Source organism: Gymnogyps californianus, chromosome 9 (assembly GCF_018139145.2).
Source record: "Gymnogyps californianus isolate 813 chromosome 9, ASM1813914v2, whole genome shotgun sequence".
NCBI lineage: Eukaryota > Metazoa > Chordata > Aves > Accipitriformes > Cathartidae > Gymnogyps > Gymnogyps californianus.
In genome coordinates this window covers 24,216,460-24,285,121 of record NC_059479.1, presented here as the reverse complement: position 1 = coordinate 24,285,121, position 68,662 = coordinate 24,216,460, and the positions used below count along the sequence as shown (strand labels likewise).

At 52.8% G+C, this 68,662-nt stretch overlaps 2 protein-coding genes across 2 annotated transcripts in view; one reads left to right on the top strand and one right to left on the bottom strand.

Moving 5' to 3' along the window:
* The first annotated feature begins 11,457 nt into the window (after nucleotides 1–11,457).
* On the top strand, nucleotides 11,458–56,008 carry LOC127019690 (H(+)/Cl(-) exchange transporter 5). Its single transcript, XM_050901860.1, has 14 exons — nucleotides 11,458–11,503; nucleotides 11,973–12,046; nucleotides 28,541–28,690; nucleotides 40,866–41,017; nucleotides 43,281–43,380; nucleotides 44,864–45,048; nucleotides 45,682–45,804; nucleotides 46,297–46,503; nucleotides 47,476–47,556; nucleotides 48,456–48,998; nucleotides 50,204–50,390; nucleotides 51,797–52,195; nucleotides 54,599–54,815; nucleotides 55,639–56,008. Exons 2-14 carry the CDS (start codon nucleotides 12,043–12,045, stop codon nucleotides 55,727–55,729), a joined length of 2,439 nt encoding a protein of 812 aa, XP_050757817.1. The 5' UTR covers nucleotides 11,458–11,503; nucleotides 11,973–12,042; the 3' UTR covers nucleotides 55,730–56,008.
* Nucleotides 56,009–66,692: 10,684 nt separating this feature from the next.
* Nucleotides 66,693–68,662, bottom strand: part of LOC127019698 (tumor necrosis factor ligand superfamily member 10-like) — a 5,540-nt gene continuing 3,570 nt past the window's right edge. Inside the window, exons 2-5 of the mRNA XM_050901868.1 lie at nucleotides 68,370–68,516; nucleotides 68,012–68,048; nucleotides 67,371–67,478; nucleotides 66,693–67,108 (exon numbers count right to left, since the gene is read on the bottom strand). Coding sequence (XP_050757825.1) covers nucleotides 66,765–67,108; nucleotides 67,371–67,478; nucleotides 68,012–68,048; nucleotides 68,370–68,516 — 636 coding nt within the window. The 3' untranslated portion in view covers nucleotides 66,693–66,764. The remainder of the gene's footprint in view (nucleotides 67,109–67,370; nucleotides 67,479–68,011; nucleotides 68,049–68,369; nucleotides 68,517–68,662) is intronic.

Sequence of the window (68,662 nt, the reverse complement as noted above, 5' to 3'; positions counted from 1 at the left end):
GAGGAGAACGAGGCCCCTTGCTGCAGAGCCGGGTTTGCAGCTGCGGGTTGGTTCCCAATGTGCTCGGAAAGGCTGGGCTGGGTGTCCCTGGGTGACGCTGCTCCGGGGGTCCCGCTTCCTAACGGACGTGCCCTGGTGATGCTTCCTCTGGTTAGTGCCACTCGCAGCAACCCCAGGAACAAGTCCCCAGGGGATGTGGGTTTGCAGCCCTCTGCCTTGGGTGGTGCGGGGGGACTCCCTGGGTCCCTGCGTGTCCCTGCCGGGTGCGTGGCTCGGTGGGGCAGGCGGAAGGTGCTGTCGATGAGGGAACAGCCCAGGCGTGAGATTGATCTGGGGGCAGCTGAGCTTGGAGGGAGATTTGGCACTTGTGAGGGATGCTCAGTCCACCCCCGGGTTTCCCCTCCCCAGAAGATGCCCCGTGAGCGTTGGGATGACCGGGAGGAGCTCAGGGGAGAGGAGGAACGTGGGGCTCTGCTCGTCTCCAGGCTGGCTGTGCTGCCCTTCCTTCCCTGTGATGTCCGCGTGGAGCAGGGCCACGTGCGGCTCTGTTGCAACTGTCTGAGCAGGAAACGAGACGGTTTTAGCTTCTTCCCTCAGCCCTTGGTTCATGGGGTGCTGATCAGGAGGATATTGTTCATCTAATCTGCCAGCCTGGGGCTTAGTGCTGTCGCAGAAGTCTGCTGAACACACATTAATCCTGCAAACTCAAGCGCTCGGGAGGGAGGGCAGGAGTGTGGCGGGGGCTTCTGAGCAGCCCCAGCAGAGCCCTGCGCAGGGCAGGTCACGCGTGGGGACACTTTCCACCGTCACTCTCCCCACGCTGCGTGAGGTGGCCGCTGATCTGCCTCCCAAACGGACCCCCCCTGGCCCCGTCGAGGGGCAGCCAGAAGATGGGGGTGAGAGCAGGGCGGTGGGGCCGGGGGCGGCGGTGATGCTCGGAGATGTGCCCGTGATGCTCGGCTGCGCCATGGGAGCCGGAGCACCCCGCTCTGCGGGGAGACTCAGCCCACGTCAAAGGGGCCAGGGCAGCAGGAGCTGCGGGGACTGTCCCTGCCGTGCGCACTGGTGATGGCAGCGACCCCAGTGTCGCCCGGGACATTTTTTCCCCTCTGAGTCATTGCACGCAGGCGTTTCGCCCTTGCAATCTAGCTCTGACTCTCCTAGTTATTCCACCCACGGTCCCTTTCTGCCTCCGGGCATCACAAGCGCCGTACCAGCCTGCGTGGGAAGGGGATTTTTTGACAGACCACCCCCGGCCCGCCCGACAGTGCGGTCTCAGGCTGGGTCACAGCGATGCTCAGTGCTGGGCTGGGGAATCCTGCGCTGTTGCCTTCCCTCGGTGCTGCTCGCCGGCTCACACCAGCGTGGCATCTGCAAACGTTGCTAAGCAGCTGCAGATATAAATACTTTCAAGCCCCAAATCTGCTGCGGCTGATACACCCCTGCTGCAAAATAACAGACTCGGTGAAGCTCCAGAGGGATTGTTTGTTGTGGGAGTTGCCAGGAGAGGGGTTTGGGTTTCACCCCAGCTTTCCTCCAGCCCCTTGAATCGGGCAGGCTACATGGGTGCTGCCTGCGCCACGAGGCTGGGCTGTCCCGTGTTGCTCAGGACCCTCTCCAGGGCTCATGGTACCTCCTGCACCCAATGATGTAGCTGTCAGCATCTGCTTGGGTTGGTGCTGGGAGGACGGTGGGGCTGCCACTGGGCACCCCGCAGTGCCGCTGCTACATGTGGGTGACGGGGTGACGTAGGACCTAATGCCAGCGCCGTCCCACCCAACCTGCACCGACAACAGCAGCAATGGCGATGCTCAGCCTGACCCCCCGGGACGGACTTGTGCCCATCGCTGCAAGCAGAACCCTTTGGGCACAGGGGCTCCGGCAGGTCCTCTGCTGGGAGAGGGTGGGGGATTTTTTTCCTGGGGACCCCAGGCAGGGGTTGGGGACACGCCTGGGTGGCAGGGTGGCACTGAGATGGGGGCTACGGCATCCATCGGCCCATGGGGGGACAGATGTCCAAGGGCTATTCTGCAGCCTGGGGGGACCGCTGCCTCCCGGCCATGCTCACGGGGCGGCTGAAAACCCAAGAGCAGGGAGGGCTGAGGCTGACCGAGGTGGTCGGTGGGGAGAGTTGGGTGGCCCCTGTGTGCATGTGCGGTGGAGGTGCTGCAAAAACAATCAGCGCGAGCGAGCACGTCCTGCGACATGTCGGTTCCTCCCCTGGGCCCCTCTTCCTGCAGCAGCTTGGAGGAGGCTGGAGCAGGGCCAAGGAGGCCTGGGAGCAGCGGGGCCAGGCTGGACTTTGTGTAGGGCTCTGCAAAGAGTCCTGAGAGTGCGTTGGACCTGCCAGGGTGGGAGCCCACCCTCTGGAGGCACCAGGAGCTGAGGGTGCTGGAGGAGCCGGGGATGATCACCCCCTGAGCAGTACTGCCCCGGGGGATGCTGGAGCCCCCAGCATCAGCTGGGAGCTGCTGGTCCAGGCTGGTCGGGGCGCAAGCAGCAAAGGGCAGGGAAAGCAGGCTGCAGCCCCCCATCCTGCCACGGTCAGCGGAGAAGAAACCCAGCCCTAGCCCGGCTGGAGCAGGCACACGGTGCCTGCACGGGGCCACCTGCAAGGCTGCCACCGCTTCCAGCCACGCGTTCACCGCCCTGCAGCCTGCCGCCTGCTAACTGCTTGCTTGTTTTCTTAGAAGCGAGAGCAGCGTACACGCGGGGCTGCTGAGGGACGGGAAGTGGCTAACCGGAGCTGAGGCAACTGCACGGGCCTCCTGCCTGCACCTTTTCCTTCAAGCCCAGCTGCAAACCCAGCCTTTCCGGAGAGCGCGGTGGTTATTTACTAGCGGAGCAGGCACAGCTCCAGCAAGAGGTCCCATACGCTCTTTTCATAGGGTCTTCAGTAAGCCCCCTCCTCCAGGCCGGGGGCATTCAGCTCCAGCTCTGATGCCAGGTGAGCAGATCTCCTGGCATTCCGGGGACCCGAACAGCCAGGCTGGGGCATGCAGGTGAGAGATTTTAGCAGAGGTGGCCCGTAGCCACGCAGGGTGGCAACCAGCCACCTCCCTCCCTTGCTGCACGGAGGGCAGCCAGAAAACCTCCCTGGTGTCCACCACCATAGGGGCCACCTCTGGGCAGATGTTGCCTGTGCTCCCCTGTGTTCTTCCTCTACAGGAAGAAGGGATGGGGTGCCTTGTGCTGGATGGAGGTGTTCCTCGAGGCTCGTGGGGAGGCAGGACGAGCATGCAGATGTCGGGTCTTCTGTCTGCGCACAGAGGCTGATGGAGCGGGACATGCTCCCTCAGCCTACCCAGGCTTGACGTTCCTCGATGAAGTTGCTCCCACCTGGAGGGATCTCCCCAGCCTCTGTGGGGGTAAAAAGAGTCACCAGAGTTGCCCTAAAGAAATTAGAGGTTGAATTTCCTTCATCACACCCCGCTGACTGGGTCAGCCATGAGAAAGGCACATAAGGCAAGGTATTTCTCCACCAAAACACCATGGCAAAGAGCTGTTGCTCTTGCGGAGCTTAAAACCTAGTAGCAAGCGGGGCTCGATGTCTAACTGCAGAAAGATTTGGATCAGGACCTCAGTAGTCCCACCTTCATCCCCATGTAACCACGTGCTCCCTGGTCCTCTCCGGACCGCTGAGCTCCGCCAGCTCCTCCAGCAGCCAGGAGGACGCTCGCGTGGTGCTGCCCAGGGCTGCGGGCACCTGGGGACGTCTGTGCCATGCTGCGTTTCAGAGAGGAACCACAATCTTCTGGGGGAGGGAAGTCCCTGGCTGCCCAGACAGTCTGGCCGTGGTGATGCAAGAGGCTGTAACTATTTTGGGAGATAACCTAATCCTGGGGATGCCGTCTGCTGCTGCCTTTCTTTCCTGACAAGCCCTCTCACGTGTTTTGGGGGGGGATCTTTCCACATTTATGGGAAAGGAGAAGTAGGACCCTTTCAGGTCCTGACTTAAAAGTGTATTTTCCAGCACGCTTTTTGGCTGGAGGCAGAGAGCTGCGTGGGAGCAGGCACAGCTCTCGTCGTAGGTCACGTTTCCCCTCCAAAAGCCCAGCTCATCACTCCTCGCCCGCCCAGACCCCAGCTCGTCCCGTGCTGGTTTGAGGTTGTCGTCCCCCCCCCAGGGCTGGCCGGCTGGCGGCAGCCAGGGGAGCACCCGTGGGGGTCCCATCCTGGGGGGAGTGGGAAGGAGCACTGGCTCTGTGGGACCTGACCGTGATGCCGGCTCCGGGTCCTCGTCAGCTGGTCGCCTTCCTCATGGTTTTATGTGAAACAGCCCACAGCCGTGCTGAGCAGCTCGGCTCTGGAGCCCTTCCCTCCCTGCCCTGCCTGCCTGCCAGCCTGGGGGGGTGCTGGCCTCGGCCCCCTCCTCTCCCCAGGGAGCTGCCAGCCCCGGCTGCGCCCGACCCGGGTCCTGCCCGTGGGAGATGGCAAAGCAGGTATCAGTGCAGGACCTGGGCAGACCAAAGTCTCCATCACCTGAATCCCTGCCCAAGCACAGCCCTGGTGACGCCTGCGGCGGGATGGAGGACCAGCAGGACCGCAGAGCAGAGCCCGAGATGTTTTCCTGGGAGGCGCAGATCCCCGATGCCCCAAACACCGGCTCGCTCCCCTCTGCTGCCTTTCACCACCTTGTCAGTTCAGCCAGACGCAGGCTCTGGGGTGCATCTCGATTTTGGGGAGCAAGGGAGGACGGGCATGGTGACCCTGCCTGCCTCCAGACATAGTGAACGCAACCATCTCTCAGCTCTTGAACCATCGGTCCTTGCCTTCAGCCACCACGGCCAGGAGACACCCCACTGCGGTACGTGGGGTGGCTTTGCCTCTTTCAAGGGAGACCTGTGCTTAGGCAAGGGGGGAATGAACGTAGGCTTTGAGTGCTCCTCTCTGTTGAAACTACTCTCCAGAAACAGACTTCCTTCCCAGAACCGAAAGGGGTGACGTAGCCTAGAGGTCCCGTCAGCTCTCCACCGTCCTTGCCCACAGCTTCCACCCCGGAGACAGCGGACTTTAGGTGTGATGCTGTGGAGGGATGTGAAATCACGGAGGGATCCGAAATCACGGAGGGATCCGGTGGGGACATAGGAGATGTGGGGCGTCACAGGTCATGGCTGTGCTGGGGGAGTCCCCAGGGTGGCCAGCCCGGCTGCTGGAGGGAAAGGCAGGATGGAGAGGAGCTGGTTGGCGCAGGGCTGCAAGGAGAGCTGTAGTTCAGGCTGAACAGTCTCAGATCCTGATTCAGAGTGACGGGGCCATGGCAACATGGCCCTTATGGGCAAGGCAAGAGGTTGGGGGCTTCAGCAGTCATGGTGGGCTCGGGCTACCTGCACAGAAGAACGGTGCAAGGATGAAGCTAGCCAAGCTGCAGTGGGCAGCGGGGTGGAGGGAGGTCTCCGTCACGCACAGGGTGTTCAGAGAGCCAGGCTGAGCGTGCCTCTCCACCCGGTACAGCCCTTGCGGAGTCCCCAGCTCCACCAGCCCTCAGCAGGGTCTTCTCTAAGGGGCAGCGAGTCTCTCCTGGACCATCTTTCAGGATGCGTTAAGGCCTGTGAGCTGCATCCCTGCTCCAACCAGTGCCTGAAGGACTGCCCCAGTGTGAACCCCTCCAGTGCTTGTGTGACCCCCCATTGCCCAGAGCACAGGAGGGCTCCGCAGTGTTGGTCAGTGTGGAGGGGGTGCTTTCCCCCCTGGGGATGCCAGCGTCCCCGGATGAGAGGAGACAAGCTCCTCCAGGTCCTCGCTGAGGTTTCACCCAGGTGGAGACCGAGGCGGGTGCCTGGGATCACAGGGATTTTGTGTTTCTTTCCCCTGGCCGCCATTTCCCGCTCAACCCCTACCCCCTGCTCCTCCGTAGCGAGCTGGGCTCTGACTTCATCCCCCAGGTATCCAAAGAGACAATGCCGGCGGTGGCGGCCAGTGCAGCATCCTGTCCCCTCGCTGCCCCGGGTCACTTCCCGGGATTGTTCTGCTCCGCATGGACAGGGGCTGGCTGCTGGCTGTCCCCGGGGACCGGGGAACGGACGAGCCTCACGTGCCTCTCGCCTGGTGGTATTTCACTCAGCGGCAGAGCACGTCTGGGGCAGGGGATGACGGCAGGGAAAGGTTATCCTGTGTCACTGGGCTTTCTCCTGCCGCCTTTCCCTCTGCTTCGTTAGGAGCTGCGCTCCTGCGGGCCCCACCAGCAGCAACGTTGGGCAGCCCCGGACCGCGGGGCAGGAGCCCGATTTCCATCCCAGCCAAAACCCTTCGGGTGACATTGCCGAGACTGGCCCAAGTCGGGGCGAGCTCGAGGGAGAACAGAGGAACACAGCTGATCCGGGCCGGGGCTCCCTGCTGGCTTAGCTGGCATTAACCTCATAATTAAACTAATTAAACTAATACCAGCAGGGTCCAGCCCTGTGTCACCATTCCTCGGCACCAAGCCTGCATTCAAGCAGGGGACTAAGCCTGCAAATAACCCTCCTCGACATAATCACCCCCGATTTTCTGCACCCAGAGGCTGGCAGTCTATTCACGCAACGATCTTTGGACTTGAAATACCTTTTTTTTCCTTGTAATTCTTTATGGTTTGGTTAGTATGATGCCCAGCCGCACGCTCCTTTCCTCACTCTGTCCTATGAGTTTTCATGTCCTGCCTGTCCTACGACTGTAGGGCATGTTTAGATTTTAAAGTTCAACTCTTTTCCCATTTTGCTGTGATATTTGCTTTTTCTGGGGTGTGTTCCTTGCTCTCTGTTGGCTCCCACCTGCGTGCTGGCTGTCAGTACTTGGAAGGCTGATGCTGGGTAGATATCGCTGGTAGCCACTGCTTGCAAATACCAGGTGGATGAAGCAGCAGCATCCTCCCTGCAGCCTCACGTGCTCCAGAGCATCCCCTCCTTCCCGCTCGCCCTCTGCGTGGTCAGCTCAGACCCGGCTCTAGGTCCTTCTGCCCGCCCCGGGTCAGCACGCAGGGTCGGCAGCTCCATCCCTGCACGGTCGCGGCGTGGGGTTGGACAAGGAGCTGGTTGCCTCCTTTCTGAGGATCGCCTCTATTTTTATCCCCAGCCCAGGAGGGTACGGGGCTGAGCTCGCTGTTAGCAGCGGGACGAGGCCATGCCTTCTGCAGGCAGCCGTGACAGGCTGCACCCATCGCCGGGACCTCTTTCTGGGTGCGCTCTCCAAGTAGGGTGCCGGCTCTAGGGTGGCCCAGAGCATGGCAGGGAGGGGTCCCGGAGCACCCAGTGCTTTGGACTGGGGTCTGCTGGGATGAGGTGGGTGGGGAGATGAGGAAACGGCAGTGGCAGGAGAGGCAAAGGGCAGCGGGCTCATCACAAAGCGATGCCAAGGGGCAAACCAGGGGCTGTGCAGATGAGGTGGGGGGACACTGGGTGCTCCCAGCTCCGCTCCCCCCCCCCCAGCCACGTGTTTCCAGCTTCTGCTATTTCGGAGCTTCCTGTTTCCCTGAACCGAGCAGCTTCCCGGCACGCTGGGGACGAGGCAGGTGGCCCTGGGGCTGGCCCTGCCTTCGCGCGATGGGTCTGACTTTCACATTCAGCCAGGGGGATGTTTTTTCTTTCTTCTGGTGAAGCTCCCGGGCAAGCGGCAAGCGGGAATTTCTTTCCCGTAGAAAACAATGGGCAGGAAATCGGGGATGGGGTCTGCCTTCCCGGTCCCGGCAGCTCTGCCCGTGGAGTGTCCACAAGTACCTCCAGGTCCGGGTTTCTCTCCCTGAAGCTCTCCCACGGAGCAGCCCAGTGACCGCAGCGGCGCTTGTCGCCGTCGGGATGAGCAGGACAGCGGTGGAGCGGAGCAGAGCGGAGCAGAGCGGAGCAGAGCCCTCTCCTTCCCTCTCTTTCCTGGCCCCACAGCCCTGCTCCTCCCTCCCAAAGACCATTGCTTCGCAGAAAGTCTGTTTTCTGCCGAGGTTTCCAAGTTGCACCTCCCCGTCCTGTTTGTTTCTGGTTCTTCCGGGCCTTTTGCATGCTATGCAAACAAGAAAATAAATGCTGATTTTCCAGGAAGGAAAAAAACCAAGAAGCTCATTTAATGGGGAAATGGTGGGGCTGTCAGTCCCATGGGAGCTGGACGTGGGGCTGCTCTGGGGAGTGCCGAGGGCAAGGACCTCCTCTGCGGGGCACACGGGATTTCCCAGACCTGGGGACAGTAACTCGGAGAAGCGGGGAGAAGGGGACCCGAAAGGGACCAAACCAAGCAAGCAGGGCAGGAGAGCTGCTCGCTGCTGCGTGTGCTGGGCCTCCGGGCAGGGGACGGGTACTTGCCATCCCTAGGGAGGGACCCGCTGCCCGCCTGCCCCTCTCCATCAGCCCCCATCGCCCTGAGCACGGGGCAGCGGGAGGAAGGTGGAAGGCCAAATCCAGCAGCCCTTGCTGCCAGGGAGGCAGGGGCTGAGAGCACGCCCCAGCTCAGCACACGTCTAACGGGTGGGAGCACCACGCCGTGCACAAGGATGCGGTGGGGCTGGCTGCGGAGCCGCCTGGGGCTGAGGCCAGAGGAGCTGGTGCTCGTTTCTTGGCACTGATCCCTGGGGGAGCCCAGCCGAGCCACGTAATCACAGAGAAGATCAGATGAAGCCAGGGTTCCCCCCATCAGGACTTGAGGCAGGGTCTTCCTCTTCTAAAGGATCTTCACTTAACATGGCATGATGCTGGTGACACCTTCTAGGGTGGCTGTTATGGTAAAACTGAGGTGCCTCTTCTCCCGCATCCTGAAAATGGGAGCGTTGCCAGCCCCACCGTGACATTCACCCTCTTTGCTACCTCTCCTGGTGGGACACGGGAGGTCCGAGGGCACCGGGTGAAGCTTTTTGACGAAGAGCTGTAGGGCCGTCGTCCCGTGCGTTATCTGGGGAGACGTTCCTTGGGGAAGCGAACGCATCTGTGCAGCATCTGCGCATCTCCATCCGAGCAGGAGCTGGGAGCTTGCAGAGGCTCCCCAGCCCGGTGAACCGCGGCTCCCGGGATGAGGGAGAGCCGGAGGCTTGGATCCTGCCCTGCCCTGGTCCTCTCGCGCCCGCAGGGCTGTTTGCTGCCGGACTCAGCCTCTTGCCAGGAACGAGACAGGTTCTTGCTCCGCTTCCAGCAGCATCACCCCGCCGTGTCCTCAGCACGGCTCCGTGCTCTTCTGGATCGTCTCCCAGCAGGGACCGGCCAATGCTTCCAGGCCTAGAGAAGAAACCAGCCAGGTTTTGAGCCAGTCTCCATGGGAGGAGGAGGAGAAGATGCCTCCAAGGACACCGAGGGATAACCGGGGAGCTCAAGCAAGGTGCTCCAGGCTGGTGGTGGACTCTGCCTGGCCAGGCAGCTCCTGCCCGCACCATTGCTGCCCTCTAGTGCTGCCAGCATCTCTGCTAGTGCCTGTCCTCAGGCGGACTGGTGGGACTGGTGATGGACTGGGAGGTGGGGTCTGGTGGTGGGGCTTCATCAGGGAGCGGGGGGCTGGCTCCTGCTGCCCCAGGGAGCTCAGTGCTGCTGAGGATGCTCATGTGCCGGGGGGGGAGAATCCCCATAAAAACTGCTGCCGACGAGTCCTCCATCAAAGTGCTTGGCCCGTGGAGACAGGCGGGGAGAAGGGAAACTGAGGCACCATGGCTCTCCCTCCTCCCGAGCTCACACAGCAGCTCAGTGCTCCGCTCCGACAGTGCCCCCAGTTTGGCACAAAGGCGGAGGGGGTTTAAGGGGAGCGTCTGGGCTGCAGCCAAACCCGGGGGGGTCTGGGCTGGGGGAGAGCTGGGTTTAGCCCCCCCCCAAGCCCTGAGGTGCCCATCTGGTGGGGCTTGGGTGGGGAGAAGTGGAGGGGTGCTGGGTTTAGGATGGTTTTAGGACTGCCTTTTCTCCTCCAGATTTGTCCGCTTTGGGGGACAGGAGGGAGTGAGCCTTCCCGGGGGGGCAGGGAGAGCCACCAGCCCCCTGCTCTGCCCTGGCTTGGGGGGGTCCGGCCCTGGCCTGGGGCAGGGTGTTGTCAGTGAAGCTGTCCTCTGCGGCCATGCCACAAGCCAGAACCAGACCTGGGAGTAAAAAGTTGTTTTCCCGACGTTGAGGTCTTGTTTTAAACCCACCTTTCTTCCATCTTACCTATTTTCTGCCCCAAGGGACCCTCCCCGAGTGCTGGCCGGCTCCCCTTCAGCGCGGCATGGAAAGCAGGAATGGGGGCACCAAGGCGAGCGAGCCGGTGCCGAGGGACAGGTTGTCTACGGGTCACGGAAAGCGCTAACGTCTTTTGTAAGTATTTAGTGAGTTGCGAGGGAAAAGTATTCCTGGAGCTGGAAATTTTCCCATTCCCGTGAGCGTTTTCCCCGCAGGCTTCCCATCACTGTCGGACTTTGGGGGGCTGGAGAGTGCTCCGTCATGTTCAAGGATGTATTCTCCAGCCGGAGGCATTTAGGGAGAGAAACTCCTCCGTGTCCCCCCGCCTCTGCAGCAGTGGCCAGGGGAAAAGGGTGGGCGAGGGAAGGAGGGACACTGATTTTTAAGATGGGGTGAAAAACGTCCCCCACGAGCGGTTCGGCAGCAGTGATGTCCCAGCCCGGGGCTGGGTGGTGTCGGATGAGCTGAGCTCGGGGAAAAGCAAGAGATGTTTGGGTCAGGTGCACCCCTCCTCGCCCTGTGGGGTGGGATTTTCCCAAGGGTTTCGGCATGGGGGGGTCCCAGTGGGGCTCACGGCGGAGGGAGAGGGCAGAGCATCTCACCGGGCCCCTTGGGACCTGCTGCGCCAGCCCGGCTGGGGGAGATGGGGGTCAGCGATGGGGGGTCTCTGCTGGGGAGGCCAGTGATGCAGGGGTTGGCAATGGGGGCGGTCTCTGCTGGGGAGGCCAGCAATGGGGCATCAGCGATGGGGGGATCAGTGATGGGGGGTCAGCGATGGGAGAGGTCTGTGATGGGGGCGTCAGCGATGGGGGTCTGCAATGGGGGGGACAGTGATGGGGAATCTCTGCTAGGGGGTCAACGATGGGGGGCCAGCAATGGGGGGCGAGGGATGGGGGTGGTCAGTGATGGGGGTGTCTGCAGTGGGAGGGAGGGGTTACAGAAGGGCAGAGCTGGGCCGGAGCAGAGTGGAGGTGCGATTCACGCAGTGGCCTCACGGTGGCCTCACGCAGGGACCCTCCGCACCCGCTTTCCCTGCCCTTGACCCCGCCTTGCAGAACGAGGAGCGTACCGCTTTAAGAGCCCGGCGCCCACACTCAACATGGCGCCGGCAAGGCGCGCCCGTGCTTCCACAGCGGAGCAGTGCGCCTGCGCACCAGCCCTGCCCGGAGAGAGGAAACAAGGGCGGGAGCCGCTCGGGCGGATGGACGGTCAGCCGGGGGGCGGGGCATGGATGGACGGTCACGCGGGCTCCCCCCGCCCCGCCCCTTCCTCGCCCCGCCCCGCCGAGGGCGGAGCCGCCCGTCGCGCAGGTGCAGCGGCCGCGGGGGGCGCCGGGGGCCGGGCCGGGGCCGGGGTCGGGGTCGGGCGCGGCCTCGGCGGCTGAGGGCGGCGGAGCGGGGCCCGGAGCGGCGGAGGTACGGGGCGAGGGGCCGGGGACAGGCGCGGCGGTCAGGCCTGGGAGGGGGGGCCCCGGGGTAGCTGTGGGGCTGAGGTGTTTTGGGCGGGTAGTGGAGTACTCGTGTGGGGCGGCGGCGGGGCCGGGTTTCGGCGGCCGCCTCTTCTCCCCCTTGATGTTTTGCGATGGTGCGGTTGGCCTCGGGGCGGGGAGGGATGCGGATGTGGCGGCTGGAGGTGGGAAGCCGGAGCTGTGGCAAAAGCTGGCGTAGAAAGTCGAAGAGAATGGCGAAGTGGGAGAATTCCTGGATCCCTGGGTCGGGCAGGGATGTTCTGCGTCAAACTGGACCAGTGTCTGAAGTGCCTGCAGCCCCACTTGCTGTCGGTGATGGGGCTGATGCTTACCCCCCCCCAGTTCAGCGCCGGGAAAGGCTGTGTGTCCTGGCTGTGTTTACTTGCCTGAGCAAGTCACTTTTTCTCTTCCAGCAGCTCCGAGAAGCATCAGAGCGAAGGCAGGAGCAGCTGAGCCTTGGGAGAAGGTACCGATGCCGCTTGTCGGATGGGTAAATGATCCTCTCGTAATCCCAATTGACCTTTCCTGTGGGTGAACGCCGGTGCTGAGAGCAGAGAACCGGGATCGGGCAGCATACGGCGATGTGATGAGCTGCCGGGGGGCACGGCACCAGCTTTCCTTTCTGTCTGCCTCTGCTGGAGCGCACGTGGGCAGAGCTGCTGTCCCTCTCGGTTTGTTTGGGTGCTCAAGGGATATTCCCATCTGGAGGAGCCTCCAGGAACAGACGGGGCGAGAAACCGGGCAGCCAGGGTTTGGGAATCTTTTAATACAATGTTTGTTACGAGCTTCTGGATGTTGCGAGCTTTCGTTTGTCCAAGATTTAAAGCCTTCGTTAATCTTGAAGGTTGCACCTCGATTTTTTTTTTTTGCAGCCAGAACAAAAGGAATGATTGGGCTTTTTACCGTTGTGCAGAGCAGGTGTTTGTGAAATGTGACAAACGCTTCATATTTATGAAACACTTCATTATTTTGCAGGTGTTGGTGGTTCTGTTCTGGGCTCCTGGTGGCTGTGGGGCAGGGTGGCCGTGGGGCAGGGTGGCCGTGGGGCAGGGTGGCCGTGGGGCAGGGTGGCCGTGGGGCAGGACTGCGAGCACCCGCACCTGGGATGCAGCGGGGACGTGCGGCTGGCAGACACTGCTGCGCCTCTGACTCCCTTTGTTCCCAGAAGAACTTGAAAACAGGATTATTTTCAGTTTTTAAAATACTGCTTGGATGACGGTTGTACAAAATAGCGAATTGTTTTTCATTCTTTGGGACGCAACGGCCAAATCATCTTCTTGCCGGCCCGAGCTGGAGCCTTGCTGAGCTGCTCCTTACTGAAATGGCCTCCCACCCTCTGCGCGGTGATAAGGTGCAGGTCTGTGGTACATAACCTTAAACTTGGTTGCACCAAAATGTCTTTTGAGGTTTGGATTTGGTTTTGGGTTGTCCAAGATTTTGTGGGGTTGTCGCTAACGGTTGTTCTCTAATAACTCCAGAAGCTGAAATGGTTTGGGAGCAGCACCCAATCAAAAGTGGGTTTTTTTAATGAAGTTGTGTTGTACCTGCACCTTCTCACCCCCCCGTACGCCGCACACGCTTGAAAACGTAGCAGCAAATTTCCTTTGGTCTCCCTGTAGACTCGTAGGTCATGATCTTCAGCTACCAGAAAGCTGCAGAAGTTAGAAAATCACCATGGGCCCTAAAATACCAAAGCTTATTTCTCTTTTCTCCTGCCGTATTTTGTAGGAAGCTCTTGGGAAGTTGTGCCACGCAGATGTGCTTTGCTTTTCTCTCGTGTCCCTCGCCGTACAGCCGTGCTGCTGCTTTCTGTCTGCTGCCATGTGCTCTTGGCAACCCCATTGCATTTCAGGACTGGGTAATGCTGCGAGGCAGGATTTTCTTTTCATCTAAATACTTTCCTTCAGTTGTTCTCCAGCATTGCTTTGTCCCATTTGCATTTGATCCGGTTTGGTTTTTAAAAAGAAAAAAAAATAAAGCCATGGAGCTGGTAATCGAGTAAGAAATGTGGCTGTGACACCAATATTTCAGGAAATATCTGTTAATGATACATTATTCTTTTGGCTCTAGATGTCTTGGCAAGGCAAAAAGCCGGTTGTGCAATTGTCACGTTGCAGCGTGCAATTAGAACCTGGAGTCGCTTGCTTTCTGGATAAAGAGCTGCTCGTCACGAACAACTGGTTTAATGGGAGGAATCGTGGAGCGAGCTCTTAGGTCGGCAGCGGTTACTGTCACGCGAGCTGCTGGCTTCAGGGTTCAGCAGAGGGGTTTCAAAAATGGGGGAAGCCCGACGGTGCAGGGGGGCAGCGGCTCTGGCGTGGGGCCGTGGCAGGCGGGTGGCTTCGTGCCTGGGGAAGGTCTCCTGCTGCTGAGATGCCCGGGAACATCTCCCACAGCACCCAGGCTTGTGCCGCTGCCGCCTGGGTTTGGTATGGGGATTTTAAGTGCAGGGTGATGTACACGGATTTTCTTTTTTTACCTGGGAATAGCATTTTCAAGGACTTGTCTGCGCGGCAGTGGCGGCATCCTCCCCTCAGATCAAGGTGCTTGCTGCAGCGCCGTGGGCTCTCAAGGCTCGCCTGCTTCTTCCGCTCCTTTGCCCTGTGTCCACCTTCACCCACCTCCTCCTTCCCCAACACCCATATTATTCCTTTCCCTCTGCCACGATTCCTCATTTTCTTCTTCCATCCTTGGTGTGGAAGGTGGCCCCAGCTGTGTCTCCAGCTGGATCTGGTCACTAGCGAAGGAAGGCAAACCTGCCCCCCAAAATTCCTCACCTTGAGCATGCTTACGTAGGGGTAGAGTTCATCCCTATCATCTCACAAGTCGTGTGGGTGTTCGGGGGGCAGATGAAGCCCGACCGGGTGGCCTGCGCCCCGGACTGCGCGCGCAGCCAGACGAGGGCTGGCGGTGGCTGACGTTGCCATTGTCTGGTCTTAGCCTCGTCCAGCGGGTTTGTCCGGGAGTTTGGGTTCAGGTCTGAGTGCCTGAGTGCGGAATTGACAGCGTGGGTTTGAATATTTATGTGCATCTTGCATCATGCTTTTAATTATTCCCGCCGGAATAACAACTCACCCTTGGTTACGCAGCACAGCTTCACGTGCAGTTGTTTCTGAAGGACTGCGAGCCCTGGTTTTGGAAGATCCTTTTCTGAATGAGTCCCTTGAGCGTGGAAGCCCACCCGTCTCCCGGGTGTAGCTTGGGCAGCATCCGAAGGCAGAGCAGATGAGGGGCCCTGGGGAGCCTGCCGTGTGAGACGGAGCAGGCACGCCGCTTCAGCCAAGGTCACCCTGGGCGCATCCGTGTCTGCTTGATAGGAGAACCTGCAAAGCCAGATGATTTGGACTTCTGCGGTGCTGCGTACCCGTCGCTGTCACGCTGCAGATGTTTGCATAGTGCTTTTAGTTTGAGGCCAGCGCTTGGATACTGTGAATTGGTGTGAAAACACCGTAACTAGCGTTTCAGGGCTCGTTGCGGTGCCGCTGGCGGTGTTTCCTAGTTGTTCCCTTTCTGCGCGGCTGTGTCATGGAAGGTGGGATGTCGGGTGCGTGGCCCGGCATCCTGAGGGTGAAACCCTCAAGGGTTTCCTCAGCAGCCATTCGTTTCTCAAGGCTGAGGAATGGGTGAGACTGTCTCCAGGGAAGCCGGCTCTTGCAGCGCCCTGTTGTTATCTGGAGCAGAAAGAAGTGGCTGTGCTGTAGGGCAGAATGAGGCCGTCTCCAGGACAGAGCAGGCTGCCGTGGAAGCTCCTTCTGCCTCTGTACGGCTCTTTTTCAGTCGAATTTCAGCAGCCAACTGACCGAACTTTGGATTTGTCTGCGTAGTGGATGTATATGTGTTTTATTCAGAAGAAGGGACGCTCCAGGCATGCTTGGGTAATAGAGTTAGGGGAGATGAGAATACCCAGACAAGCACTTCGGTCAGATAGAGGCAACCGGTGGCTTTTTGCGGGGTGGGAGATTTTCGTTGTGTCCCTGATTTTCGTTGTAATAGTCCTGTTGCCTCTTCATGGGTTTTTGCTTTAAGCAGAAAATTCTCAGGGAACTTAAGAACTGTAGTGAGACCTACACAGGGTACATAAAATTACTTCAATTTTTTTCTTTTTTACTGACACCTGCTGCAATATCACTTTTTAAAGTTTTAAATAAAAGAAAGACTGCTGCAGTCAGTGGCAGTGCATTTCTGCTCTCCTTTGAGACCATAAGGACCATAATCGATAAAGGGAAGATCCTTTGTGTGTTTGTATGGTGTCCCTGATCTCTTAAGTGCTGCATGACAATAAATTGAACAGTCCCTGATGAAATGTATGTGCAGTTGCGTTTTCCAGAACACTTTATAGCGAACAGCATGGAAGGTGTCCGTTAACAGAGGGTCTGAAAGCCACGTGGTGACTCTGCTGTGGGTGAAGCCAGCGTGCCGCCGCTGAGGCTCAGCTCCTAAAGGTGCCTCCTGAGAACCTGGCTGGAAATTAAGTACAGGGTCAGGCTGCTTATTTCAGTGGCCGTAGCTGCTTTACTCTCTAGCCAAATTTCACTTCATCCCAAAGGGGAGAAGGAAATCTCTTTGTATTTTGAGGGTGCTGGCGTCGTGGGTAGCTACAGAACGTTTAGACACCGAAACGTTGCAGCTTCTGCTGTTGGAGGGTGGAAGGTGAGCTACTGAATGCGCGTCCTGGTTTTGTAAGAGGCTGAACCATCTCTAGAAATTCAGTGAGTCCTGAGAGCTGCTTCAGTATTGCAGCCAGCGAGTTAGCCCTGTTGTTTGTGTGCCAGCTTGCTCTGGTTCAGTGCAATGGGTTTCAGACCTGTTGGGCTGCAATTCGGTACTTCCAAAATGCCATTTTTATCCCGCCCTCTTCAGGAACTTCTGACTGTTTTTTAAAACATCTAGCGACTGTACAAGGAAAGAGCATGTATACTTTGGATCCAATAGCCAGTCAGCCTGAGGAGGTGCCTGCGAGCAGGATGAAATCCATTGCTGTGACAAAAATGTAGAAAATCAGCTACAACACGTGCGCCGAGCAGCTCGGATGGATTTCATGGAGAGGGAGATGTTGGAAAGGTAACTTGTGTGTGCAGCACTCGGGGCCTGGCTGCTTCACAGCATTCGGTGCGTGCCAGCTGTAATTCTCAGTGCGATTTGGCAGCATTTCTTCGGATCATTAACGCCACCTCCCTGGGGAAGCTTAGCAGCAGTTCTTGCCAGGGCTCGGGTTCTCCTCCCGTAACCCCTTTACCGTCGCGATGGGGAGGCTTTCAGGAGGCTTTTCTCACAGAGGATTTTGTGCAAGTCGGGTGCTTTACGTTCTCTTTGTGCCTCAGAAAATCCCCTGTTAAGTCCGTTGTAGCCTATATTTCAGTAATTTGGGCGTTTTCTACCTTGTCAAGCAAGAAGCAGAACTGCAGTTTCCCCAAAATAAGTCTTAACCTGATACCACGTAGTGCTGTTTGAATTTCAGGGTGTGCTGTGAAGTGTCTCAAAAACAAACAAAAAAGGTAAGGTACTCTACTGGAAGAGATACAGTACTTGGCACTTAGAAAAGTATGAAATGACAGGTTTCCAGCTGAAACTTGATGCAAGCTTGAAACTAAAGTGGACTCTAAAATATAATTGGAAATATTTGTTGAAATCTTGCTATTGTAGCCATGATGGTCCTTAGTCTTTAAAAAAAGGGAAAAAGGAAAGGACAAGGGGGAAAAAAGTGGTGGTGTTTGAGGAGAGACGATATTTTATCAGTGGTTGTTTGGCTTTTTTTTTTTGTCTGACACAGTTTTAGGCATAAGCTTTCTCAATTAGATCTGAAGGACTTCACCTCTGTAACAGCAAATTCTTGTCTGTTTTGAATTCCAGTAAAATAACTAAATGTAACAGATATGGAAAGAGTGGGATGATTGTAAATCACGTTTACATTTTTAACCTGAAAAGTGGAAATGAGTTTACAAAACATTAGTTCTGTGGGTGTAGTAACTTATTTTAGTCGGGAAGTAGAAAATTATCTGTACCTTTTAATAAATTGCCTTATTTTCTTGTTTGCCCTATCGGGGCAAACATGAAAGGACCAGTATTTAAAAACACTGCTGTCCGGCAAGTTGTTCTGCGTGGGGTGTGAAACGGTCTCATGTGTTGCGTGGCACAGGGGACCCGTGTTAGTGCCGAGTGTCTGCGGGTGTTGCTGCGAACCGTGGGTGAATACGGCCACGGAGCACCGGCTCAGTGATGTTTGCGGAGCTGTGCTGCTTGGGTGACCGTGCAGTGATATATTTTTGGGAATGGGGGAGAGAATAGAAGCCTCTGGCTAGACTAGTTCTTGGGATCTGCCCGTTGCAGTATCAGCGATCTCATTTAAGAAACATTGCTGAGCCTTGAAGCGTGTCTGGGTTTAAATGAGGCTAACACGTATACTCTGTGCGCTTCCCTACCGTTAAGTGGAAAAAGAACGCTTTATATAAAACCCGTATTTGGCCAGTACTAATGGTTTTCATGATGCCTTGAAGACTTTTCTGTATTAAGATCTTCTTGTCTTGCATCCAAGTCGTTTTTCCACGTGATTTTGGGGCGGATGCGCTGCGGCTGGTTTGATAACGCTGCTGTGAACTGCAGCGTGTTGCACTGTGCCGGACTGAAGCTGCAGGTCGTGGGGCCGGTCCCCCTCCGGACCCTGTAGTGGGGAGAGGATGGAGGGAGGTGGTCCAGCCTTCGGCTGCTTGAGCGCCTTCGGTGCTGTGCGTCTGGGAGCCCCTGACTCCTCCACTTCTCGTCAGCATGGACTTCGGCTGTAGCTCCTCGAGCATGGTCTGTGGCCATCTCGCCTTGGAAACTGTCATCCAAGAAGCCTACCTCCTTAACGAAAACGGGGCCCGTAGGGATGTTCTGCTTCCTAGAGCTCTGCTAGGGAAGGAGCTGGCCGTGACGACAGCTTTGGTTGTGAACTGGTTTAAGACTAGAGATTTCGGCAGGAGGCGGCTTTAGAGTCTTCATCCAAGATTTTGGTGTTTTCAGGATGAAAACCGTGTCAGATCTGTTCTTAATGCTGAAGCAGTCTCTGTGATGGAAACCACCTGCATTTATTCTGGCTGTTTCACTCTGGGTCGTGCGTTAATCACGCTCTTCCCATTTGCATTGGGAAGGCTGGATGAATGGCGTGACATCTGGCTGTATGTTGTTGAAGATTTGCTAACCTGAGGATGGCCTGTAGACACTTCGGGGTCATTGCTTACCAGCTACACAGGTACGTTTTAAAAACAAGGCTGTAGCTCAGCTGATGCTCCTACAGAGAGCTGTGCCAGTCAACCAGTTTCACCATCCTGGGTTTCCAAAGAGGGTGGTTTAATGGCAGAGAAGCTGCTGGTTGTGTTTCAGTATGGAAACTGCTGTAAATAACTGAATTTAGTCTGGAAAATACAGAAAGCTTAAAAACCAGTAGCAAAACCCCCTTAACTGTCTGTTGCATGGCACAATCACAAACTGCCTGTAAATTTGGTCTTTTGCGTTTTCAAGTTAGGCTGCTTTTTGTCAAAACATTAACCTGAAAAGAAGCTGGAAGTGTTGGTGAAGAAGCTCTTGGGAAGAGGTGTCTGAGCTAAGGTTGTGGCTTTTTAACTGGAAGTTAAAATGGAAATTACAAAAAGTTTAGGAGGAAAAAAACCAACCCAGCAAAAGCAAGGCGGTCTGACTTGCGTCTTGGTGCTCACTGCGTTTCTATGTGATGAAGTGTCTTAAAAAAAGCAGGGACTTCTGGAGAAAAGCACTGAAATGCCCGTGATCCCAGTAACCACGCCGGTCAGGCTGCTTTGATCTGAACCTCGAGCAACACTCGAGTAAAGCTACAATAGGGGTAATATTGTACAAGAGGATAAAACCAAACCTGTTGGAGAAAGCTGGGTGGCTAAATGGGGGGTGAGCCTGGACCCGAGAGCTGTCTGAGGCCCGTGGTCAGCGTCGCAAGAGGGGATGCAACTCAAAGCGTCATTTGGTAACACGAACGGCGACTGTGCAGGGCCTGGGCTGGCATTGCTGTGGGTCCTTTCCCGAATCCCGGCTGGCTCGTGCTAGGCATGTCTCCGTGGGCTGGAAGCAGAGGTGTCTAGCGTGAGAGGAGGGATAAGCAGCACATAACTTTGGAAACAGGAGCGGGTATTGGGAAATCCAAGGTGTAGTCCGTCTCTCTAAATAGGCTGGTTATGTGAAGTGTCACAGGTGCTTGCCCCAGTGAAATGGGGGGAAAAAAAACAAACCCTCCGAGAAGAGCGGCATGGCTGTTCTGAGGGACGTGGCGGTCGGTCTGGCTGTGTGCATCTTCCCACGCTCATCCTCAGGTGTCTGCAGGCGGGGGAAGCATGCCTTGCTCTGCATCTCCAGTACACTGGTGTACCGGCTTTTCTGTCCTTTCCTGTCTCCCACACAGCTGTTCCAACAGCCATAACCTGTACAGACCCAGCTTGTATGTATAGTCAACTGTAGAAAAAAATAGCAATATCAACAAAAATGTTTAAATGGGAGTTTACTGCTTTGGGGAGGGGCGTGTGTGGCTTGAGAGTTGTGGTTGCCTATCAGTAATTATCAGGAAGAACTGCTTGTCGGCTTTTAGGAAGTAGAGCAAGGTAGTATAACATACCAAAAAGATACTATCTGTTGGAAACATAACCCGCTTTCAACCTGCAAGTGGTTGTCGGACTGCTCCTGCTTCTAAATTCCCCTTCAAATAACAGGGAAAGCCCTGAAGGTAAGAAAGGATCTGTGTGGGTTGGGGAGCTTACACCACCTTGCCAGTGACTGCTTAGAAACCTGCTTCCCTGCTGAATTTGTAGGAAACATGAATACTGCGTACAGGTCAGTGCCCAATGTTGCTGCATTCACTTCCCCTGGTCCGTGCCTCACTTTTGTGCACAGAAACTTGTTGATGACTCCTGTCCGTGCAAGAGCTTTCCCTGTCGCTGTCTCACGTTGTCATAAGAAGTTTTTAATGGGAATTTGCCCCCAGCCAAAACAGGACCTGGTTTGCCGGAGATGATTTAGCCACCTGACAATTGGTAAGCCCAGTAACATTGTAAACAGTCCTGTTGGCTGACTGTTAAATGTGACTTGGCTTGTTTTAACACAGTTTCTTAAAACTATACCCAACGTGATTAATATTACAAAGAACTGGAGCACGCCCAGGAAGAGGGAGGGAGAATGAGGCTTCCTGGAGAAGCCAATTGATGCAGCAGATAACTGGGAGGAAGTAACTAAGAAAATATGTTTCTAATAATGAGTTGTGATTTACTGGTGCTACCAGTGACAGCTGAGCTGAACTTGTGCTAAACGACGTTCCTTTTAGCTTTTGGGGGACTGATGTTGGTCTTGAATGGGGCTGGCCGTGCCTTTGGTTGCATCCGTGTGCTCACCGCATCGCGCTGCCGGAGCAGCTCGTCTCGGTCGGTACCTGCTTCGAGTCGTGCCTGGGGTTATGGCTGTGGCGGTGCGAAAGCTCCCAGCGAGGTTTTGGGATGGGGAACATGAACACAGCAGTCCGCTTCTGGAGTTGATTTCACTTCACCGAGGAAGACTGTTTTGAGTGAACCCATGCAGTGTGAATTACCCCTCCTGCCAGCCTGGACCCACAGGTACCTTCCATGCAAGTAGTTCAAAACCAACCAACTTCCTGCCATTTCCCCAAGAAGTAAATAAGCTTTCCCCCCATCTCGTGGATGGAAACACCAAAGCAGATAATATGATTTAGCTAAAACCACAAGTTGCTTTGTGGGACCGGGGATACAGCCCTATGGCTCTTGGCTCCTGGTCTAAAGTCTGCCCACCCTGCCTGCGCGACCTTGTCTCGTAACGTCTTTTTGCTCGTTGGTACCGCAGGATGCGACGGCAGGCTTTGTCGGAAAGGAAAGCACGGTACAGGAGCGAGAGAATGTCAGTTGTTTCCTTGTTGTTAGGGGGTGACTCTCGGGAGCAGATCTTCCCCAGGGCTTTGACCTCCCTCTGCTCGTTTCCATCTCTTGCCTTCTCTGCAACCCACGAGGTCTGTGTGCGGCAGGCGGGCGGCTGGGCCGGCTCAGGCTCCGTAACAGCCCTAACGAGCCTGGGCACTTTGTGGATATCCTCGGCCTTTGTTCTCCCATCGGAAAGCCAGATGTTTCCAGAGTTCCCATCCCACTCTGTCTTGTTGCTTCCCCCCCTCACCCCCGAAGCACTTGGAAAGCGCATTCCTACTTGATTTTTGTTTAAGTGTGCACGTACGCGGGGATTAGGAGCAGCATGCACAGTGTTGATGCCTATGGTGACTGTCAAAGCTTTTCTCACAAATACCAGTTTTAGAAAGTTGTACAAGGCCTTTACCAAGGTCTATGCCTTCCAGGTACTGATGGGGAAAACTAGTTGCAAATTAGCGTAGAAGTTGGGGTGGAACAACTCTGCACTTCCTTGATTGTGATCTGAGTAACGAGGTCTTTATCGTCATAAGACATAGCACCGTGTTCTCATTGAATCTGCTAGAAATAAATAGTGATTTCTTCAGTGACCTGAACAGTTCAAAGCCGTTGAAACGTCTTCCATTGTAGGTGTTAAGTGTTTTCATGCTTATTCCGTGGAAAACGCCAGGAGAGAGGTCTTTGGCTGCTTGTTCTCCTCTTTCCTCTTCCTCCTCCAGGAAAACCAACACACAAAAATCCACCCCGATCTGCCCTCTCGAGCAAACCCAAGGAGCTTTCCTGCAATGTGCCGTACGAGTATGTTTTGCTTCCCTAAAGTCTTCTCACCAGCTGTGTGTAGCTGTGGGAATTTCTGGTAAAGCAGGAGAAATGGGCTGCTTTTTTTTTCTTATTTCTAGAAATCCCTTTTATGTAAAGCATCTGCATCAGCAAACCGTTTCTTTAATCAGTGGTGGATGATTGTGGGGGATTTTTAATCTAATAAATAAGATACTGGAACATCTTGCTTCTGGAGATATGCTTTTCTGGCAAGTATATGTGATTCTATTAACAACACTCCCAGAAACAAGGTTTTATTCAGAAGCCAAGTGTAGTTACTCGCGAGCTCAGGGTGAAATCAGCTGAGGGTGATTGATGTTTGCCTCCACTTGAGTTTTCCACTGTACTGGGCTGAGTGGCATAAGCTATGTGGAATGATGAATTAGTCAAGAAGACGTGACACTAATGCAGACTTAAGGACATCAGCTGTAAGCGTCTGTGTGCCTGTCAGTACACAAGCGTCCCGGGATGGCAGTGAATCCATTAACATGCTGCATCAGCACAATGTACAGAAGTGCTGGGGAAACCTGAAACGTCGCAGAATTCGTACAGTGCTTTCTGGCGTTACCTGGTGAAACGTGACGGCGTGCATTACCTTGCTGGAAGGATGTCAGACCAGAGCATGGAATGTCGTCTCCCTGGGGCCCGTGTGAGTACGTGTCAAGGAACAACAAAGGAACCCCAAACAAGCCCTAAAACAATTCAAGTCTTTGTGTTCGGCTGGTGTTGGTAGATTTCCCAGTTTCTCTAAAACCATCTATTGTTCCAGACCAGCGTGGCCGTACAGCCCTTGCCTAATGCGAACAGCTCGCCTGTGTTTGTTTGCCTTTGCTCAAGCGGCCGCTGAGGACGAGATGCTACGTGGAGCTGTGGGATGGAGCGGCAGACTCCCGTCGGCCAGGTCAGCCTTGCTCCGGGGCCGACGGGGCTCCGTGCCGCCTGCTCCCGCCCGAGAAGGACAACTTCTCTCCAGTTCCCTGCTCCTGTGGTAGTGCTGGGCTGGGGGAGCCCCGGAGCCCCCCTTGGCCACCCCAGGAAGGGAGCTGTCCTCGCCTAGGGGGAGAGGAGGGCAATGGGAGAAGCAGACTGATGCTCGAGGTTGAAGCAGTTGTCTGCTCTTCAGAGGAGAAACAGGCAAGCGGACAGCGAGAAGTGAACATAGGTAAATAAATGCTTTTATGACCGTACACTTAAAATGCGATGGCAGAAGGTGCGTTGATAATCTTAATTGAGCCACTAAACCCTTCTGTTAAGTGATTTATCTGGTGTTTGTGAAACCAAGCCATTGCTAATAGCAACACGTTTTAGAACGTTTCATTTTTCCCTGAAGATATTTGTAGGTCACATACTGCACCCGAAGGGATCTTAAAGATGGTGTAAAAAATCCTCACCTTTATCAACTCACCTGTTGGTGCAGTTTCTTCTGTACAGAAGGGGAGACTGGTTGTAGTCACTTCAGATAGCACAGGGAATTCGAGGACGGAATGACTTGGAAAAATAGCATCGTCTCTTTTATAAAGCTACAAATGATACTTTCAAAGGTTCCACCAGTACCTGAACCCCGATTTGTTTTCAGATGAGGGCAGACTTTTTAGGCTTCAGGGGATGCTACCCTTGCCAGGAAAAACTCAAAAGTGGAGAGCTGCTCTTGCGGCATTTGTACTTTGGACTGTGCTGGTAAAATCCCTCTTGTGCGCTCCGAGCGCTGGAGAGGGGCTTGGCGAGGGGCAGCCTGGTGTGGCAGCACCCCAGCTGCGGCAAAACCTCCTGCTGCAAGTCATTCGGCTTTTCTGTCGCAGTGTAATCACAGAGGTCTTGCCCCTCTCCCTGGGATGTTTAATTTGGCAGTGCGACTGTGCACGGGGCTTCTTGGTTCAAATCTTCCTGTAGGGCTCCGGAGGGTGCGTGTTACAGCAGGCATTTACAGTTGTCTCTGTTGTACCCTGCCTTCGCCTGCAATTGCCGCCCGGCACCGTCCTTCCGTGGGCACCTGTAGCCGAGGGAAGCGCGAGGAGCACGCGTGGAGCTCTTCCGAGGTTGCTGCCTCCAACTTTGTATGCACGGTGGTTTGATTTTTAGCAGTTAAAGAAGAAATTACAGTTGGGGTTTTTTGGTTGGTTGGTTGTTGGTTGGTTTTTGTTTTGGTTTGGTTTTTTGGTTAAGATCGGTGCCCAGCCCTCTTGCAATTCACTTGAAGTCTGCACATCGAGCCCGGGCCTGGCAGGGTTACATGTTTCATGGGCTGGAATACAATGAAATCCAAACCAGTTCACTTAGTTTACAAGTAGACTGAAGCTTCTCTCTCGTGGAGTAACCTCCTCTGCTCTGGAAGAGAAATGTTGGGTTTTTTTAATGGCAATGTGAGCCTCTGGAGTGATAATGCTGCAGGAAAGCCTTGCTCTGCTGGCTCCCAGCCAGGTACCAGGAGTATTGACATAACAGCTAAATGATACATGTTTCTCTCCTTTCCTTTGTTTTTTCAGTTACAATTGGCTTATTCTATTTTTTTCTTATCTGTGTACCATTGGATCTGGTAATCGTGAGAAGGGATGTGCCTGCCCCTGTGAAGAGATGCTGTGGGGGCGGGAAGGAAGAAGTGCCCTGAACTATTAAAGCTCAGCTTAGATTTGCTGAGCTCTGAAAAAAAGACCGTCTTGTGATCTGGGCTTTGCTTTTTCAAATGAAATAGCCGCTAGGTGGTAAGCTCGCTCCTTCCCCCGCCGCAGCAATGACTGATGAAGGCGGCTGGTCAGGGTTACTCCCTGTTCCCTTTTTAAGTTATATTCTGCTGGTGCGATGTCTTTGTGGTGCTGGTGGAGCCGGAGCTGAGCCTCCTGTCCGACGGGAGGGAAAAATGCTGCGGGAACTTTTACCACGCTCTGACTTGGAAAGCATTGAACCTGCGTGGTGCAAAAGGGCTGCTCCGAGCACCCGTGTCTCTGGCCAGGCGCTCGGCAGAGGCAAGTGTCGTGGCAGCGGTGCCGGAGCTCACCGGTGCTATGGCTCGCCAGTCCCGTGGCTTGCTGGTCCCACTCCTCGGGCTGCAGAGAGGAAGGGGCGACCTCGGACGGGTGCTGCGGCGAGGCTGGGGGAGCAGATTTGCTGAGTGTGCTGGTGATGTCGAAGCATGAAATGGGGAGAAGAGCCTGCAAGGTTTGGTGTCGACTGAAAAGCGCTGCGAGGGCTGAAGCTAGCATCGCGGCAGAGGCTGGGGCTGGGTTTGCTCTGCAGGATGGCAGCGGGGTGCTCCGGCTTCCTGGTGGCGAGCGCTGTCATCTGAGTCACTTCCAGGCGTCGCGGGGCCGACCCCGTCAGGTTTTACTTCGTTGCTTCCCTTTGCTTGACGGCGATGGGAAAAACCAGGACGGACCGACAAAGGCGGAGGAGGTGAATGGGAGCAGCGGGAGGAGGATGGCTCGCTCACGCGAGCGTTGGGTGCACCAGGAGCCTTTTGGTACGTACGCCTGATGCGGAGGGTGCCTGTGGCCTGGTAGGAAAAAGGCAGCCGTTACCCAATAAAGTATTGTGGTAAATTAACAACGTAGATAAGCACGAGAACAGGTTTTTTTTCTTTTTTTCTTTTTTTCTTTTTTTTTGTGCAGATAGTTTAGCCTGGAAAGGTGTTGCTCGCCTGTAGAGGGAGCGTTCTTGTAAGAAAAAGTGACTTAAACCTCTGTCTCCAGGGGCTGCTTTAGGACTTGGGAGAGAAGCAAGCACTGAATTACCATCTTCTGTGTCCTTTTTGTGCTGCATACACGCTGGGTGTTACCTGGGCTCTGCTGCGACTGGAAGGCAGTGTGCTTGTTGGCTTGCTTTTGTTTTTTTTTTAAGCTGTAAATGAGAACAAATGTGGGGATGAATTGGGGGGAGCGGGAGGTGACATTGCTCCAGTTTCTGCTTTTTAAACAGGGACTTCTGGCTGCCTGTGCTGGCAGTGTTGTGCCTTCTGTCGGCTGAGGGACTCAGCCTCTGGCAGGGCTACGAATTCATGCTTTTTGTGCAAAGCAAATATATGAATACAGACATATTTTAAACCTCCCCTCCCACGTTATATACACACACACACACACACAGAGTCTTATGGGAAAATACCTATAAAACTGTGTTATGCTGTAGACAAGCCTTGCGACGCACAAGCACAGTTTCTTTAGTTCTCTGCCGGGGTGAAACGCGCCGTCCCTCCCTCCTGGGCTGCGAGCTGGTGTCCACTGCGCTCCCTGGAAGCAGCTTACCGGAGGTGCACCACAGCACTTTAATGCAACTTAATTATTTTTATTGTTAGCTGGCAAATAATAGCTTTGAATTCCTCAGTTTCTCCTGCCTTCGGTTCTCCGTGGACGCTGATGGAGGAGTGCAGCCCGCGCCGTCTCTGTGCTTTCAGAGTGTGCTAAAAGCATTGCTGCTGGCAGGGCAGCGTGCGGCAGCTCACGTGCCTTCCCGAACACCCAATTCCCCCGCGCCAGTGCTCGGCACTTTCTTTACTGGTGCATTCTGCACCAGTTTAATGAGTAAACAGGGCTTAAAAGTTAACTAACATCGTGTTCCACAGAGTAAGGCTCAGCAAAGAGCCCGGTGCGTCACTTCGTACAATGCCAAGACTTTTTTTTGTGTGGTGTGATGGCTTTTTTTTTGTAATAGGAAGTGCTTTCTGCAGAGTGTGTAATTCATACTGTTTGCAAGTGCTGGCTGGCTTTTTCCCTTCCTGAAATAAGGCTGAGCTGCATATTTGGTTCCTCTATAATTCTCTTGAAAAATATGTATGTTTTCAAGAGAAAAGGGAACACGGCCTATCTTCTCATTAAGATGAAAAGATTCCCACTTTCAGGTTGCAAGAGCTATTTTTGAGGCTGACCTGAATTTTTTTTCCAATTTAATTTATTATTATGTTTTCAGAGCTTGTGCTTTTGTAGTTTCCCTGCCATCCTAGAGAAGAGGAGGAGAGATGACGGGTCTCGTGTCGTGGTCTGGCGCGGGCAGCTCCTTGAGATGGCTAGGTCCGGCAGCAGGTCAAGGGTACTTAATTAAGATTATTTATGAAGTTTAATACTGCGCTTCCAGATTGCATTTTGCAGCTTCATGTGCAGGGGGTTAAGAATCATCATTCACTTGGGTTGTTTTGATAGTTTGCCTCCATCTCAGAGAATGACAGGTAGGTGAGCTTGGCACATCTGGAGGGCATCACAGTTGCATTTCTGCTGCAAGGATCCTTCCTCCGTGATGGGCTTTGCACAATGCTGTAGCAGTAAATACAAGGACACCGTGGGAGGTGAAATGGTCAAAAAAAGGAAAAAAAAAAAAAAGTCATTGCAAACCTGTTGAGAGCACATGTGGAGATTGTTTAGAAAATACATCAGCGGATGTCATGTGCCTTGTCTAATGTGGTGTTGACCTGAGTCATTCTTTACCTGCTGTTAGAGTGGATTTCTAATTGCTCTGTCTGATAGTGATCAGCAGATGGAAATTGATTCACAGTCTTTGTGGGAAATACAAAGGAGGAAAAGGAAATACCTTGAGAGGCTTTTTAGGTCAAGAACTTAAAGATATAATTGGTTTTCTGTAGAGAAAAACATGATCTGGGGCATTCAGGCTGCTTTTGTGTCAGAGATCATGGTCGGATCACCCGCGTGCAAGCCGTGGCGGTGGGTGACACAGGACAGTGCGCCTGAGCGTTGGGCAGCTGAGACAGGGGCTGTTTCTAGTTTTTGGGGTGGTTGCTTGCAGTTTGTCGGTCTCCTTGCCTTGAGTAAGCCTGTCTCGTGGCTGGCAGCTGGTTATTCAAAATCCAGTTTGAGCCCTTTTCCAGCAGGCAGTGGGCTGAGGAGTAGAGGATATGTGTGTAGGATCCCTTACTATGGAAGGATTTTCGTCTGTGGGGCTTGGCTTGGCCGTGCAAAGTTTCCTAACCTTGTTCTCTTTTAAGAACCTGGACACCCTATTGCTGCTGTGTTTGTATGTCTTTCCAGTTGAGTTCAGATGCCATACTGGGACTCGGATGTTTGTTGCTGGCATGTGGCAATATGAAATCTAGCGCAAGAGCTTTGCTTGGAATTGTAAACATCCCGTTTTGTCCGGAGCAGTTGCTTGTTCTAGCCCGGACTTCAGGTGGTACCGCTGCATTGCTCCTTCACGTGGGAAGAGCAATGCGGCCTCCTGGTCTTCAAGACAAAGTGTCAAGTGGGCGTCAGTCCAGTTGGCTTAGAAAATGAATCTTCATGCTTGTGCTCTAAAAAATTTCCCTTTGCTCCCAGGTTTGGAAGCTCTGGCCATGGATCAGAAAGGCTATCGACGGGGGAGTTTCCAGAGCAGCACTAGTGATGAAGATATGCTGGAAATAGCAGGAGCATCTCTGGACTTCTCCATGGCAGACGATGACCCGCCACTCGACAGGGAGATGGGAGGTAATACCCGTGCATCACTCTGCTTTCTGTTTTTCTTAATGGCTTTCAGTAGGTTTTCATGTTAATATTTTCTGTATGGATCCCACTGGCCTCTGCCGAGGGTGGGAGTCTAGCGTTTCACAGCACCAATGTGAATAGTTTGCAGGATTCTGCACTGCATTGCATCCCTGAATAGACTTCCGCAGAACAGCTGAACGCTTGCTCACGTGCCACATTTGACTCCCAGCATTGCTTTGTAACGGAGGCTGGTGGGAGGCGTGCGTTCTGTGCAAAGTAGAAAATCTCCTTAAAATAAATGGCAGTTGCAAGAAGCGTGTGAGTGACTTTGTTGTGGTGGAGAGGCACTGCTTGTCTGTCTCCAGCAACCGAGCTGCCTGATCTCGGGCTGTGTGCATCCAGTACCCTGTCAGAGGGGGAAAACTGCTCTCTTAGCCGTCTGTGTGGTTACTTTGCTATTAAATGTAGCGTATCCTCTCCCACCGCTTTGCTTTTAGGGCTTCTGGATAGTCCTTTCTGGAGTTTTCCGAAATAGCTGCTGTAGGGAAGAGCTGGCCGTGCCACGAGGGAGGTGTCGTGAGTGTGATGATGGGCAGGGATGACAGCGCAGAGCGATTCCTAGGGGTTTGTGATACGAGCAGAGACTCTCCCCTCCCCTTCCCTTCTTCTTTACCTGTAATTTTAAAGGTTGTCCGTTGTGGAGAGAATCTCGAAATGTAGCAGCACAAAGGGATTTGGTGCTGAGCTTGCACGCCGCCTGAGACGCCTGGCTTCCCCTGCTGCCACTCGTGTGCCAGAGAGGGTCTGTTGCTACCTCCTCTAGTCTGAGCCTGAGGTGGTGAAATTAATGGGGAGAGATGAATCTGCATGGTTTTGCTGAGCTTTGGCACTAGACAAGCAAGATCTGCCTGATTTTTGTCTTCCGTGAATTATCATAAGTTAGTTTAAAACCAAAAATACTTAATTTTGGACAGCAGACTGCAAGTCTCCATGACTTCCCATAAACCTTCTTGTCCTCTTCTTCCCCCACCCCTGTTTACTGTAGGGCAGAAATTAAAAAGAAATCCTTCTGTTTTGCTCCTCAACTATGTGGTCTGCCTCTAGGTAGTGCAAATGAAGACAGACTTCCTCAAATGTCGCCTGTCAGTAGCCGAAACTACCAGCTCTTCTGCTGCTGGAGATCCTATAAGGAGCATGTGATTGTTTGCTACTTGGCTTGGTCCCTCTTACCGCTTTCAGGCTCAAGCCGAGGAAGGATCACTGTGTTCTTGTTGCGGTTGCATTAACTCTGAGCGATAAGCATTGGTTTGTGGTTAAAAAACCTCTGTCTGTGTGCAGAGGGGACGCGTGCAAGATTTACATCCCGAGTGCGTTGTTTCCCGGGTTCTGTCTAACGCGAAGGAGGGTGGCTGGTACATAGGGGTCGGCTGCGGTGCAGATATCGAGCAGCGTGCTTGCTCCAGCCTGACCTGTTGGTCGAAGTGACTTTTAGAACTGGGCACGTCTGGGAGTCCAAAACTCCTCGCACAGAGCTTGAAATAATGACTTTTGTGACCGAATTTACTTCTGAAGATCTATGAATTACTAGTACGCGCGGAATTAGGTACATAGAAATAATCACATTATGCATGTTGGTAATGGAATTGTAAATTCATGTTGTCTTACCTGCTGGTGAGAACTGCTTTTTCTATAGCCATTGGGGTATCAGCTGTCTGAAGTTAAATGTGTGCTCATGTTTAATATTCAGAGAGGAGGAGCTGAATTCTTTAACTTCTTGTGAGGAAATTATTATTCTATGGAGCTTAGAAGCAGTGGTGGGTAACTCGAGCCGAGTTTAGTTTTGCTGCTGGCCTGAAACAGCGCTCGATTGTTTCCCTCCTTGCTTAAATAGGCTTTTCTGTCTCCGCTCAGGGCGTTTGAAGGCCTGTGGCTACTTCTATGAAAAAAGTGGGGGTCCACCCTGCTGGCACGTGCGGCTTGGAGCGATGGTGGTGGCGGCGCTTCGGGGGGCTGCCCGAAACCCGATGGCAGAGAGGAGCGGTTCCCCTGGAAGAGGCTCTCTCTGTCGGCAGGATGCTTAAGTCCGCGGGGGAGTTGAGGCAGAAGTAAAAGAGGAAATTTAAAAGGGGAAAGAGTTGCTAGCCCAAATACCAGTTTCAGTTCACTCTGCAAATTTCCCCTACTGACTTCAGGAAACGTTTGCTGGCAAATGTTTGGGTGCCAGGCGTGCAACCTGAAGATGTGGTGGCACAGGCTTGACTGGAGCTGGAGAGGTGGTAGCTGAGGTTCTCCCGTGGTGGAGTCGGCTGCAAACCTCTGGCTGGGACCTGCTGCTTTTGCTGTCTGGTGTGTTGTCGGATGGGGGTGAGTTAGTGACACCTTTTGGAACCGGGACGCAGCCCTCTCTTACCACCTTCTCCAAGACTGTCAAACTCTCCTGCAAGAGTGGTGGCATCTCAAGTTGAGAAAACAGACGCAACTGGAGCTTATAGATCCTGTCAAGTGACCAGAGGAGGAAGCGTCACCTGCTGCTTGGGAGACTTGTAAATCTGGAGTGCATTTGGCAGCTGGTGCTCCTCTGTGCTTTCCTTACGAGCCCTTGACTAATGAGTGATGGGACTTGTGTGCTGTGTCAGGTCCCCCGATGGGAACCACCAGCCGTGCCTGCTGCCTGGAACACAAGATGCTTGTGTTGAAAAATATCTTCACCTAGGATCTAGGCTGACTGTGAAACTTTGTTCCTAACCGGTATTTGCAAGAATGCACCTCCTTCCCAAAGGCTGGGGCTCTTTAAGAGCTCAAGTCAAAATGTAGATATTCTGAGTGCTTCAGGCTTGTTTCAGTCAAAATGATTTAAAATGGATTGCAGTGGCTTTTCACGCCTGCTACTGTGCTGTTTGTGTTATTGAAAACTCACTATGAGTAGCACATTCTCTCACTCTTATCTTCTCTGGTTTGGACTTCAGCGTTTTGTCAATAAAAGGTAACAGATAAGACTTCCCTTGAATTCCACCACCACCCCCCCCCCATGCTGTTATGTTGCGCGTGGGAATCAAACTTGGCTTTCTAATAAAATCCCCTGATACTTTTCTAGTTGTTCTTGTAGTCTTGGTACTAAGGTAATGGTGTTACACCAGGCAGCAAGTGAATCTTAGCAGTGCTTTCTCAAAATTGGTGTCAAAGCATAGATTTTAATCTTGGCCAAAGGATTGATGGGGTGGCACAGTCTTTTTAAGGATACAGTCGTGCTTCCCAGTTGTTTAATTTTATTGGCATCACCTCCTTTCTGTGCCACAGTAAAGGTGACCAGAACTACACGTCATGTTCAAGGTGCATTTGTAAAGCAGTAAATCTTTTATGCTTCTTAGTTTAAGGGATTTTTTAAAAAAGCTATTTCTTTGTTGACTGTTCCCAAGTATTGAGCAATGACTTGCAGAGCATTATCCGCAGACACTTGAATTTTTGAGTCAGACATGCTGACTTGGAGCATGACATTGTTTACAGTTGTCTCTTCCCCCTCCCTGTATGCCTTGCTTTGTTGACATTGAGTTTCTTCTGCTCTCTTGTCGTCCAGCTGTAGGCCTTCAGAGCCAGCCGAAGAGATGCTGGTTATCCAGCACAAGTTATAGTAAGTGTAGGCACCACTTTTCCAGACCACTTACAAATATATTGCATAGTCCAGTACAAGCAGAAGTGAATGGGATTCCAGTGTTGTCTTCCTCCTGTTTCGAAAACCCTGGAATTTATGCCTTTAACATCCTGTGTCTTCAGCCAGTTGCTTTTCTGTGAGAAAACTTTCCCTGTTACTCCCCAAGAGCTTAATTTGCTGAAGACCTTCTAAAGAAAATTCTGTCCAAAGCTTCATGGATAACCAAATACATGGCCAGTTAGATTATATCTGCAGTCCTGTTGGTTTTTTTTTTTAAGAAAGATAAGATTTACGAGGCCTGATTCCTTTAGCAAAATCTGTTGGAACAGCTGCCTTACCAAGTAATATCTCCTAGATGAGGCGTTGCTTCTGTCAAGTGGTTTGTTATGAGGGTAAGTTGTACCGATTTCTAATTCCTTGATATCCCTTTCCAAAACTATTAAAACACAAATCGTTGCCTCTGAATAGGTTAAAGTAGTTCTGATTGGGTGTGTAAGTTAGGCTTATTTTGTGCTTTTCTTCAGTGGCCCTTTCACCGCTCATTGCAGCGGTGAGGCAGACACTGGGCTCGGCAGGAACAAGGTGTAGTGCCTGGGCATCGTGGTAGTCTCTGGACGTGCTTTAAATTGTAGGGAGCAAAGGCAGGACTGCATTCTCCACTTCTTTCAGAGGAAGACTTAAAAAATGCATTAATGGCTGGAAGGTCTCCTTTTTGCTGTAGGATTTAAGAAGTTTTTTTTCTCTTTGAGCTCTAAGGGCAAGAATTGAGAATTGCAATAGCAACAAAGAACCCCCAAAAGTGCAGCAGGGTTAGTGAAGCTTGGTTTCCGATGGATTTTTTTTGTTTTTATCTTCTAGCCCTGTCCTTGTCTACGCTCTCCAGACATACTTGCTCCGTGTGATGGGAAGTGGAGGCAGGTGGGGTAGCTAGCTGCAGCACTGGGGATGGCCCGCTGGCTGCTGCTCTCAAAAGGATTAAATACCTTGCCTTGGTTTGCTAGCCGGGGGATTTCACTCAACTGCTGCACCTCTGGCAGGTTAGACTAATTGACCCACCCATTAGAAGTGCTAAAGGGCCAACCTCTGAGAACTGTCCCTGAGCTGGGAGATATCTCCCCTGGCTTTTTTTCTTCAGCCGCCTTCCTCCTTGACCTCCAGACAGAAACCCACGGTTGTCAGAGCAGCCTCCGGCCAGCATATCGGGTGAGACCAAAGTCAACGTTTGCTAGGGTGTAGTGTTTCAGACTTGCCAGACAATGTTTAAATGACAAGCTATCGCTAGCAAATTGGAGCCAGAAGAACTTAATCACCAGCCCCTTTGAGCTCTTATGTACATTGAATGGCAAGATAAAGAGTGCTCATGGGGCCCCGGAGGGGTTGGGGAAAGCACTCTGAAGTATTGCCTATGCAGAGAGGACAAAAGAAAAACTCAGTGCCTGCCTGCCTCCTGGAAAGAGAGTGAGTAAAGAGCATTGCTACTAGCTACTTAGCAAGCAAAATGTCAGCTAGGTGGGAAAAGAAAGGTGTTTTTCAGTACATCTGTGACTGACCCACCAATGTCAGGGAACTCTGTTGATAAATGCATGTTTTCCTGTGCTGAAGCTTGACTTGGTCCAGACCTTTGAAAATGTGCGGGTGCAGAGCACGGTCTGTCTCAGGCCAGGAGCATCACTGGTCCGACGTGGTTAACTGGTGCTCGTGTCTGGGGTATCCCTCCACAGACAGACTGTGGGTGAGGAGTTTAAGTGCTGGGTTTGCCAGATCTTTGGGTTTGGACTGTCAGGGTGAAGGGGATCTGGAGGTCTGAGTCCACAGCTTTAACCTGCCTGACTTCTAGTGCTGATGAGAGCAAACAGCATTAGTAATGAGTTATTCTCCATGTTAAAGCCCTTGCGCAGTCAACTTCAGCTGTCTGCAATACCGAGTCTGTGCAGCACAGCAAGCGGGCAGATTTTAGTCCTGGGGAATATATTCTGCCAGATAAAATGTCCTGCGTGCTGCCTGCGCGGTTCCGCTCGCAGCTTTCGGAGCGCACCCTCCGTTCTGGGCGCGTTGGGAGTCACGATCCCTGGACGTAGCCAGCTTCCTCTGTCCTTGCCTGCCTGCAAGCGTGAACCTCTCCCCGTGCCGCTCAAATCCTGCCCCTTCCAGCGAGGTGCAAGGGCTGGCTCATGTGACGGCCGCCGGTGACGACACGCCGGGTGTGCGGGGAGGGCCCAGCGCTGCTGCGGGCTCGTCTTCGGCCAAGTCCGGAGGAAAAGGATGCAGCAAGTGCCGCTGTAAGACGAAAGAGCGCCCGCCGTCCCTCAACCCGCGCGGCCATGGGACGGATGGGCTCCCGAAGGTGCTCCCGCGGGAGGAAGAGTGGCTAAGCGAGGGTGAGGAGACCCCTTCCAGGGAGGAAGAGGGGACGTGAGCCAAGGGGGAACGCGGCTGTCTGCGGGCGCGCGTTGCGGAGGCTGCGGGGCAGCAAACTGCTGGCGGCGGCTCCGAAGCTGTTCCCGCTCCTCCGCTCGGATGAAGGGGTGGTTGGGCAGGGTGAGCAGCCGGGGTGGTCTGTTGGATTTCTGCTGTGTAATGGTTCGTTGTTTACTGCCGGTCTCCCTTTTGTCTGCAAACCCCTTTCTTTTTCCAGATTTGCTAGAGCAAGGGAAGCGGCGTGGAGGCAGACCTCTCCCAGGTGCCGTTGCTGTCGTCTTGCTGTGCTGGCAGGATAATTAATAAAGCCCTGTGGGTTTGCTGTATTGCAAATGACAGATGCCTGTAACTTTAACAAGCACTGCCTTTTTTTTTTTTAAGCCAGGCAGACTCTCTAAAGTGGAGCATTAACCCATTTTAGGGGGAAGAGGCGATCAATATGCTGACAAATCTGTGTTTAAAAAATGGACTGTACTTCTCTAACAGGGTCGCATTTAACTTGCTGTCTCTAGCCATTAAATACTGATTGAGAGGTCCATACATTAGGAACTGGGGAGACCTGTACGATCATCTTGATTGTGTTTTGGCAAGGCATTACTGAGCTCATTTTCCTCCTTTATTCCTATCTGGTTATCCTAGGATCTTTGATTTGCAACAAGCCAAGGCAAGAAATATGATCTTGATAAGTGTTTATGGCTGTCAGCCATTTTATAGTTCGGTATTACTCCTGGAAAAAATATAAGGACATTTTCTCATTATCTTCTGTCAAATGGACAGCTTATACGCTTACATGGCTGTGAAATTGCCGTGTATGGCTGGGGAACTTGGGGTTCTGCTTTTGTGATATAAACCCCGCTGCTTTAGGGACGGCAGGCTGGGCTGAACGGGGTCAGGGTCTGGAGAGCAGGATCAGTCTCCAGACTGCACCGGGCTGGTCCCGAGCGTGCAAGTCACGTCAGACCGTCCCCTCTGCGCTTGGCCGCATCGCGAGGTCCCCTGCGCAGCTGCCCGTTGTGGCATGGGTGGGATCATGCGGGCTGGTACCTGTGGGACTTTCGGTGCTGTATATCAGGGTATTGCTGAGGATGCGATGACCTGCAGCCCATCTTGTGTTGCGGGGCAGTGCTGTGTGCTGACTTTGTGCCCTCGGGGTCTTGTTCATGTTGCTCGGTGGCAGCTCTGAGCTGAGAGAGTGTTCCCAGGACAGCTAAAAGTCGCTGGTCTGGGCAGTTATTCCAGAAGAGTGAGCAAGGAATGACCCTGATCTCATCTTCTTGCAGAAAATGCTTCTCAAAGTAGTCTGTTAGCTAGGTTTAACACTGCTTTATTAATACTTTTTTTTTGTAGGACAGCTGTATCTTTTTATCTTTAGGAAAGATTGCGGTAGATGTGCCAAAATAAAATTGAACAGACAGCGAAAGCCTGCTGTCTGCAGGACGGAGACAGGAATTGTTGTTGCACTTCTATAAGAGTTGGTCATTCCTGTAGAAACAAAAGCAAACTCTTCTGGCTGGGCTGCTTGGCTTTGAGAGGTGAGTGTTCAAGGGATAGTCGTTCATCTTCCGTTTCTCAAGGTAGACTCAGTGTTGTCTTCTGCATCGCTGGGCTTGCTAGAAACCCGTCACCCACACTTAGCAAAGCCTCAAAGATCCCCCACTCCCCCAGAGCCACCTCATTACTTGTATCTGAAGCTGCTGTAAAAGTGATGTGGCCATGGTGGTTCCCATGTCTGGGGGACAGAGCTAAAACGAATACCTGGATGGATGCTGGCTTTCCATAATGCTGTTACCAACAGTCAGTAACCACCCCTCCACCCCCAAATTTATATTTCGACTTTTCCAGAAAAGCAGCCGCTATCTTAGCGAGGATGTTAAAAGTCCACTGTAATATGAGAAGGGATCCTGGAAATGGGAACTGGACCCAGGTGAGCAAGCTGGTGGCCGTGGTGAGAACGTCTGGTATGCCACAGAGTGGCCCAGATGGGCATTGGGATGTTGTGAGGTCTGGGAGGTGGTGGCATGCTCGCAGCCCGGTGCCGCCATCGAGCTGCATCAAAGCCTGGCTTGCCTCCCTGGTTCAGTTGTTCTGCTGCGGTCACGGTCTCCACGTCCGTGGCCTTTGCTGTGAAGATGTGCAGCTCTGAACCATAGGTGTGACTTGTTTGAGCTGTGGTTGACTGGGATGATGCCTCGTCTTGTCCCCTATATCAAATAACGACTTCAGAGGGGGTTCGTTGCCTTGAGAGGCTGTGGGGCAGCACTCGTCCGGACGGCTTTGTATGGGTAAGCAGGCTTGCAGGAGGAGTTGCAGGTATCTCAGCGCTGTACATGCTGAACCTGGTTGTCTGTTGTTAGGATGATTTATTCATCCATCAGATTTGTAGAACGGTGCTTGGGATTTCCAGTGGGGATATTTGAACAGGGAAGTCTCTGAAAGTGTTGACCCCAGTTTGTGTACTTCCAAGCTGTTGGCCTTGTAAGTGCAAAAATGTTATTGAAAACAGAGTCATTCCTCAAGGCTCTCAGCAAACGTGCCCCGTTTTCTTTACAGTGCAAGTCAGACTGTGAGCCTGACCTGCCCGTACACTCACCACTTGGGAAGACCTCTGGAGAACTTCAGTTAACCTTTTTTTTTTTTTTTTTTTTTGGTCCCAAATGAAGCAAGGAGCCTTTAAGTGGGTTATTTTGTGGTAGTTGTCAGTTATGCTACATGACTCATCTTGTTTTCCTGCGGCTTTTTCTCTGGTAAGAGGCAGCTGTGCCGATCTGGAAAATGGGCTTGGGAAGACATCATAGGTCTCTCTTCCCCTCTCTTGCTTTTAGATGATGGGGTAGAGAGCAATTGTTTGAATTCCTTACTTCTCCCCATCTTTGCCCTGGTCGTATCTACAACCTAAATATGCTAAATGAAATATTAAACATTATCCTTCTGTGTGGGAGTTTTAATACTCCACCACCACCTTTCAATTTTGACTGGATTTTGGGTTTTGCGTCTTTTTTCCTTCTGGATGACTGTAAACGCTTAGTGTCTTACAGAACCGTGCTTAGATTTACTCTCCTTCCCAGATCTGAAAACCAGCCTCCCTGCCCGTGTCTCCATGTGTACACCCTTGGAAGCTCTTTGTAGCAGCATATTGCTGGAGGAAGAACATGCATGGTGTATGTTCTACTAGTATGGATTACGAGGAGTTTGTGAACTCACGCTTGCTCTGTGGAGCATATGGGGTGTAAGTGGCTTTGGTGCGCTGTGGATTGCCAAGTAAATGATTTGTGATTATTTAAGGCTGGGGTTCCCAGCTCAGGTGAGAAATGGGCTACTGAGGACTTCAGTCTCTTACTGTCTTCTCGTTTATTTTCTGTACTCTGCTTCCCTTTGGTTTGCTGCTGGTAGCAACCACTTACTGAGACTGCTTGACGTGCATGTTAGCTGGCTGGCAGCACCCTATTCTTCACCTTTTCCGACCAGCAATATATGTTGTACAAGAATGTTTTAAAAGGTCTTCAGAGCTGGGATATCAGGGATTTTGATCTGTGCAAATCCCTGCTGCTTTACAGCTTGTTGCACAGCTCCATTCTCTGCCTCCTCCAAATGCGGAGTGCAACGACTGCGTCTTGTTGGTGTGTTATCTTCCCGGACGCAGAAGGTAGAAGCAGGCTGCAGGTGCAAAAGGAAGGGTTATCAGTTGCATCCTTCCCTCCTTCACGTGCATTGGTCATGTCTTTTCCTCCTCCTCCGTTTCTTAAACAGAAGGGTTGTGCACAGCAGGTAGTCTGGTAGGTCGCTGCTGGCTTCTTGTAGGGGCATCACAGTAAAATAGTGGGGACCAAGCCTGCCGAAGATGCCTGTGTAGCTTGGGGGGTATCAGACAACTCCAGAATGTGCATTCGTAATCAGCCGGGCTCAGTGTAGAAAACTGACTGTATAAGTTTGCTTATAACAGAAAAGGGGTTCTTCACCTCAGCTTGGTTTGGCTCACAGCTGTGTCAGCGTGGGAGGGCTGCTGTGCAGAGCTGCTCAAGTCCTGCACACGAGGGGATTGTCAGCTAGCCCTTCCCGGTTCGTGTGCTTTTGTAACGGTGATTTCCCTTTAGTTGTGGCTTTTTTATTTTAGAAGTGGAAAAAAACCCCAACCCAGATAGCAGTGTGGCAGGTGTAATCTTAGCTTGGGAGGTGTTAGGGCCATAGAGAGTGCCTTTGGGAGTGAGAGTAGCATGAAAGGCTTCTCAAGGGAGTTTGAAAACTAGTATTCAGTGTGTCAGATAGTGTCACATGTTTTCTGAGGACACTTTTGCATAGTGAGTAATAGACTGCAGGGCACCTTTCACCTCCGCTGAAATTTAACAGAGTGTTTCTTGGAGTAACCCAGGCAATTTTTGCCCTTTCACCATTTGGTGGCTTAGAAAAATATATGGAGTAATTACTGAAGGATTCTGTTGGTGTTGACTTGGAGCAGGGGCCTCGATGCTTGCACAAACAAAGGAATGAAGCTTGGGCTGAATTGCACAGAAAAACTTGTTCCATGTCAATTAATCTGTCAAGAAAACTGCTTGATTTCCTTGGATAAGGTTTAAAAGACCTTTGTTTTGTTTTTCCCTCAATGTGTTTCAACGCCTTCTTCAAACTGCTTGCAAGGGGCTTTAAGAAAAGCTCCGTTTTTAAAGGAGCAAGGAATAAATGTTACATTAATGGGGGTTTTAAAGGTTCTTTTCAGATCAAAGGTGCTCAGTATTTTGTTCTAGGAGCAAATGAAAACAGGAATAGATTCATGGAATTTTTCCAGGTGGAAGAGATTTAAATGCATTTCCCAGGGCAGGTACAATCCGCTCGGGTCCAAGGCTTCTGCCCCAGATGCCGCGAGGGCAGGCTAAGCTCTGCTGCCTCCTGCTCAGCCGTCCTCTCCTCCGGGGTACCGGGGTGCACCCGGGCACTCCGGCGGGGAGGTAGCACGTAGCAGACGGACAGGCTGGAAGGAGGCAGGGGCCGAACGTCGGCTTGGCTGGGAACTGGCTGTAAAGCGAGCGCTTGGGGACGTGGAGACAGCAGTAATCCACTGGATCTGACTTGTTTTCTGCTCTCGGGTCCAGGACTAGGGGGGAGTTGGACTAGATGATCTTTAAAGGTCCCTTCCAACCCAAATCGTTCAATGATTCTATGATTAATGGATTTATTTTCTTGGCAGAGGATGGTGGAACTGGGTGGAATGACACTTTGGAGGCTTTGCTGGGGAGAGTGGCTTGTACCATGCGAAGCCCTTGTATGTTGTATTCAGATGGACCTGGCCAACCCTCCTCACGCTGTAGATTAATAGTTCTCTGCAGGCTCTCGCGCTACCCTGCCCCACACCCTTGTTCTGTGCTCCTAACTGCAAAGAGACTGTCTTGTGCCCAAAATTTTGGGAACATACGTCCACACTAAGCATCATTTTCCATAGGCTGGAGCAGGTTAGACGGAAGGTCGAGTGGTTTGGCCGAGTTTTTCACCTGAAGGGAGGCTGCGAGCCCCCATTTGCTATCTTCCCAAGCCCCTGTTTGGTACCGCTCTCTGCTTTTCAGGCCCCCCCCGGGCCCCCGCACTGGCGATGGGGGGCATCGGATGCTTTCCTTCCCCTGTCTCCCTGCTCCTCTCCATCACCCTCCTGCCCTTCCTGCTTTCATCTTCACTAGATCCACCTCGGACTCCCTTCAGCTCTGCTGGGGGTCTCGAATATTCACCTTCTCCTCTCCCTCTCCCCTCTGCTTTCCTCAAATGGCAAAACATCGTCATGGCAAGTCCTGGATTTAGGGAAAAGTTAACATCTAGATGCTGGGGTTGATTTACTTTGGTTCCTGAACAGTCATTTCCAGGAACGACCCCATCTCTACGTGAACTGCTGGAGCTGGGGAAGGGTGTACCTGTGCTGCCCAGGTCATCCCTGGGAGGCTTGCTTGGGTTATTCAGCTCAAGGAACAGCTCATTAGCTCTTTGCTTCCACTGAAATCTGTGGTTTTCCCCCTAAGTTACTGTTTTAGTGATGTGTTTGATTTTTGGGGGTTTTTTTTGTTTGGTTTTTTTTTTTCCTAAAAAGGGGGAAAACTAAGAAATGCTCAATTTTCCCCCTTCCTCCCCCACCAGGATTTTCCTCATATAATGGAGGAGGGATGAACGGCACAAGCACAATGATGGATTTCCTGGAGGAACCTCTTCCTGGTGTGGGCACCTACGAAGATTTTAACACTATAGATTGGGTGCGAGAGAAGTCCAGGGACCGGGACAGGCACAGAGAGGTAACATTTCTTACTACTCCTTGCTGGCACTGAAGGCAGAATAATTAACTTGCTAGACCTAATCCTAGTTCTGATTGCCGGACTAGGGAGGCACTTACTAGAGAGACACCTAGGATGGAAGGATTGCCCTTAGGATGGGAACTGAGAGCCTCTCTGCAAGACCTTTAGTTTGAGGAAAAGGGATGCTAAATTGAATGTGTTGCAGTTTATCAATTGCTACTTCTCTTCTGAAGACTTTTGTTTATTTAAAAAGCTTTAGTGGATTTCTGATACACATCTTAAATGCCTTAATGGCACATTTTCTTAGGCCATGTTAAACTTGCTCAAGACTGAAGCATAGCAAAACCTGCAGTCCTGCTCATGGCAGGTACATGCGTTATTTGGAAGAATTACATTGCTATTGCATGGTTTATAATGGAAGAATCTAAGCACCCATGATCCGTTTTATTGATAAAGAAACAGGCTATTTTTCTGCTCACGCAATCGCACTTGTGAATGATGCTCTTTCTATTGGAATCTTTTTTTGTGCTGCGTGTTTGAGAAAAGTAAGTGCAATTCTTTCAGAATTCATTGCCAGGACTTGACCGCTCTCTGCAATTAAAGGAATCTGCTTACAAAGCAAGGGGTGCTTTAAATAAAGTACTGATGTCCCCAGCATGCTCCTGATTCATGAGAAACCCTTGCTGGCAGAACTCTTGTAGGGTGATGACTGAACTCAACTTGTCTATTTGCTTGCCAAAATATTCTTTAATTTTTTTTTTCCTGAGCCTCACAAAACTTGTATCTTAATAACAGTGCACAATCTGAACACAGTCCCTGCTCAGTGCGTGAGTACGCACAATACAGTATAATGCCCCAACTTGAGCAAGTACAGACCCAATTAAGGGGCTCCGCGCCCCGACTGCCTCCTGCCCAAAAAACTGTTCCCATCTGCGGATTAAGAGTACAAACCCAAAAGACTCCTCACACGTGTGCCCTCACGCACAGATGCGTGTATACAAAGATGATGCCCATCAGCGTGGAACAGGACAGTCTATTTCCTGTCTGCAGAGATGCTTGTATAAAGAGACCGCTTCTGTCTTTATTGAAAGAAGTTGAAATCAGGTCAAGGCAGAAGTTACTGCTGGCCAAAGAGGTGTGGGGTTGGTCCAGTGAAAAGAAATATAAAGGAAATCGTTTTGGCACTGACCCCAACCCCTGCCTTGATTCAGTAGCAGTTCTGCTCATGGTCAGTGCGGCATTTGAAAGACAAAAATCCAGAGGAAAAAAACAAATGACGCTCATTCAGGCAGAAAGGATTCTTACTTTATTTATTCCTCATTTAGTGAGTATTAGTTGTTTGCATCAATGTGCCTTTTTATCTGGGAATAATAGTGGTGTACTGGAATGTTTCCCTTGGGAGAGGCAGCCAGGGTAATTGGGGCACACAGTAGCTGTTCTGTCACCCTTTTGTCCGCCTGTCAAGAGCAGTGAGACTGACAGGCTTCAGCCGTAGCTGCCAGACGCAGGCAGACCGGGGCCAGAGCCTCTGAGCAGCTCACCCTCCTGGGGCACCTTGGATGGGTCTCAGTCCCACTTTCCAGTGCCACCAGCACGGCCTGGTTCCCAGGCTGACCATTCCTCTGTGTTGGTGTCAAACCTGCGACCCGCCTCGTGTCCGGCTGAGCAGCGCTTGGCAGAGTCTCCTCCGCTCACAGCAGCGTCTAGTTTGTATTACGGATGTCGAGGCAGTAGCTGGAGACAGTGAAAGGCTGGTGACAGCTTCTGGTTGCTCCCACAGTCGGTGGGTATCCATACCCACGAGGAGGTATTGATAAATTGCTGGGGGCAAAGTGCTTGAACGGTTTCTTCAGTGTTCAGATTTGCTTGTGGCATCAGGATATTGGTAACTTGCTGTTACTAACAAGTAATGGCTTTAAAAGATTAAGGGATGAATTTTGTCTTGGCTTTATGCAGGAGACACCTAGGAGGAAAGCGTTACTTGAATACTTTCTTTTTTTCTGGGAAGAATGGAAGTATCCTTGGTCCGTTCTTGTACATCTCCTAACCAGAGCTGCATTTACTGTACCAGCTGTAAGGGCAGACACTGTCTGATACTTTTTCTCTCGCTCCTCAAGGCAGAATATGTCATGATAGTTGTTGCTTTGAATGTTAGGGGCTAATCTTCCACTAACAGTGTCACCATGTAGTTTTTAGAGCATTTACACCAAAGTAGATCAGTGTCTTAATGGATTGTTTTTTCTTTTTGAAACAACTTTTCTAGATCACCAGTAGAAGTAAAGAGTCCACCTGGGCACTGATACACAGCGTCAGTGATGCCTTTTCTGGCTGGTTGTTGATGCTTCTCATTGGGTTGTTGGCAGGTAAGAGCAAACCTCAATTTAAAACGAAGTCCTGGTTCTGCACTGCAGCACCAGTATCGATTCCTCCCACAAGCCCTGGCAGATCGCTGGAGCAGGAGATTTTGTCCCTGGAGCGAGGGCTGTGCGAGGGGCTGTGCTGGTATTGATGGCTCTGCCGCTGCTTTGCAATTTACGGAGGATTATTTTTAAATGCTTTGAGGCCGTGTTTGTGTACGTACCCAGATACAAAACTGAGACTGAAAGCTGGCCTGGACACTGCTCTGGATCTGCTGCTGGTTCAGAGCTCTGAAATAAAATTCATCAAAGCAGAGCTGATCAAAATGCTGGGTCAGAGGAGAGTGTCATGCTGTACATCATCTTTGCTGAACGCTCTTTGTTGACACTGGAGAGGTTAATGCCCAGGACTGCTAGCAAGATTTTCTTCTCCCCCCTCCCCTATACTTAGATATAAAAAGTGAGAGGTCTTTCTTGGGAAGTCAGGCTTCTTTCAGAGGTTGACTGGCTGAGACCTTTTAAATGACTTCAGAAACAAACTTTGGACCCAGTGCAGCAGAAGTAAATCAGTGGGATACAGATCTTCCCAACAGAAAGCAGCTAAGCATTCATCACGAGGAATGAAATTAAATCTTCTGTTAATATTTACATAGGAAAGCTGCTAGCCAGTTTTTCATTAACTGGAAGATTTGCTAACTGCTTATTGCTACCTCTGGAGCTTGTGCTAGCACTTGCTCGTACAGATCAGAGGTCTCTGTTCCTGGCCTCTGTGTTGATGTGGCGTTTTAGTTGAGAACAGAGCTGATTGCAGCATTTATCTTTGGGAATTGTAGGAGTTATTCTTAACAGAAAAATAAGAAGTTGCTTGAAGATTCCTCTTTTAAAATCTGAATTACTTTCTGTACTGGCTCTCTGCTTGCTTTGTTTCACTTGGCACAGTTCTAACTTCCCCTCTTTTTTTTTTTTTTTTTTTTTTTAAATTGAGATTGGAAATGTTTTCTCCAAATTCAAAGTTATTCCTGTCACAGTCTTAGCGTTGTTAGTGTAACTCCTGTATTCCAGCTCTTGCGCTGGAGACCGGTGACACGTTTTGCCTGCGTCCTCCAGAAATGCAATATGTCCCTCTGCCTCTCAGACTACTTGCTCTGCTGTATTTAATAAGCGCTCTTTCAGCGTAATTGAGAAGAATTTATTTCTAGTGGTGTAGGGTGGGTTTGAACGCAGTTTGCGATGGTCAGCCTTTGAAATATTATTAGGCATGCCTTGTTTCCTGACCTGCTCTTGTCAATATATGTACCTAAGCAAATCTTCCCATTTAGCTCTCTATAGAATAAAAGTTAATTGTAGGCAAAAATATGAGTACCTCTCTATTTGTTGGTAGGCGAGTCAAAAATCAGTAGGGCAGACTGTAACCTTCAGATATTTGAGTCTGCATAAGGCGATTATTAAATTTTCTTTTTTTTTTTTTCCCCTCCCCTCTTTCAACTAGGTTCCTTAGCGGGTCTGATAGACATTTCTGCCCACTGGATGACAGATTTGAAAGAAGGAGTGTGTTTAGCAGGCTTCTGGTTTAACCATGAGCACTGCTGCTGGAAATCCAGCACAACCTTTACGGACAGAGACAAGTGTCCCGAGTGGAAGAGCTGGTCCCAGCTGATCCTTGGCCATGGAGAGGTGACGTGTGCCTACAATTGTTTTTGCTGCCGAATGTCCCATTTTCCCCAGCCTGTATCGTCCCTTGCTAGGGATCTGGATATATATGCCAGAAGTGCAAGCTCTAGGTGGTTCAGTGGTTTAACGTTGATCGTTGGGGTCCTCCAAAGGTGTAAATAAACTCAAACAAGTTACTAACGTGTTGTCCTCGGAGGGGATGGGGGGAAGCAAAACATAGACACCTTTATAAGTGCAGTGTTTTAGTCATGTGTCTGAGACTTGCTGCTTGGAGGATGTTCTGCCCATGAACCTTTTAGAGGAATGCCAGACGAGCTCAAGTCTTGTGTTTCTGGCAGCTCTATCCAGTGGAGCAGCCCGCTTGACTGGGATAACACTTATCCCGGTACCAAGGTACTTGTGTACCTTGTTTGCTATTTTATATAACGGTCTTTGGAGATATGATTGGTTCATATCCCTGTAACCCAGCAAATGTAACTTGTCCTTGAAACCTCAGACTTACTGTAGTTCTCTTCGTTTTTGGCTGATAACTGTATGTGAGATTATCTGCTATTTCTGTGTGCTTGCTTCAGTGCGCAGGTTTGATGGGATCTCAGTTGAAATGATCTAATTTGGGTAACTTTCTCTGCATTTCAGGGGGCTTTTGCATATGTTCTCAACTACTTCATGTACGTTATCTGGGCCTTGTTATTCTCCCTTCTTGCTGTATTACTTGTGAAGGGGTTTGCTCCTTACGCCTGTGGCTCAGGGATCCCAGAGGTGAGTCAGAATGAAAGTGGGTCGGGTTTTTTAAGGCGGGGTAGGGATCCACCATCCAAAGATTACGCATGCCTGCTGTGGAATAATAATTTCTTGCACTTTAGATGGTGGCTTAATATATGGGTTTTTTTACAAACTGTTCCTGAAACATGCCTGGTACTTAAGTCTCCATGCAATCCCTTTAAAACGTTTTGGCATTTACTGCGGGAGGTACAAACAAAAGCACACCGTTTGTGTGAGACAGGCTACAAAAGCTGGCCTCAGATTTTTCTTCAGCAGGGATAGTGGCCCTGAAGGAAGGGCTCGAATGGCTGTTCCTGCCTTTGCACGGAGGGATATTTTTACCAACTCTATGTTACTTTTGATAGCTGGGGGGGAACTCTGAAAGCTGTGGGGGAAAGTTGAGGGCAGGACTGGGAGTGCCTAGTAAAACAGGAGCTCTGACCAGGGCTTGAATGAAAGCCTGTAGAGCTTTGTGTGCTTGACTTCCAGATCAAAACTATCTTAAGTGGTTTCATCATTAGAGGCTACCTGGGCAAGTGGACGCTGATCATCAAAACCATCACCTTAGTGTTGGCGGTGTCCTCTGGGCTGAGCCTGGGCAAAGAGGGGCCCCTGGTGCACGTCGCCTGCTGCTGTGGAAACATCTTGTGTCATCTCTTCACCAAATATAGGAAGAACGAAGCGAAGCGCAGAGAGGTACGGAGAGATGTTGTCAAGCTGCTGAGGTAGCGTGGGGAGACTGGTGGGTCTGGCGCTGTGCCCTGACTGTAAATTGTTCTGGTTTGGAACATTCTCTGTGTGCCTTCGTGCAACACCTAGTTGGAGCAAAAGCCATCTGGGTGAGGAAGTGACCCCACAGCGTCTCCCCAGCACAGGTCGTAATCTCATTCGTGATGGGAGCGTTCACTGGCACTAACCTGCTGCGGACCCAGTTCTGCAACACTTGTTGGTTTGCCATGCAACTCCATAAACTACGTTGGGACTGCTTGAGGGACCTGGACTCGGCCGTAGGAGTAGAATGAAGGGCTTTGCTTTCAGGGGCTCAGTGATGGGCATGGTGCAAGAACCAAGCTAACACGTAACATGAAGCTCATGAGTGTTTCCTCACAGTGCTGTAAGGCTTTTCTCTGGACAAGTCACTGGAGAACGGTTAATGTGAGATGTGTAGTATCACACTGGCCAATTTACCTTCTGCTAAACCAAACCTGACAGAATCCACGCAGTGGGCTGGCAGGGTTTTGGGTGGCCCCACAGCACCTCCAGTTACACTGTGTTACCCTCTTCTGAGAAATGGTATGAATGTGAGACAGGCAAAGTCACTGTGTTCTGGGAAGTGACATTCTGTTTTCCTGAAGCTTTGTCTAAGGTGAAAGCATAGCATGAAATCAACTGAAACAGGAAAAGGCCAGTGATGCCACTTCTACTAATTTGGGGCTGGGACTGTTGAAATGCTAACACCAATGTTTTTGTAGCTACGTGCCATCCTTCTCCCTGGGGAACTAGCTTGCTCCACCTTTTCCCTGCTGTCTTTAAAACAGGTCAGACCCTGCCTTACTGTGCACTCACTGGAGATAAAAATTGTACAAATTTAAGTAAAGACAAACAAAAAAAGGGGGAAGGCTGGGGTGGGGCTGAAAATGTCTGACTGTCTTTGATTTTTTCTCTTAGGTTTTATCAGCAGCTGCAGCTGCTGGTGTGTCTGTAGCTTTTGGTGCACCGATCGGAGGAGTGCTCTTTAGTCTGGAAGAGGTAACATCAGCATTTTCTATTAGCTCTTGGCGAGCTGTTTTATTGCAAGAACTGACCCTGCTGGTTTAAAAATACAGTCCACTCATAACTGCTTGGGTGTGGAAAGGAGACCCTGTTGAATACTGATTGGTGGTGTATTTACAAGGCCAAGCAACCTAAAAGCTTATTGGGGTTTCAGGTAATTCTTACGAATACTGGAGAATTTATTTTGGATGATGTCTATCTGTAGCTTTGCAATAAACCTGTTGGTTTCCCCCGGTCTGTCCGTGCTCAGCCACACTGACTGCTCACAGCCACAGCCTCTGTCATGTTTTCCGTATGTCCACTCTCTCCTGACAACTCTGTCCCAGGATACCTGGAACAAACTTATCTGGCTTATCAAACCCCTTTTCTTCCCAAGAAACTTCTAATCCTTGTTCTTTCGATCCAGACGTGAAATGGATCACTGCTGCTTGCTTCAGGGCTTAGCTCAGAGGAGGAATGGGATGGTTTTGCTCAGCTGAGCAACAGTTGTGGTGGCAGCTATGGCAAGCACTGTTGTTTGGCACTTCTGGACTTTGCAGAGCATGCAAGGCAAATAGTTCTCCAGATTCAGCTCGTAGCTGATTTGTAACAGCTTTTATTATCTGAGAAAGTCGCCTCCACTTCAGGGATCATAGAGGGCACTTGCTGCATTGGAAGTATGCAGGCCAGGACCCATCCCGGTCATTGCAATCCGCATTGAAGGGGAGCTCAAAATAAAGCCTGGGGTGCTTGGCTGGAGAGGAGGGTATGTAGCCAGTGCACATCGATCTCAGTCCTTGCTTTTACTTCATGCAGTGGTGATTTTGTGACTGGGCAGCGATCGGTGTAGTGACAAGCATTAAAGTGACTGAGTCTGCTTTGTTTTTCCTTTCTAGGTCAGTTACTACTTTCCTCTCAAGACACTGTGGCGCTCCTTCTTCGCTGCTCTGGTCGCTGCGTTTACCCTGCGCTCCATCAACCCTTTCGGGAACAGCCGCCTGGTTCTCTTCTATGTGGAGTTTCACATGCCGTGGCATCTTCTGGAGCTTGTGCCATTCATCCTTTTGGGAATATTTGGTGGGCTTTGGGGAGCTTTCTTCATTCGCAGCAACATTGCCTGGTGCAGGCGACGCAAGACGACCAAGCTTGGTAAATACCCTGTGCTGGAGGTGTTTGTAGTGACTGCGATCACAGCCGTTCTGGCCTTCCCCAACGAGTACACCAGAATGAGCACCAGCGAGCTGATTTCTGAGCTCTTCAACGACTGTGGGATTTTGGACTCATCCAAGCTCTGCGAGTATGTGAACGATTTCAACAGCACCAAAGGGGATGACCTGCCAGACCGAGCTGCTGGCCCAGGAGTTTACACCGCCATGTGGCAGCTGGCTTTGGCCCTTATAATGAAGGTTTTCATCACGATCTTCACCTTTGGCATGAAGGTGAGAATTGCCTGTAAAGGAGCTCACGTTCTTCTCATCCTCTGCAGGAACCCCAGGTCTTAGTTTTATTTGCTCAATAAACAGACATGTTTTCCTCCCCAATTCCTGTTAAGAAGGGGGCAAGGTGAGAGACTGCAATTATTTGTTGTGTTGCTCGTAACTGAAGGCAGTAGGAACCTTTTAGCCTGAGCGCCAGATGCAGTCACTGAAGCTGGTGTCTCAGGGCTTCATGTCCCGTTTTCCAGGCACAGAATGCTTCTAAATTGTCCTGCTTTAAGCCTCTTTGATATATATGCAATAGCTAATTGCAAAGCAATCGATACCTTAATTTGTAAATGCTTACTTATCATAGCTGTTCCTTGGTTAGACGGTTCTGAACTTGTTCGGTGGCAGCCTCCCGAGCTGTGGATATGCTGCCTAGGTCTGAGCTTTCCTGCAGCGGGGTTCAGCAGGTGGAGCTGAGCATCTCCCCTTGCCCCCCAGTCCTTGAGTGGTCTGTCCAGAAAGGTGACCCCACCAGAGAGGTTTGGACGTCACTGTTGTCATGAGGCGGTTGCTGATGTTCAAGGGCAATCATCAAGTCTATGAGAAAGATATACAACGTGTGAGAAAGCTGTATGACAAATGTGTAAAGGAAAGGGGGGGAGATTCTCTGACTTCAAAGAAAAGGAGCTTTCGGAATCCCGGAAGAGCTGAAGTGCAGAGGTGAAACTTGCTGGCAAGCTGTGTCTCACTTGTGCTGTGTGTGCTAATTCCAGGCACCCTCACTTTCACAGTGGAGTTTGAATTTCTGCCAGGGAAGAAGGATGATTCCACTCCCAGTGCATGAAGCCAGCAGAGTGGGAAAATCCCATGCCTGCGATAGACACGTACTCGTGTGGTTGGAAAGGCACGGGGGAGTGTTAGCGGTGTGCGGGTGAAGCTTTGTTATATTCTCTTGGGAAGTAAGCTTTTGGAAAAAGCTTGTTCTGTTCTACACTCGCCTCTTGTGTGGCTGTTTCTCCTGCTCAGAGAGGAGTAAATTCAAACTCTGTTGCAGAGACTTTAGAGCACGAGGGTGCAGGAAGGGCAGAGGTGATAGAGCAAGGCATCCTCGCCAATTTTAACTTCAGCGTAACCTCTGACTCAGTCCTGTTTTGAACTTTGGTCACTAATCTTTTGAAATGTCTGAGAAATGGCGCGTTTACCGATGCGTGTTTTCACAGGTCCCTTCGGGTCTCTTCATCCCCAGCATGGCGGTGGGTGCTATAGCGGGCAGATTGCTCGGGGTAGCCGTGGAGCAACTGGCCTATTACCACCACGACTGGGCCATCTTCAGCGGCTGGTGCAGCCAAGGAGCTGACTGCATCACTCCTGGCCTCTACGCAATGGTTGGGGCTGCAGCGTGTCTAGGTAAGCGAGGTGTCTTTTGACGTTCAAGCTGTGGTTTGGGTCTTGGTTGGCCACGTAAAGAAGTGTACTAGTGAAATGCTGCTGCTGTTCTCGCAGTCCATAGAAGCTGGCTTCATCTCCAGAACAGGAAACTTTGTAGTAGAATGTGCGATGTGTTCCTCATCCTGTTTGCATTCTTTTGCCAGCACCAACCTATCGTTGGACGTGACGGGTTTTGGTGAGGAGTCTCCTGAATAGGCAGCTAGAACAAATGAGACTGACTAGGGACTTTAGATTTTCCTGTGGGGTTTTAATTCATTTTACTTCCTGTTCTGGCCTTAAATCTTATGATGGAACTCTTCTTTCAAGCACTCTGTTTTTTGGTAACACTTCTTCCGCTTGGCTAAATTTGAGAAATTGAGTGCACGTGACTGAACTTCACTTTCACTGTAATTCACAATCCTCTCCTCCATGGAATAATGTTTAACTCTTAGGAGATTACTGTATCAGTAACTCTCATTTCAGGAACAATAAAAGCATGCTACCAAACCCCATCTTTGGCCTTTTTAAAGGGAATACACCTTCTTGTTTGCATGTAATTGATGAAAACTAAGTACAGTTCCGCTTCATTAACTGTTCTGTTTACCCCTGGGCAGTACTAAAGGATATGTGCCCCTTTAGGAGATGGTTATTGGAGCAAAACTCCTCAAAAATGTGTGGGAGTAGCTTTGGGACTTGAATCTCAAAAGCATAATTAAAATATGCCGAGACAAACTGCTGTTAAAAAAATTATGTCAATATTTAAGAAGACTCGTCTGTTTTCTCTTGAAATGCCTCAACTGTTTTAGTGTTGAAAACTTATAAAAGTGTAATGAATAGTAGTCAAAATGTCTGGCTGAAGGGTGGCAAACTTGAAAGGTAAGTTGTCTGACGCCCTTGCTATTAGGGGAACTAATGCTAGTAACCAGAGGATGTCAGGATGACACTTGCCTTTTGCGTACAGCCTGTCAGAGGTCACACTTCAGGAATCTGCCTATGGAGGTGCGTATAAGGCCCTCCTATGGCATGGCCAGAGTATTTTGCAGCTAGCGAAGTAACACGAGAGAAAGTTAGCCATCTTTTAAGGTTGCTTCTGAGTTCAGGGAAAGACCCATCAAAAACACATCGCAAACCCTTGTGAGCCAGCCCATGGCACGATATTCTGGAAGGGACGGATGGCTTCAGTGCTGTGTTCTGCTCGCGTTTGGCTTCCACTGCGATGCTGAATGTGATGTAGGAGTCCAACGGTACAACCGCGTGCTGATACAAGACCTTCTCTAGATGCGCTGGCAGAGGACAGCTGTAGCAAACCTCAGAACAGCTCTCCTGCCTGGAAACCCCCAGAATTGCCTGTTCATCTCATCTGTCTTCCTGTGTTCTCTTTGCAGGTGGGGTGACCCGAATGACTGTGTCACTAGTGGTCATTATGTTTGAGCTCACTGGTGGACTGGAATACATCGTTCCTCTGATGGCAGCAGCCATGACCAGCAAGTGGGTGGCTGATGCCATTGGGCGGGAGGGCATTTACGATGCCCATATTCGCCTCAATGGATACCCTTTCTTGGAAGCCAAGGAAGAGTTCTCACACAAGACGCTTGCGATGGACGTAATGAGGCCACGGAGGAACGATCCTGCTCTGACTGTCATCACTCAGGACAGCATGACCGTAGAAGATGTTGAGACCATCATCAATGAAACCACGTACAGTGGCTATCCAGTGGTGGTGTCACGGGAGTCCCAACGGCTTGTTGGCTTTGTCCTCAGGAGAGACCTCATCATTTCAATCGGTAAGAGGCGAGGTACTGCATAGATAAATGATGCTGTCAGAGGCCTCAAATGGCACCAGCTGTAATTTACTTGATGAGTTTAAACGCCCAGTAGTGATGGTATCTGTGCTTACTGGCGCCTGCATCTCCATCCCCGAGCAGCGTGGGGTCTGTGTGCATTGAGTGCGAGGGACAGGATGGCTTGCCCGGTGCAATTAGTATGGCTCTGCTGAATTCATAAAGCTTAGGGCACGGCTGTGAAGCATGAGTCGTCTTGCCAGCAAGAACTAAGCGTTCCTGACTTTGTGGATGACTGGTCGTGGAAAGCTTTCTTAACTGTTAATGTCTCAAACCTTATTTTATTTCATGAAGGAAAAAAGCCTGGTTGGTCCATGTACTGAATATTGGGTCACTTCTGAGGTGGTGGTGTCAAACGTATGAATATCGATACTGATGTTAGTCTTCCATCTCTCTTCACCGCTGAAAGCCACCCTGGTCTTTCACTTGTTTCACTTGTGCTCCCGCATTGGTGGTTGTGAGGCAGGTGGTGTGCGGTGCTGGCATCGCTCGGTGAACGCTGTCCTGGCGTCACTCGGATGCAATTTCCATCTGTGATGTGAGTTGAGCTCCTTTGGAAACAGCTTTGCCATACTACAATTTAGGGCACGTTTAGGTTCCTCTTGCTCTCAAGTTTCTTAGAAACCTGCAAGTGCTGTTTCCCAGCATGAGACCCGAGTGGAAATTCTGGTCATGTTGTCTCTTGCTGGCTTGGGCGAGACATACTGTCTTCTCTTGATGAAGCCGGAGAAACCTGTGTGTTAGGGTTGAGGGGTACGCAGGCATGTAAGTCCTTAAAAATTGTGCCTGCTCTGGACTGAAGATTGGACGTAGGGGTACCGAGCCCCACACTCTCATGGAAGCTGAGTCCATATGGCTTGTGCCCAGCTGCAGCTCAGGCTCCAAGCATCCGTGCTCAGCTTGGGTGAGCTGGAGTTGCTGACACACTTCCTTACGCCGGCACCCAGCAGAGTTCGTGCAAGCCCCGTGGCGAGCTGGATGGGAGAACTGATCCCGCCGAAAACACATCTCCCCTCCCTGCTCGGTTAGCTTCCTGCAGGTCAGTCCCCTCTCCTGGCTCTCTGGGAAAGGGCACACGGATGCTGGTGCAAGGGAGCGGGTGAGAGCACGCTGGCTGGGAGGGGGGTGGCAGTTACCTCGGGCGAAAGCAGAAAGTGATGGTGGGCACAGCGTGATCGTGGAGGATCGAAGGCGTGCAAGCTCTGCGGTGCGTTCTCCAGTGCGTGGTTGAATGCACTGTCTTAGCTCAAGCTTGGCAATTTTCTGTAAGGGTGGTGGGAAGGCTTCATCCTGAGCTAGCTTTGTCCTACGGCAGAGCTAGAGTAGTTTTTATAATTAAGTTGCCTGCAGCTATGAATCAACCCCGTGTGTTCCCTCTCTCTTTCAGGTAAGTTTTCAGTGTCAGTTTTAGGATGTGCAGTACAGTCTTTTGGAGCACGTGAATATTGCTCTCGGTCTTCTGATAAGTATCTGGCCAAATGCTTACGACAATATGGAATGAAATACAGAAAAGAGTGCGCTATCATATTATGCGCATTGCCTTCTTTCTGTAAGGCTGCTTTGTGGTATGACCAGGAGTTCTTGCATGTGCGTTACTCTGAATCTCCAGGCACTCGTTAAGAGTAATCTTTTCCCCAAGATATGCGCAGTAATGCACCGCTGTGTGCCACAGCATGGGATTTACCTTTTGATGGCCGACTCCGAATATCCAGTCTGGTGGTTGGGCTGCCAGGCTAGCCCCCTCCCAGTGAGTCTCAGAATGTAAATATCAAACCGAAGCTGCAATGTGGCAGATACCCACATTGCCCGTGTAGCAGGAGTGTAATGCACTAGTGTAAATATCTGAGTGACGGCAAGTACTTAACTTGTTTTCTATTCTTGACCGTAGTCACGAGCATGGAGCCTGTGCCAGTAGGTTAAGCACTTAAAAATACTTCTTTAACTACTCTGCATGGGACCCAAATCAGTGACTGATAAAAGCACGAAGCATTTTATCTACATTCTCTTAAAACTGGGAAGTTAAAGATCTCCAGAACTTGCATTTACGTGGCCAGAGCAAAATGCTGAGATGTGTGGCAGCCTTGACATTAGGCAGAGCGTGTGCTGATCTCACCCCTGGGGTGAAACTTCGGAGACCTTCGAGGTTACGCTGTAGTTATTAGAAGACAGGATGGAAACACACCGCACCCTCCTTGGGTCATCGGTCGCCTTGAGAAACAGCGGAGGGGAAGGGAAGGAATGGACTTTTAAGGCCATCCCAATGTGGGCAGAGAGAGAAAAGGGTATGCTCTTCAGTTTGGAAAAGGAAAGGAGGGATGATATTTAATCAAATATTTCTTCTTCCAGAAAATGCCCGGAAGAAGCAGGATGGGATTGTGAGCACTTCAATTATTTATTTCACTGACCACTCTCCTCCGCTGCCTCCAAGCTCCCCCTCTATGCTGAAACTCAGGAGCATCCTGGACCTCAGTCCTTTCACAGTGACAGACCAAACACCTATGGAAATCGTCGTGGATATATTCCGCAAGCTGGGATTGCGCCAGTGCCTGGTTACTCACAACGGGTAAGAACGCTGCGGGCAGAGCCCTGGGGTCCTGGGATTGCCTGTAGATCCGAGTCAAAACCTCCTCTCCTTCGAGTGAACAAAGGCCTCTGATATGTACAGCACTGAGCATCAGCTGGAGCTGTTGTTATCTGGAAAAAAGCAGTTGTGAAACCCCTGAGCCTCTTTCACTTGAAGCAGTAACATAAAGCCTGTAAGGCAAAGACACAGCTCCATAGGGTGGTGGGTCTCTCAAACTGATGGAAAGGGCTCACAGCTTCCTCTCAAATCTGGCCATGTGTGTCATGTAACTACTGGAATTCGCTTTGGTGTCGCTCAGAAACGGTGTGTTTGAGGTGGGGAGGAATGAGGGCAAAGACAGAAACCGAGCGGTCTGTTCCCTGAAGGGTGGCACCGGCAGGGATGCTCTCCCTGTTCCCTGCTGCCGTGCGTTTGGACCAGCTGATCTCTTCAGGCTTTCTGCCTAATTCCCTAGTTCCTGGCTGGCCTCTCAGCACCTTCCTGAAAGCATAGCTGCTGAGAGTACTAGGACTTAAAATGCAGCACTAGACACTAGGTTGATCTTTTCGGAGAAGGTGGGTGTTAATAATTGTCAATATTTGTCTTCTGGTTATATCCTCCTTACCTTTTTGTAGTGTAAAATACTGATAGAGTTTCTGTTGGGGCTTGTGAGCGCCATACTTTGTGTGGCGTGTCAGCGCTGTGATCCAAAAAGGCACTTCAGCTACTGCAAGGCATTAAGATTGCCCTGCGTGAAGCTATGCGAGAGCAAGGATACCTTCTGTGGGTGCTGATGCACTAAAAATGTGTTTTCACTTTTTAGGAAGCTACTGGGGATCATTACCAAAAAGGACGTATTAAAGCACATTGCACAGCTGGCTAACCAGGACCCAGATTCTATACTCTTCAATTAAAGGCAGACTAGTAGGTATTGTGTGTTCAACACAAAAGAAACTTTATAGAAGATCCTGGATATACTTTCCTATTTTTATTGAGACCATGGAACTGTTTTCAGCGTTTCCTTCCATGGAGCTGAAGAAGATAATTTTTTTTCTACCAGATAACCAATTGCACTACATAATCTGTGGAACATAATCTTCTTTTTAGAAGAAAAAAAAGACTTTATTTACATTGCTTTTGTGAAGTTGCATTGGAAAGATTCCATGAAGGAGTAAAAGCAAAATGCTATAGAATTCTATCTCCTCTTCTTATTTTATTTGAACTGTTGTTACTAACGTGGGGAGGAAAAGACAAGGTCTGTACCTTCAGAAGTTTTGAAGGAGAAGGATGATTTTGCACACAGCATTCAGGTGGTGGCAGAAGGATACGGCTGTAACTCGGGGCGGTGTATTCCCAATTAGCCACTTGGTAAAAATAAGAACCTTGTAAAGTCAAAATGGGGGGGGGGGAATTGGCTAGCTGAGGGTGTTTTGCCAAAAGAAGGAAAAAACCCACAAAACCAAAACCCCCAGAAGACTAGATGTCCTTAAAATTGGGCCCAGTTTCTGATTGGGAAGAAGCTTCTTTTGATTAATCTTCCGTGAATGTATTTAATTACTCTGACGTCTGCCTTGCCAGGAGAACGCCGAGGAGGAGGCAGAAGGAGTTAACAGCTGTCTTCTCATCGTGATCCCTTTTTTAGATCTATGCCTAAGGATTCCTCTCCTTGATTTCCCTTGAGCATGTAATTAAAATTGCAGAGGCTGAGTCCTAAGTTATTGCCCCGGCTTTGCTGCAGTTCCCACTAAACTCTGATCGTGTTAGATATTGCACAACTGACCTCTTCCTTCATCAGCAGTGTCTTAGGTGGCTGAGGATGTCCTGCTGGAGAGCCCTGCGCCCGGGACGTTTACATGGATGCGTGTGCTGTTCCCTGCTCCTCTCCTCAGCCCCGCACCCAACTCAGGCCCGGATCCTGGCTCTAGGATTGGCAACACTGCCACTTCGCACCCGTGCACCGCTCGGTGTCTCTCCTTTTGCCGACGACTATGCAATAAAGCCCTTCCTGACCACTGTCGGCCAAGTAACTCGTTCCATGTCTCTGCTCCTCAAGTCCCCGTTCCAGATCTTATCAAATTATTTTCCTGTTAATAAAATTGTGACCGTTTACTGGAATTTTGAAGGTACATGAATGCTTTCGGAGGCCGATGTTGTACATCGTGGCTTCAGTCTGTAGCGGACGTCGTTTTACGGTCCGTGGCTGCGGCTCGTCGGTGGCAGCAGAGCTTCCTCTCGCCTCTGGCTCACCACCGAGGCTGCAGAAGGGAGCCAGGCTGTTGAGCAATGGCCAAGAATTAAGGAGTGGGGGCTCTGACTCTGCTTCCCGACGGACAAACCTCCGGCTGCGGAGCAAGTGTTGCACTTCGTGCAGCCGCGGAGGCCCTGGTAACATCTCCCCTTGTCCCCGCCTGAGGCACCTGCAGACCCAGGCTGCGGCTTGGTGGCAGGAGGGGATGGGTTGTCCCTGTGCGGCTGCTGCCGCTGCCCGTGATAAACCTGTTCTGGGGGGGGGAGTGGGGATTCCTGGCTAGAGCTGGCTGGAAGTTGGGTCAATCTTAAACAAACTCCTCATCTCTACTTGGAGCGGAAGCCAGCTTATTTATTTTCCAAAGCCATCCAACAGCGAGTACCTGCTGCCACTGCTTTAACCTGGCAGCGAGGTGGTGATGTCTTGAATTCTTGTATAGCTTAAAGCTGAATCGAATGAAGATGTTACCAATGGATCAGATACCTTCTGCTTAGAAAATAAATGCCTTGACTTTGTCTGTGGTGGTTTTGTACAGCAGGAGATGGTTGCCGAGTTGAAACAAAGACTGCAGCGTGCCCGTAAGTCAGTCACAACTTGAAATGCTTCGCGTTCTGCCTCGGCCGTGGCTGGCAGCAGAAGCTTTGCCTTTAAATGCTTTTTTTTGTCCTTTTTGGAGAGGGTTGTACCCCTCTTGCTAGATGAATGCTCTGTGAGTCTGGGTCTGAGTCCAGGGAAGAAGCTGCTGCCTTTCACTTCCCTGGGGGCTCCTTCCAGGGGATGCCCGTCCCGTGCATGCAGGCTTCTCTTCCCTGCGGCACGCTTGGGACACCAGAAAGACAAAGCTTTTCTACTTTTCTGCTTACCTTACAATCCGCAGGAGGGCTCTGGCTTGAAAAATACGGTCCCCGCTTCAATTAGATCCGCCGTACACGAGAGCCCGTTCCTCTCCTTCTTGTGGGAAGGCTGCAGTAGCCCGGTGCGAAGGTAAGGGCAAGAGGTGCCAAAAGGGAAACCCGTGAGCAGGCTGGAGCATCGCAGCTGGCTGGTGGGTTAGCCCAGGCGCTCGTGGGGAAGCGGCAGGGCAGGGAGCACGCCGTCGGAGGGGGGACGGCAGCGGCTCTGCCGTCTGGGTATGGGAGCACTGGAAACTGGGGAGCTCGGGGCAGGAAACACCTGCCCGGCAGCGCAGGGGCTACACCAGCGGGCAAGCTCCCAGCTCCGCGGCGGCCGTCGGCGTGGCTATCACCTGGCTTTTTATTTGGGTTTGGTTTTGGTTGTTTTGGGTTTTTTTCTTTTTTTTTTTTGCATGGGAGCAGTGTCCTTGAGAGGCTGGCCTGAGAAAATCCTGCCCAGGAAGGTTGAGGGGGTGGGAAAACACAGCCCCTGGCTTTGCAGGAAAGCCCGGTAGAGCTGGGCTTTAGAGAGGCTCGGCCCTTGGCGCGGGCAGGATTTCGAGTCCTCGCGATGCCAAACCAAACATGGTGACGGCGGGCAAGTAAAAGAGAAACGCTGCCATGGTACAAGACCTTTCTTTGCCTCTTGCTTGAGCAGATCTCTCCGCTCTTGCTTCTTTTCAATGCGGAAAGTGATAATTTTCCCGCGAATGGGGATGCACGCTTTAATGGCTGGAGGTCTGGTACACGTGGGCACGGTGGAAATAGGAGCTTGGAGCGTGGCTTTGTAGCCGCTCGCTCTGTGTGCGAAAACCTGCTGACCCCGTTAACCAACATAAATGGTGCCCGTGTAAGGAAAATACTCATTTCAGCTCCAGACCTGTTTCTAAGCCGTAGTTCTCTGCGTAGGGAAACTTGCAGCGAAATTACCCGATGGTCGTTACTGCATTAGCTACAGCAGTGATGCGCTGTGCCCAGAATGTGAGGCTCATGCGGGGATTATGCGGGTATAGATGTATAGCTCTCTATACTGGGATCGGTGCCTTCACTTCCCCAGTGAGATGTGGGTCATAGACGCTCCTGGCTGTTCGCTGTCAGCTTTTATTGAATTCCTTTAATTCCTACAAAAGTTGAACTCATTTCATCAAAAATTCTGTGCAGGGGAGAGACCGTACTCAAGTTTTTTAACTCGAGCATTTTCTCTGTTGGCCCTAATCGACGGTGCTGGCTGGGAAGGGGTTCCCCTTCCCCCGGGCAGTTCGAGCTGCTGCCAAGGGCTTTGCCCCGTCCAGTTCTTGCTTTTCCATTGCTTTACCTTCGGAGCGACTCCAGGAGGAGCCCTGAGGTTTCTCTTCAGCAAACAGCTGGTTATACAAGTCATAGCTGGAGACCATCCATGCACTTGATAATAACAGCAAGCCTGCGATCTCCTTAGCTAAGCGAGAAACGTCGCTTGCAGCACTGGGCTGAACCGCCAGAGATAAGGCTGGGGTTGATGCTCTCGTAAATGCCTTTTTCATCTGCTGCTAAAACCTCCTGACTCCAGGGGTGACGCTCCGTGCGAGGAGGTGGCCGTAGGGCACCCTCCTCTTTACCCTCACCCAGAAAAGGAAGGGACCTGGCAGGGGGGGTGTCACGATATCGTATTTATGATGTACGTTGTTGGGGACCCTTCTGGGGAGAGGTTTGGATGCCTGCTCTAGCTGTCGGCCTTCTTAAGGGCAGGATGTGAGTCGGGGTCGTTGACTTTGCGCTTCCCCCAGCCTAGTGCTGGGGTTTGAAGGGGACGCAAAATGCACGAGGTAGCGTATTATGGGGGTGCAGGGCCAGCGGGCTCTCACCTACGCTCTGCTGCTCGCCTCGTCTTCTCTGCCTGGCCACGGAGAAGCTCCCATCCTCTGAACTTTGCCTTAACGAAGTGCGGTGGATAAGGGAGCCCGACGCCGTCCCTTTCCACCCTGCCAGGTTCCCAGCTGGACAAAGGCAGCGGATACGGGGGGGTCTGTGAGGGGTGGGCTCCTGCGTGGGTCAGGACTTGCTTTAGCAGCTTTGTCCGCACCCCCAGGGATGGGCAGGAGATGAGCGAGGGGCTGTAGGCGCTGCAGGCGGTAGGTAACTGGAATTATTTTTTTCCTGGTATCCCCAGCTTGTCTGGCTTGGGGAAATAAAGGGGAAAACTGCGTGTCCTTCGTGCATGAGATCCGTGAGTCTGGATCAAGCTGGCTCAGCTGTTTTCTTGTGTACGGCTCGCTCGTCCCAAGGGCAGAGCCGGGGAGTTGTCGGTGCTGGCAGGGGAGCCTAGGACCGTGCCAGGGAGCAGCGGCGATGTGTCTGCGAGTGCAAAAGGAGGAATGGCCGAGGTGCTGGCATCAGCTTCGCCGCTTCAGCAGCCCTGAGGTCTGTTGCTCAAGAGTCCAAGGTCTGAGCAGTAAAAGGCAATTCGCTCTGGGAGAGAAATCACCTTCAAAGCAGTGTCTTTCCTCTGGGGCCTCAGTGGGACCTCAGCACCAGTCCCCGTGGGGCTGCAACCATCTGGGGAAGGCGTTGTGGCTCCGGAGAGTGGGCATGGACAGGATGGATGAAAATGGGCTCCTGCCTGCTGCAGCGCAGGGTTCCCTCTGCTCGCTCATGTTGCAGGAGCATTAATGTTTTCCCGTTGGGTTAACAAGCATCCTGCCTCCTACAGCTATTCGAATCCTTCTTGCTGAAGGAAAGAGATTTGCTGGTTTTGTTTTCCTCTTTTTCAGGCTTAATTAATGCTTAGGGGAGAGCCGTGGCTGGGTGAGATGTCCCGAGGTGCCCCCAGGGCAGATGCGCATCAGGGCAGAGCGGTGGGTGCCGGTGGCGTCTGCACGCATGTGACAGCGGGGTCACAACCCCGGGTTTGCTTTCTTTGTACGCTTTATTTACAATGTCCCAAGAAATGATTTCCTGGGGTGTTGACGTGTTTTTCAGTGTGGATTTCCTCCTTCCCGCTGCGAACTTGTTCTGGGCTTGGGACTTGAAAGTAAAACAAGATCTCGTTTGGAAGGGAACAAAAGGCTTGGATGTAGCGATGAACTGGTTAATAACAATAGAAGGGGGGGGGGGGGGGGGGGGGAAGAGATTTCAGCCCCAGAATTTATTTTGAGACAAAGGGCAGCACAGTTAGCGCTGTGAACGCCCTTGGCTGGCTGGCGCGTTCGTCTGCGCTGAATTGAAAGCAGAGCTTTGCGGCGGCGAAGATAAGACGGTGCCTTGGCAGCGACTACAAGGAAGCAGTATGTGTCCGGATCAAATCAACACGACGAAGCCATGAGAAATAAGGTCAACCTGAAAATGTTGTCGCAGTCGTGTGTGTGTCCCCACACCTCCCCGGTCTTTTTTAAAGCCGGAGGAACGGGCAGGGGAGGTTTCTGAGCTGGCACCTGGCAGGGACGAGGCGCCCGAGCAGGCTGGGGAGCTGGAGCGGCTTTCAGGTTCGGGGGATTTTTTGTTTTGTTTTTTTTGTTTTCTGTGTGGTTCTGAGCTTGACGGGCATCGTGCTGGCAGAGGCCAGGAACGGCACCCCTGAAGCGTGGGGGCTGATCCGCGCTGCCTTTGGGAAAGGCAAACTGCTATTTCGCTGCGGGAGTCGTTTTGTAACTGGCCGGCTGGCACCGAGGTTTGGCACCGAGGTTTAGCACGGATCCTCTTCCCTGAAACCACATGTTCCTCCAGGCAGCGTGGGCAGGCGGGCAGGCAGGCAGGCAGGCAGCCTGGCACCCGCCTTCCCTGGCACTGCCCCGGCTCTGCCCTCGCAGCTGCAGGAAGAAATCCCGGCAGGGCAAAGCAACCCTGCCACGGGCAGCCAGACGAGTAACGCAACAGGCGGTGTTATTTTGTACGCTACTAGGTGCCAAACGCTCCGTGTGTATTTATATGCACACAGACAGACAGACAGACTTTTCGGTGTAAAATCCATGACAGCGAGCGTCTCAAGGTCTTTCGCCTGGTGGTGTCCGTGCCACCAGAAATCCACCCCGAGGTGGTTTGGGAAGCCGTGCTTGCTGGTAACGTGGCAGACAGCAGCGTTCTGTGCGAGCTCCGCTGCCGCAGGCTCCTACAGCGCGCTTTTACCTGCGGGTCTTGGAGCCTTTTGCAAAGACGGACGTCCAGCGGCATCTCGTACAAGTGGGGAAACTGAGGCGCAGAGGCTTCATGAGTGACCAGGTCTTCTGGTGAAGAAACGGAGTAGTGCCTGCCTGCGCTCTCAGTTATTGCCTAACTCAGTCTGCTTTCTCCATCCCTGGCAGCTGTAGAAAACGAAGGTGGTGAGGGCTAGCAGGTTACGGTTGTGACTGCAAACCCCCTTGAGTAAAGACTCGCCCATCCTCTTCACACCTCCGGCCTGTTCTGCAGGTATTCCTGGAAAAAAAGAAAATCTTTGCATAATGTTGTATCAACGAGCTCTCAGCCTGGAGAAGGTCTCAAGCCGCGTTCTTCTTCCAGTCACTCCCTAAAATGAAAATGCTCGGTTTCTGAGGATGTTGCACATGTGGCCATCGGGTTGACCTTGTCCAGTCTTCAGGACTTTCCATTAACGTCAAACTTAGAAAAGCTTTTGCACAAGCAAGCAGTGAGGCAGCCTTGCCGGGTGCTGGAAACGTCAGTGTGACCCTGGGAATGGAACCGGAGAGTCTCTGCAGGGGCTGGGGCGGGATGTGCCAGAGCAGGAGGTTCTCCTGTGCCTATCTGCGCGGCCGCAATACCGTTTTGGCTCCAACGGCGCTTGCTGCTTGTTGTTAAATTTCAAACTAATTTGGGAAACCGAAAACCGTCTTCCAGTTTGGCGCACGTCGAATGTGCATCGAATTCCTGGGATTGTTTTGGTTTTCTCAGCCTCTCGGGTTTTTTTTTGTGTTAAGCCTGCTCTAACCTCACGCCGGGGCTGGGGTAGGTGAGGTTGCTCTGAAAGGGGAGATGTCATGGGGCGGGAGAGATGAAGAGTGAGGACCTGGTGACTCTCCCAGAGCAGCCTGTGCCTCTCAAACCTGCCCGCGTTTGGGACGCGCAGCCCAGGGCCGGGGGAGCCCCTCACCGGGTGCCGGCGTGCTGGGTTTGTTCCCTCCGACAGCTCTGCCGGGCACTGGCAAGCTTTTGCCTTCCCTTTCTGTTCGTGCCCTCGGGGCTCTGCGGGAGCCTGCTCTCCCCCAAGGTTCCCCGGGGACCAGGTCCACCCCGCGGCTTCGGAGCCGGCTCGGCAGCAGCTCCCGGGGCTGGGGGATGCCTGCAAGCCCCTCTCCTCGCTGCGAAGAGCCCAGAGCAGGAGACCTGGGAAAGCTGCAGAGCTGGGACCTTGAGAACACCCTCCCAGGCCAGGGCCAGCCTACACCCCACCCTGCCAACTCTTTCCCCCCAGTCTATCCCATCTCTCATTGCCCAGCACCGCTCGGCTCTCGCCAGGCTTGGCGAGGCTGCCGTTTGGCCCGATGCTCGTGGAGTTCGTCTTCTCCAAAAAACATCCGCCCACAAGTCTTCTCCCTTCCAGGAAAGCGAAGCAATCCATCGCCCCGTTGGCACCGAGCCCGGCTCTCCCAGCTTCACGCAAGGGGCTGCTTTACCTGCGCCACCACCGGCTCCTGCTCGGTGCGTGGTAAACGGCAACCTCCGACCCGTTCCACCGGGCTGGGGGGGCTGCTTTTGTTTCAAAGGAGAACTTTGAACCACCTGCTCCGTCTCCTGCAGCCCCCGGGGTTGTCTGAGTCAACCCCGAGCTCCCACAGCTGCTGCCAAAGGCAGCTCAGGGGCCGGGGATGCAGGAGCCGGGATGAACTCGGTGCTCCCCGGGGGAGAGGTTTCAGGCCGGTAAGGATTTTAAGAGCCCTGGGAGCCTGATTCCTGTTGTTGGTCACCAAAGTGGTTGAGAAAGGAGGAGGAGGAACGAGAGGGGGAAGAAAAAGGGACCGTTTCAAAGGTGGTTTTGGAAGGGAGGGGTTTGCGGGGCCGGCACGCGGCGTGTTTGGGGGTCTTTGCTAAGCGATACCAGCTGCGCTGTGCGCTTTCGGCTTTTGTTTGCTGTTGGGCAAGAGCACAACGCGCCGGTCAGGGCCGAGCGCGCTGCAGAGCCGAGCCAAGCCTCGCCTCGCCTCCCTCCGCGGGGCCGGGGGACCTCAACCGGGGAGGGGGCGGCTGGGCGGGGGGAGCAGGACCCTGCAGCCCTGCCTGGCGGGGGGAGCAGCCGCGTTACCCCTTTTGCAGACGGCAGGACGGTGCTCTCGGTGCTCTCTGGCCGGGAGGCTTTGGATGAGCTGGGAAAGCTGCCAGTGCATTTGGGGCTGGTCCAGGCGCTTGTGCACAGGGTGATGCGGCCACGCCGTGCCCCCGGGGGGGTCTTTTTGTACTGGTGTCACTGGAGCAGGAGCCTGCAGGAGATGGAGGCTGGTGAGTGGCAACAGCCCAACGTCTGTGGATGCAGGGGGATGTAGGAGCCACCTCGCTCAGCCTGGCACCGGCTCCCAGCCCCAGCCAAGGATGCAAAGAGAGGGGGTCAGGCCTGGAAAGCTGTGGGATGGATATTGGGAGCAAGGAGCAGCCCCTGCCGGGACATGGCGTGATGGGGAACAAGCCCATCTTGGCACCCCGGCGTTTGGTTGTGCCTTAGGCTGGGCTTGGAGAGAGGAGAAGCAGCACCAGGATCCCCCGGGGCAGCTGGGCGAGATATAGTCCCCGAGAGCTGATGGGAGCAGGGGAGGAAGAGGAGCAGGGCTGTGCTCAGGTCCCGGGAGTGGCTCTGCCGGAGCTGGTGGTGGAGCTGCCTGTGGTCCCAGGGGAGATGAAGGCACCAGGCTTGGAAGCAGGAGTGCATCTCCCTGGGAATGCCCCAGGCGTCCGTGGGGGAGAGGCGTCGGAGCCCTTCGAGGCGCTACAGATGCAAGATGAGGCAGGACCCAGTTGTTGTCTGCAGCCTTCACACTGGGCTCCGTCTGCAGCTCTCGGGGCCAGAGCTCCTGGGAACCGCACCAACACGTTCCCCCGGGCTGCCTCAGCACCCGGCAGCTCTGGCACCGTATCCAGGCTGCTCCGCTGCCGCTGCCGCCGCCGGCATCCTGGCACCGCCGGGCTGGCACGGCGGGACTCTGCTCAGGCAGGTGTGGAAGCAGGGGGTGAAGCTGGGGGGAGGCTGCAGGCAGCTGGGGGGAAGCTGCCCCCCTGCTCTGCCCCCTTGCAGCCCTCCGCTTGCAGCCGGCCTCTGTGCTGGGCTGGGGTAGGGAAAGAGGGGGGCAGATAAGGCTGAGCTGCAGCGAGTGGGGCTGCCCAGGACCCCAGGGGTGCTGCAGCGTGCCAGCTGAGCGTGGGAACCGGCCCGGACCTCAAAATGTCTGGTTCGCACAGGACTGTGGCTGCTCAGAGGCCTAGGGCGCGTTGCCTGGGGTGCCTGATGCAAAAGAGGTGCAAGACCAGTGCTGGCGTACAGGCTTTATTTAAACCAGCACTGAGAGACCCCTCGCAGCCGTGCCAGCATGGAGGGGTGCTTGCATCCTTCGTGGGAGCCTGTGCTGCCGTCCTGTCCGTACGCACCAACAGTCTTAATATGATACAGAGAGTATACAGGTAAGTACAAAAGGGGGCTGCGTCCACCCCAGCACCCGTGGGCCGAGCCAGCTTGACCACGCTCTGCCCTGCTTGAACCCACCTTTTGCGTCTGACATGGCCTTTAACACGGAGGGGTTCGTCGTGTTCCTCCTGGGTCCCGTGCTGCTACGGCCAGGGCTCACCCATGAGCTGAAATCCGGCAGGTTAGCGATTGCTGGGGCTAAAGACGTGAGCAAGCGGGTGGCTGCGCTGGCCCAACAGGGCTGGGAGGACCAAAAACCCCCAAGGAAAGAGATGCTTGGTCAGAAGCGAAGGGGAGGTGTGATGGCAAGCTCCTGGGCCGGGCGGTCCTCTGCAGCTTGGCTCGGGCAAAACGCGCCTCTCTGCCACGTGCCTGGGTGCGGTTGCTTGGGCTGGTGACTGCTCCAGCTCCGTGGTCCTGCTCTTTGACCTGCCCTGAAACCGACTGCTGGCACCGCTCCAGGCTTCTAATTAGCCGGAACTGAAACTCCTTCACTCCTTTGCAGAAGCTGACGCTGGCCTTGCCTCGTACCTGCAGGCTGTCCCCTGGAGACACTGCACCCTGCGCCCGCACTCGCCGTGCCGCTGCTCTCTGCTAACCCCGGCTTCTGTCCCAGCGCCTCCAGCTTGGGGTCCTGGAGCACCCGCAGCCTGGGCTGGCCGCGTCTGCCCCTGCCAGACGTGGGCTCAGACTCGCAGAGGGTCGTCCTGCCACGGGGACGCTTTGTCTTGCGGTTGCCGATGTGACCCCCGGCGCCTCTCCTGCAGCAGGGAGCCTGTTTGGTGCTACCTGCTCCATTTGCTCGGACGGGAGCCCGGGAGGTGACGTGCCGCCGGGGCTGGGACGTCCCGCCTCGTGCACGTCTCCCGTGGACCCTCGGAGACCCTTCATGGCTCATGGGCTTCCTCCTGGCACTGAGCACAGCGGGTCCCTGCGGGCAGCCACCCCCCCGTGCCCTCCTCCGGCTCGTCCCTCGCCGCAAGGGACAACGCACGTGGGGAAGGACCCTGTGCCAGGCCCCCCCTGCCCCCCCGGCCGTTCGGCTGTTGTCCAGTTCGGATAGCTGCTGCCCCGGGGCCGCACGGGAGAGCCGATGGGCAGGAGCAGCGGGAAGGTGGGAGGCGGAGGCGGCTGTCACAGGTCGAGCCGGAAGGCTCCGAAGTAGCTGGCTGCTGCATCGTTGTAGTCAATGGCCAAGGAGGAGACGGAGACGAAGAGCTCATCGCCGGCCTTCAGCTCAAACAGTCCCCCTGGTAGAGAGCGTGGAGCCCGTAGTCCGCCTCGGGCGCCCAGCACTTGGTGCCGACCCCTTTGAGCAGGAGGATGGGCTGGCTGTAGGAGGTCTTCCAGTTGATGCACTGCACGAGCTGGGGGACGGAGACTCGGGCGCTGGCCCCGTCGCTGGGGTAGCGGAAGTAGATCTGGGAGTAGACGTAGTACTTGCCCGCCTGGTTGACCCGCAGCCGGCCATCCCGGTAGGTGATGTTCTGCAGGTGCGAGTGGATGGTGCTGTCTTCCCAGCGGGCGATGGCGTGGCGGCAGGACTGGGAGAGGTTCCCGAAGCGCTTGGCGTTTCCTGGGGAGAAGGAAAGGTCGTCGAGGGGAGCGAGATGCTCTGGGGAAGCACCCGTCAGGGTCAGGAGAAAGGGAGGGGGTGGCTCTAACTCTCTCCCACAGTCATCCAGCTTGGAGGGGGTGGAGAAGGTGGTCTTGGACTGGACAGGAGAAACGTCTCCCCATCTGCCACCAAACGCATCCTCCCATCCTGGTCCCCTGCCCTTTGGGTGAGATCTTTCCCCTGTTGCCATCTCAGAAACCAGCGGGACTCCCCGACTCACCATCCTGGGCCAGGCTCTGCGGGCGGAGGGTGAGATGCGCTGAGGGCTTGCCGGCTGTTTTGGGAGGAACCTGCCCCTCCGAGGTGTTGAAGTAGCTCCGCCGGGCCTCTGCGAGGAAAGGGACACACGGCTGTAGAGGACAGAAAGCGTGGGGACGCCCAGCCCCGTGCTGGCAGGGCAGGTCCCTACCGAGCAAGCAGAGCGAGCGGGGCAGGGAAATGCCACACTGACCCATCGAAGAGAGAGGTTATTTGGGGATGGAAATGTCTAGTCAATCATTACCTAACATTTCTGTGCTGTCCCCTGTGGCCCTAGTTCCCCGGACTCCAGACAGACATACACGGCAGTCCCTCCAACCCATTCCCTGGGGACGTGTGCCCTTCACGTGCCCAGTGGCACAGTCCTTGCTCTCCCCTCTCCTGCCCCCAGCTCGCAGCACCATGCCCGGCGGAGTTTGCCCCGGGAGTGACCGAGCCCCCCCCCCCAGCCCGCTGGCATCCCCGGCGGCACGCCGAGCCGTGCGCATGTGGACCGTGGCTCCGGCTGCAGCCTGGCCCCAGCAAAGAGGCTGTCGATGCTTTGCAGCACCGGCGAGCGGCACCCCGGCTGCTACCCCCGGCGCTGGGCCGGGAGGGACTCACCCTTCACCGCGCTCCTTCGGATAACGTTCTCCGTCACCTGAACCATCAGAGAAGAGAAACAGTCCCACTGTTAAAGGTGAAAACGGGCGTCCCCCGCGCCCCAGCTCCTCTCGTCTCTTCCAAGCCTTCGTGGCCTTGTCTTTCACGCTATGGCTCTGGGCTCCACCAGCTCCTCGCTGCAGAGGGCCTGGCGTCCAGCCCCACTCCTCCGCCCCCCTCTTAAACCATCCTTGCAATTGCCCTCTGCCACCCCTCTGGTGAGGCCGATGGGGAAACTGAGGCAGGGAGGCAGACAGGAGCTCTCCCATCGGCTGTCCCATCCTCCCCCGGTCCCCAAAGCTGGCAGGTCCGGGCTCACCGTGGCCACGTAGTCTTTGATGGTGTTGGCCAGCTTGAGGCAGGACTGGTTGCTGATCAGCTCCTCCAGGCTGGAGCCCTCCTGCTGCTGATTGATAACCTGCAGACACCGCAGCTCCTCCGTGCTCCCCGGCGCCTGGGCTTTGAGCTGGAACAGAAACACCCGGACATCCCCGCATCAAACCGGGCAGGCAGGGACGGCGTGCATGGCTCGGCTGGAGGGAGCAGCGGGGATGCCCGGCGGGGTGCATGCATGGGGCAGCCGCCTTTGGCCCGGCTCCTCCAGCGTCGGGG

Excerpts from the sequence above, each read along its gene's own strand:
- LOC127019690 (XM_050901860.1), top strand. Across the intron at positions 43,381-44,863 it reads TCTCATTGGGTTGTTGGCAG|GTTCCTTAGCGGGTCTGATA; the intron begins GTAAGAGCAAAC and ends TCTTTCAACTAG. Across the intron at positions 52,196-54,598 it reads AGACCTCATCATTTCAATCG|AAAATGCCCGGAAGAAGCAG; the intron begins GTAAGAGGCGAG and ends TTCTTCTTCCAG.